The sequence below is a fragment of the Diceros bicornis genome, chromosome 24, assembly GCF_020826845.1.
Source record: "Diceros bicornis minor isolate mBicDic1 chromosome 24, mDicBic1.mat.cur, whole genome shotgun sequence".
Classification (NCBI taxonomy): Eukaryota; Metazoa; Chordata; class Mammalia; order Perissodactyla; family Rhinocerotidae; genus Diceros; species Diceros bicornis.
The window spans coordinates 41,353,486-41,425,574 of NC_080763.1; positions in this window are offsets into that span (position 1 = coordinate 41,353,486).

The window sequence follows — 72,089 nt, forward strand, 5'->3', positions numbered from 1 at the left end:
GAGAAAATACATTCAGGCATAAGATTACCAGGAAAAGGCATTAAAAACATACAAAAAACTAAACCCTAGACATAGAAGTAGAGAGGGACAGTGTATTAGTCTGCACGGGCTGCCATAACAAAGTACTACAAACCGAGGGGTTTAAACAACAGAAATGTATTGTCTCACAGTTCTGGAGGCTGGAAGTCCAAGATCAAGGTGCCGGCCAGTTTGGTTCCTTCTGAGGGCTGGGAGCGAAGGGTCTCTTCTAGCTTCTGTCAGTTCGTTAGCAATCTTTGGAGTTCCTTGGCTGTAGTAGCATCACCCTGATCTTTGCCTTGATCTCCAAGCGGCCCTCTCCCTGTGTGTGTGTCTGTCTCCAAATTTCCTCCTTTTTGTAAGAACACCAGTCATATTGGATTAGGGGCTCTCCCTATTCCAGCGTGACCTCACCTTAACTAATTACATCTGCAACGACCCTTTTCCCAAATAAGGTCGCATTCTGAGGTCCTGGGGGTTAGGACTTCAATATATGAATTTTGAGGTACCGAGAGTTAGGGAATTTGAAGGGGAAAATTCAACCATAACAAGCAGAAATCTGGAATTATTTAGTTTAGGGGCAAGCAGTGTCTACTTCCTGAAAGAAATACTAGATTTGACCCCCAAAACAATAAATGACACTCATAATGACAGTTTCTGGATCATTAAGAAGAGACCACTTTGTTCAGTATCTGATGCATTTTAGAAAAATTTCTATAAAAAATGACTAATGTGAAAGAAGCTGGAGGCTCAAAGCTCACGCATGTGGACCCACCTCTCACCAGGCGCATGAGGACCAGAACACATGTGTGCTGCTAACTGCACCTCCAGGGGATTCCAGGATAAGCAGACGAGAGCCCATAATGGCACAAGATCAGCTTTGTTGTTTTAACTTTGAGCTTTAGGAACACCCAGACTGTGTGCCTAAGACCCTGAGTCCCACACAGTCTCTGCTGAGCCGACTTGCAGGCGTTCAGACAGGAAACACGGCAAGCTCTTCTGCTAGGTACTGGTCACCTGAACTAGCCAGGGATGCGGGCTAGTCTCCAATCAGATGCTCAAAGGAGGATTCCACAAGGGCACTGGGTTTCAGGAATCACTCGTCTCTAGGGAGCATGTTAACATGGCTGGCTATGAATTGTCGATACCGTGCAGCAGGACTCGAAACAAACAGCACCTGTTGTCTGCATCACCTGACCTGGCACTTGCTCATGGGTCAGAGGCAGTCTGCAGTCGTGGGCAGAGCGCTTGGAGAATCAGACAACCTGAGTCTGAGGCCTGGCTCTCCAGCTTCCTGGCAGAGTGAGCTTGGCAAGCACCTCGACCTCTCCAAGTGTCAGCGTTTTAACCTGCAAAACAGGGATGACTTCCACATCGAAGATTGTGCGTATCAGATGGGACAATGGTGTCAAAGTACTTTCAACACTTTCAGGAGTGCAATAGACACACTGTGTAGAGTTGATCCCCCCAGATTTCTTTAAAGGGCAGCAGCCAGTCCCAGCTATTATAGTTGTTAACTGCTAACAGCTCACACTTGCATCCCTTTGGGGGGATGGCCTTTAGCTGGTAGGAGCTGCTTTGCTCAGAAATGCCTGGAATGTGTGGCCAAACTCCCCAGGAGTGACCCACAGCCAATGACTGACTGATGTGGGCAACTGCCGCTGCCAGGACAGCCTCGGTGGGCAATGAAGCTCCAGATCTCCCTGTGGGATCCAGTGGAAGCCAGACTCCTCCTAAAACACTCCTTTGCCTAGCTTCTCCCCCTTCCACAACCCACATTCCTTACTCCTTACACGTCTCTACCGAGAATACTCCCTCTTTAAATTACTCACACAAGGATCTCCATCCCAGGCTCCATTTCTGGGGAACCTGACCTAAGACAAGGTAGTATGCAGGAGTTTCTGGTTGGTATTTCCATCTTGCGTTGTTTTCTCTTCCAGGGATGACACTATACCTGATTTGACTCCAAGATCTTTGCACTTGCTGTTTACTCTGCCCTGAATGTTCTTCCTACAGATCCTCAGCTGGCCGGCTCCTTCTTGTCATTCAGATCTCAGCTGACAAGCCACCTGTATAGAGAAGCCTTCTGAACTGCATGATGCAAAGCGGCCATTTAAATTCCCTGCACAGTTCTCAGCACACTCAGCTTCTTGTGCATTTCCTTGTTGATTATCTCATCCCTCTCCCTGCCCCCCCGGTAAGTGAGCTTCAGTTTTCATCTCTGCGACAGCACATTTGGGCTGAACTGTCTCTGAGGGCCCTTCTCGCTTTGGCATTCCACTTTCTGTGTGCTGGGATCAAATACAAGGCAGTTAACATTCCAGTAAAAACAGCAGACAAGTGACAGCGTGACAATTCCACAGCTTCCTGACCGCGTAACCCGGCACAGACTCCTTCTTTCTTCGGGCCTGTTTCCTCACCTGTAACAGAGAGGAAGGGCGAGGTGACCTCCTGCTCTCAGTCCTACATTCCCAATGACATTTAACATCTATTGTTTCTGTTACCGGGGGACACACTGCTGCAGAACTGCTTGTGTCAAATCTCCTTTCTTTTCTGTGCTCTCTTTAAAGCAGTTGCAGTCGGCTGACACGAGGGCCCGGAAATGTCTTTTTATTATTTTGGGGAGTACGCCTGGCTTCGTTTTATTATCATTAGCCCTGTGTCCCTCAAACCTCATCCCTTCCAGTCACAGATGCTGAAAAGAAACCTGCTTCTCCCTGCCATCCACAGGCTCAAACAAGACATGTTCCCCATCCCAAGGAGCTCGGTGCACAGGGAGACTCTCAAGTGACTGTAATTACAGCATATTGCATTCATTCATTCACTGCTGCGTTAATTCACACATTTGTTCAGCAAATATTTAGTGAGTGCCTATTGTCTAGACTCTGAGGACACAAGAGTGAACAAAAGTGCCTGCCCTCATGCAGCACAGGTTCTTGTGTCTGCTATCCTGGAGCTATTTCAGGGTGCTCTCAAGCATGAAGAGAGAGCAACTAGCTCTCTCTGTCCAGATAGATCTTGGAAGCTTTTCCTGAGGAGGGAAAATTTGGCCTGGGTTTTGAAGAATGAATAGGAGTTACCCAGGCAAGGAACGGGTGGTAGGGTGTTGTTGCGGCTGGGCTGGAAGGCCGATGGCAGAGAGGGCTAGGAGAAGTGGCCAGAGAGGTGGGCAGGGCAGGGCAGGACCGGTTCGTGAAGGCCTTGTGAATCAAGCCAAATAGCTGCAGTTGATCTGGAAGGTTATGGGGAGCCCATGAAGGATTTTGAGCAAGAGAGCAACACGATTCAAGCTGTGTGTTGCAGTCTGGCAGCGTGGCTAAGTACATGAGTTCCCTACAACAGCCGTAACAAATCTCCAGAAACTGGGTGACTTAAAATAACAGAAATGCATTCTCTTACAGTTCCGGAGGCTGGAAGTCCAAGATGAAGATGTCGGCAAGGTTGGGTCCTTCTGGAGGGCTTTGAAGGAGAGTCTGCTCCACACTCCTCTCCTAGCTTCTGGACATTACCGGCAATCCTTGACATTCCTTGGCTCATCGCTGCATCACTCCCATCTCTGCCTCCATCTTCAATGGTCTCCTCCCTGTGCGTCTCTGTCTTCCCATGGCATTCTCCTCTATATGTCCCTTCTCCCTTCTTATAAGGACACCAGCCATATCGGATTAGGGCTCACCCAGCATGACTTCATCTTAATTAATTACATCTGCAGTGACCCTATTTCCAAATAAAGTCACATCCGAAGTACTTGTGGTTAAGACTTCAGCATATCTTTTAGGGGACACAGTTCAACCTGTAACGGTAAGTGGCTTGCCAAAGAGCACACAGCCAGCAGGAGTGTATGATGCAGGGGGAGGGGTGGGACACGTGAGGCAGACACTCCCTTTATAACTGTGCCAGAGCGTGAGTGGAGGAGGGAGTTGTGGGCAGGGATGAGGGTTTGGGGGGCTTTATATGGGACTTTATATGGCACTTCATATGGGACTGAAAACCATCAATTGTTCATAACCAGGAATGGGGGAAATAGCTGATGGAGTAAGGGAGATTAAATCCCACCCTCTGGTCAGCCCTGGGGGCCATCCCATCACCCCATTGGGCGGCTCCTCCCCTCTGATAATGCTTGTCGCCTGGGAACAACTTGAAGAGCATCTCTGCACTTGTAGGTTCTAAACCATGCAGGATACAGGTGAGGACAGCCACGCCCACTCTGATGACGCACGCCGAGGAAAGCCACGTCCACTCAGACCGCACCCAGTGGGGCCACCTGCACCTCCTGAGGTGCGCCCCCAGCAGAACCCATCAAAACTGCAGCCCTGTGTTTGGGTTGAAGATTCTCCTCTGACAACAGAGTGCAGCAGCTCAGAGCCTTGGGGCCGCTACATCTCCATCATCCCGAAGATCTGGGTCCACAGCCAGCTCCGGAACTCCAATCCTGCTTGCTCCTCTGTGGAAGGAGAAGATGCTACTACATCAGCCTCTGGAAAGCTGGTATGGAGAGGCTAGCAGGAAGGCACAGCTCCTGAACAGGAAGGCCTAGCCTGGTGCTTCAGGAGGGACTCGCACAGCGCCCCCTGTGAGGGAGGAAGGCACCTGGGTCCTGCCAGCCAGATTCAACAGGTCCAGATGGCCCTTCTAGCCAAATGCCTCTGTCGGGCTCCTTGTAGGGAGTGAAGGAAACATCAGATATGTGACAGTGTTCTGTAATCCCAAAAGCATACACACGATGTTTGTAGTCACTGTGTTTGTAGAAAGCGCTCAGGTTATCCCCGCCAGGGAGGTGCCCGCACAGCAGTCTGAGCGCCCAGGCCCCGCTCCTGGAAGCCGCAGCCTTCCGACTTTGTCGCATCCACAGGGAATCCTGGCACTAGAAAAGAATATTAAACTGCATTCAGAGTGGCAGGATTTTTAGGGTTTTTTTTCTTCCCCTTCCAATCTCCTTTTCCGTTACCGGGTGCCTCTTTGGGGATGAAATTGCAACCTGCAAATGGTTGTATCAAGAGGTGGCCTCTGGAGAGACGAGAGGCTGTCTGAGGCTGAGCCGTCCTTTGACCTGGGAGGGAAGGGCTTGTTTAGAGCATAAATATCCTCGTGTCCAGTAGCTCCCAGTTATGGGAAGCAACCTCTTTCCAGCAGCTTCCATGGCCAAGGCTGTGCACTGACAAGTCTGTTTGTCTCCCTGTCATTCTGCCTGTTTGAATGGGAGCTTCGTAGAACAGGCTTTCCTTTGGGGGCCTTTTTTGGGGTCCCAAAGTCATTCCCTGAAGCCACACACAGCCCACACTCAACCATGTGGTTGGGACAATCTTCCCCTGGATCCAACAGCCCTGGGAGAAAAACAGGGTAAAGTGGGGACCCCCACTTTTCTGGAGGAAGAGAGTCTATCTGGGAAAAATTTCGGTTCCAAGGCAGGTTTCCCTGGAGAAAAGTTTTCTGAGTCTTTGCCCTCCACGCCATAGAGCAGAGGGATTTGGGGTTTCCTTCCTTCCCTCTCTCCCTGGTGGAGGGATGGCATCTCCAGAGGTCCGGGCTGGGTGCTCTGTGACTTCCACCCTCCCACTTGGCCCTGGAACATACCCCCCCTCCAGACCCTGTTTGGAGTTTTTAGGGCTTTTTACTGCCAGTATCAGAGGGAATTGTTGTACATTCTTCTCTATTCTTTCACCTATCCCAAATTGGGAAAAAAATTCTTCCCTCCTCTGAACTCCCGCAGCTCTTGACCCTCATGTTCATTCATGCATGCGTTCATTCATACACTCATTCATTCCATACATTCAACAGATATTAATGAGCACCTATGCAGTGCCAGGCATACCCTAGACACTGAAGAGCCAGCTGTAAGCAGAAGAGAGTGAAAACCCTGTTTCACAGAGCTCACAGCTGACAATTACATGCTGAGCATCTTCCACATGCCACCTGCCCCTTCCTTCTGGCAAGAAGCTTGGCCTGTGGAATCCAACAGCCAGGTTTCAAATCTACACTCAGCTACTTATAAGCCAGGTGAGCTCTGACCACGTGTTCTAACCGCTCAGAGCCTTCGTTTCTCTCTATAAACTGAGGGCAATTTCTTCCCTCAGAGGGTTATCATGAGATCAAAAGAAATGATGCATGAAAAGCACACCACAGAGTCACTGGCATGCAACAAGTTCAATGAACATTCATCGTTAGTTCAATTGCTACTACTATTGTTAAACATTATAGCTATGAGAGTATACGGATGGTCTCCCTCCGCCTGATCGTATGTGCACCTCACTTCATAAATGCACATCTCCAGAGTCAAGGGAGTTTGCGACAAAAACATGCGTAAAGTAATACTGAAGTAATTCAAACAAGAAAAAGAAGAAAAGAGGCAGATTAAAAGAAAAAAAAAACAAAAAACCAGCAACAACATAGTAGGAGAGGAGAGAGGAAAATAAGGGAAAGGCTCTTTCCATAACTGATTATCAAGTACCCTGACCATGACCAGGGTAGAAAGAGGCCAGGCCAAGAGCAGGCCGGGGTCTGATGTTCTAAAAGGAAGCAGAGGCAGTTGCATGGGTGATAAATACTTCTGACTTTGGGATCAGAGTGGGATGGGCCCCGGGTCTTTCTATGAGACCCACCATAGCACATGGGATGATGTCCTTCAAAGCATTTGCACCAAAAAACTGCAGGGCTGCTCCTGTTGGAAAGTTGAGAGAACCCATTTAACCACCTCTGCTCCCCTGGGTGTGTAGCTGATGGAGAATCCACACACAAGGTGCCAGGTGAGGTTCAGAGTCAGTGTTGTCATTGATGAAGCTGTATTGGGAAGGCCCCTGAGCCACTCTCACCATTGTAGAAAGTCTGGGGCAAGGCAGACCTCCCCCACTCAGGGACCACTGGTGTAGGAGTCATCCCAGAGAGGCAGCCTGGGCCTCAAAGACCCCAGGCAGGACTTGGGCCAGAGTGGCCAGGGGGTCACCTGTCCTAGGTCTTACGTGCACTGTGACTCTTGGATTCATACCTTCAATGTTATACACAAACAAGGTGTATTAGTCTGCTCAGGCTGCCATGACAAAGTATCACAGTCAGAGGGGCTTGAGCAGCAGAAGTTCATCTTCTCACAGTGCTGGAGGCTAGAAGTCTGAGATCAAGGTGTTGGCAAAGTTGGTTTCTTCTGAGGTCTCTTTCCTTGGCTTGCAGATGGCCATCTTCCCCTCCCTGTGTCCTCACATGTCTTCCTTCTGTGTCTGTCTGTGTGCTGATCTCCTCTTCTTATAAGGACACCAGTCAGATTGGATTAGGGCACATCCTAGTGCCCTCGTTTTGACTTAATTACCTCTTTAGAGGCACTATCTCCAAATATAGTTACATTCTGAGGTACTGCGGGTTACAGCTTTCACATACAAATTTGGGGGTAACATAATTCACCACAAAGTTAGGCAGACACTGACAGAGATATTCTCAGAGAATGTGAAAGATGTTCATCGTGATGCATTCTTTTTAAAACTAATTTATTTATTCTTTTGAATACGTGACACACACACATGGCACAAATTTGAAATGGTACGAAAGAATATGGAGAGAAGCATAATTCTCCTTCGCTCCCTGACCCCAGGGCCCATGGTAACCACGTAATCACACACACACACACACACACACACACACACACACACACACACACACCCAGAAACTTTAACTCTGTTCTGCACTTTGCTCTTTCTAATTAAAAATATATCTTCAGAGGGGCTTACACTTCTGAGAACAAGGAGCAGACATGCTTTTCCTTATTCCTCCTGCTAAGTACAACTAAAAACTCTAGACATTACATATAAAACAAACGTATGAAGACTCTGCAAAGTGAAAAAAGAAGGCAAGCTGGCTAGAGACCTCAGGACCCAAGGAATGACATGATGGTGAGTTCCCTGGTTTTTCATATATCTCAGACTTGGACCAGAAGAAGCCAGCATCCCCAAAACTCCAAGAGGGGCAGGCAAAATTAAAGATCTCCAGCAAAAGCTTGCTTCCTCTAGCCAATGGCCCAGGGAAGTGGCAGCCTAGTAAGACAGAACACTATTAGACATTAACCACTCCACTTTAGCCAAACACCACAGAAAAACTAAAGCCCCCATCGCCATCCACACCAGCAAAGACTGAGGGGGGAGCCTAGACTTTCCCTCTCATGAGGTTGTAACATGGCATCCCAACATGCCCACTGGGGCTGTGTAAGAGACGTCCAGGTAGAAAGCCTGGAGTTTCATCCTCACCTGTTAATAAGGCTCCTTTCCCAACAGTGTTGAGAGAGACCGTGTGGGGAGCCTGACCTTCCACCCCAACCCAGAAGTAATGAGGACCCCTCTTCTTAAGTGTACACAAAGGACAGGTTAGGAACCTGGACTTCTACCTCCATCTGAAAGTAGCAAGGCAGTGTCCTCACTTCCTCTGTTGGAACAGTGTCACCCAAACCAGATGAAAGACTGTTTAAATAGGATCCATAGGCTGATTGCATAATACAAAATGTCCAGATTTCATCTAAAAAATGATCAAGCCCACAGGAAGGTAGGGAAAAGAAAATGGAAAGAACAAACAGAAAACAAAAAATGAAATGGCAGACTTAAGCCTTATCATACAAATAATTACATTAAATGCAAATGGTCTAAATACACCAACTGAAAGACAGAGATTAATAAATATGACCCAACTATATGCTGTCTACAAGAAATTCACCTCAAATATAATGATACAGCAGATTGAAAGTGAAGGGATGGAAAAAAATATGTATCCATGCAAACATTAATGAAAGGAAAGGCACTTACATGGCTCACATTGTATTTCTACTGGACAGCACTATCTTAGAGATCATTGTATAACAAGGAGCTAGCCCATTCTTTTTTCTTTTTTTTTTGTGAGGAAGATCAGCTCTGAGCTAACATCCATGCCAATCCTCCTCTTTTTTTTTTTTTTTTGCTGAGGAAGACTGGCCCTGAGCTAACATCTGTTGCCAATCCTCCTCCTTTTTTTTTGTCCCCCTTTTTCTCTCCAAAGCCCCAGTAGATAGTTGTATGTCATAGCTGCACATCCTTCTAGTTACTGTATGTGGGATGCAGCCTCAGCATGGCCGGACAAGTGGTGCGTCAGTGTGCATCCGGGATCCGAACCCGGGCTGCCAGTAGCAGAGCACGCGCACTTAACTGCTAAGCCACGGGGCCAGCCCTAGCCCATTCTTTAAATAACTACATAGTTTCAATTGTATAAAGACACCATAACACTAACCAGACTCTACTGATAGAAATTTAAGGATTGTTTTCAGTCTTTTGCCATTATAAAAAGAAAGAATGCTGCAGTAGTTATCCTTGTATAAACTTCTACTTTTTGTGTCGTACGTAAATAGGTTTTTCTCCTCTCTGACAGTATAAAAAAAAAAAAAATCCCAATTTTTTCTTCTAGTATGTTTGTGGTATTATTTTTAAAATGTAAATAGAAAATTTTACTTTGGTAAGGATGCAATTTTTCCCCTTAGATTGGTCTCACATTGTTTATTGAAAAATTCATTTTACCCCACCGATTTAAAATGCAATTTTTATCATATATTAAATTCCTATATGTATTCGACCTCTTTCTGTTACGTTAATCTGTTTTTCTATTCACGTACCAGTGCCACACTCTTTTAATGACTAATATAACTTTAAACTGGCACAATGAATATGGGCAGTGAATAAATACATTTTTAATAAGTCATATACTTATTCTATGGATAGTACCATTGTATACTGCTGCATTTTGGCTTTCAAGGCATTGGTTTGTTAAATGTATATAACTTAAGATATAGCTTAAATTTGGTGACTATGTTATAGAATTTAATATTTTAAAGTATCTTTAAAAATATATAGAAGCTTCCCAGTATCCGTTATCCTCTGAGATGCCCTGCTGGAAAATGGTATGATGAGAGAATGGAAAACACAAGGGGCTGAGGCATGAGAACTGGCCCCCTAAACACAATCCCTGTGCAACCGAAAAATGTTGCCCAACAAATGCAGGTTCCAACCAACCCCCTGATAGAAGGGATGGCTCCTGACAGCTGGAACTTCACGTTCTTCATTGGTCTATCCTTGCACTTAGAACTGAATGTGGCACATAGCAGATGCTCAGTAAATTTGTGCCAGTGAACGTAATTCCTCTGAGGAAGAAGTGACTCAGGGACAGGAGATTAGACACAGTGCCCCCCTTGCACTTCCACCGGAGAGGGAACTGTTGGCACAACTTCCTCCTTTTCTGTGGAAACGGGAGAAGCAGCCCCGCCCCATCCCTATTTCCAGATGGTCTTTCTCACCTGTTCTGAGGATAAAAGACAAGAGGCAATTTTATGGACTGAACACGGGGAAAGTTAAAACTAGGATCGGAACTGGTCTGATTGATTGTATGGTTTGCTGATGATCTCACTGAGAAGAGACAAAGCTTGGAGGTGACAGGTGTTTGGGAAGTGATGGGCAATGTTGGAAAAAAATGGGCTCTGGACTCAGAGATGTCTTACTAGCCATGTGCCCCTTATCTCTGCCACTTAACCTCTCTGAGTCTTCATCTGCTATTTTGGGGGGAAAAAGATAACAATTCAATCTGCCTTCTCAGGCCATGGTGAAAATTGAATAATCTCCTTTAGGTAAACATAGTAGTCACTCAATATATGCGTGTTAAATAATTCAATGAAACAGACAAGAAATCTTTGTCATTTAGGTACTGATCTGAAAGAGCATGGGTTTGGAATTGGATTGACCTAAGTTTCTGTCATATCTGCCATTTATTCACTGTATCCATCAGGATGACTTGAATGGCATCAAACTGGATTGAAAAATAAGAAAATTGATTATCTGACCAAACAGGAAGTCTAGAGGGAAGGCAGGCCTCAGGAGTAGTTGGTTCAACAGCCCAACGATGTCGTCAGAGACCCAGCCTCTTCCATCTCTCTGCTCAACACTGGCTCCACTCTAAGTGGTGCTCCCTCATCCTCCAAAGATGGCTGCCCATCGAAGCTGGGGCCACATGCTGGGCAACAGCATCAGCTCTGGAGAATCTCACCTCACGTAAGCCACATGCCCACCCATGGACCAATGGCATTGTCCCTGAACACCACGTGCTGCTTGCCTTAGAATAATGGAACTGAACTCTAGATCCAGGGACGTGGCCACCTTCCCCAGAGACATGTGGGTACCTGGGTAAAATTGTGGTTCTATTAGGAAGGAGGAAGGTGGAAATGGATGTTGAGTGGATGCCCAAAAGTTTAACCAACAGTCACTGTGAGCAAATTTAATTTAACCTCCCTGAGATTCGGTTTCCCCATTTGGAGAACAAAGAGTGAATCGATCCTACAACGTCTCATGGGGATTTTGTAATGATTACCTGCGATTGTATATATAAAGCACTTTGCCCTGGACCTAGGATATAGAAGGTGGTGAATAAACGAATAGATATTTTTGTTATTATTTAGGATACTGAATTATAGCTCCCTGAGCACTTGGACTTCTTAATTTTCCACATGGAGAAATTGAGGCTCAGAGAGATTGAGTAAACATCTGTAGGCTGCACAGCTGGTAGAATGCATCTGACACCAGACTCCCGGACCCCTGGTTCTTGGGGCCATTATCCATGTCCTCCAGCTTCTGTTCCTTTCAAGGACCCCAGGAGGGGTCCAAAGGGTGGGAGAGGGCTGCTGAAGGAGGCAAGGAAGCCACAAGGATGCCCTTTCATGTTTCGATCCCACAGAGGGTCGAGCGAGGTGGAGGCACTGATGGCCTGGCTTAGCATCTCTGAGCATCTCGGCCCCGGAAGTCCCAGGCTGCCCAGACCTGCTTACTCAGAAGGCCTTCCCATCCCTTCCAACGCCTGCCCAGGGAAGAAAACCTCCACATAAGCATCTCACTGCTGCCCTCATGTTCTGCCCAGGAAGTGGCCCTTGGGGAGCCAACTCCAATAAACCACCTTTGGAAAGTGCGTGCTGGTGACCGAGGGAGAGGCCACTGCACCTTGGGAGGATGTGCTGACTCCGGGCTTCCTCCGGCAGTGAGAGCATCAACCAGACACTCCTGCCAGAGGGAGCCGAACTCATCTAATTAGATTCCCTTCCCGTTTTGGGCCGAGCCTGCAGTTCCAGGGACTCAATCTCTTCTTGATACTTGCAACTCTTTCCATCGTCCTCCATAATCTTAGCTCAGATTTGCCATCAACAAACACTGAGGTGTGCTGGGGTGAAGGAAGAACCCAGGTGAGTCTCAGACTTGGGTCAAATCTTCGTTCTGCTACTTACTACTGTGTGACCTCCAGCAAGTTACTTAACCTCCCCGAGCCTCAGTTTCCTTATCTCTACAATAAGGATAATAACCGTACCTACTCTAGATATTGCTACTGGCTGAATTGTGTGGCCCCCAAATTCATATGTTGAAGCCCTAACCTCTAATGAGATGGTATTTGGAGGTGGGGCCTTTGGGAGATAATTGGGTTTGGGTGAGGTCATGATGGTGGGCTCTCATGATGGGATTAGTGCATCATAAGAACAGACATCAGAAAGAAGCTTGCTGAGACAGCCTGAGCAGACTAAGACAGATGTATACAGATGGTCTCTGACTTACAACGGCCTGACTTATGATTTTTCAACTTTACGATGGTGGAAAAGTGACACACCTTCAGTAGAAATTGTACTTTGAATTTTTGTCTTTTCTCAGGCTAACAATATGCGATACGATGCTCTCTGGTGACGCTGGGCAGAGGCAGTGAGCCGCAGCTCCCAGTCAGCCACACAGCCTTCTTATAGCGATGACAGAAGGGCAAAAGAGCAAGCCATAGGCAGAATGGCTAATCAGATTGGCTGTGTTACCAGTGGATGGTTCAAAAGCAAAAGCAAGGCAGGCTCTGCCCTCTCTCCCGGAGAGAGAGGGGAGCTGTGGCTGGTCTCCCTTCCCATCCTGCCCTCAGGGAGTCCCAGGAGCAGACCCTGAGAGCCAAGCCTTCGTGCACTCAGTTCCAGCCACTCCACCCGGGGATCCACAGCTCTCCACTCAGGGACACCTGGGCCTCGCAGCTGTCTAATCTCTGCGGTTCCAATGCCAACTTCACGGAAGCAAATGACCAGGCCAGACCACCTTGTCACTAATGAAGAAAAATGGCAGAGAAAGCAAAGCCACATGCTTGGACAGAGCTCCTGGGAGAGTCATCCATCCACCTCTGCAGCCCCAGGAGTCATCTCACTGTTTTTATTAAACATCTCCTGCATGAGGCTAGCAGTGAAGACAGACGTGCAAAGGACTCTGTGCCCTGCCCCAGGAGCTCTCCATCAATAGGACATCATCCAAGCATTCGCTCAGTCATTCATCAAACATGCCTGGCCTGTCTCCTCTGTGCTGATGACCGAGCCAACTGAGGCCACGAGAAGCAGTGGTTAGAGCAGGCTCTGGGGTCATATAGGCTGGGTCACAGCTCAGTTGTGCCATGACAGCCGTTAATTTCACATCTGTAAAATGAGGACCATACAGAGCCTGCTGCTGGAGGTCCTGGGTGGAGTTGGTGGCTTGAACCCCCTCATCCAGCCCCCTTCCCTCCAAGATTCCTGCCAGTGGAGTTTGCACACAGGGCACTGAGTCAAATGAGCCAAACTTTATAAGGCACTTTGGGAGAGTGCATGGTAAACTTTGGGAGAAAGTGGTTCCGTCCCTAGGGCAAAATGCAAATCTTCCCCGTGAGCTGAAGACGGCAGGGCATGCAGGTGGCCACTGCCTGGTTGCTGGTAGACATGTTAAGATCAAGAGGGCAGAGGCCTGCCTTCCGCCCCTGGAGCAGGAAAGCAGGTGTTGTTATTCCAGGCAGACTGTGTGGCTTGGGCAAGTTACTTAACATCTCTGAGCCTCAGCTTTCTCATCACCAAAAGGAGGATAATTATGTGGGCCTCACTGGGTGGTTGTGAAGACAAAAACAAGAGATGCTATTTGTAGTGGTCCTTTGCCCCGTGCCTCCCACAGACAGGTGCTCAGCAATTCCTCCTGCCCTCTCTCTCTGGAGATGAAGTCAGAGCTGCAGACTCGGCCCCAGGCTGGGGAAGGAGGGCTGCTCTCAGGGCTGTCCTCCCCTCCTGGGCCCCTGTATCTCACCGACCAGGCCTTGCTTCTGATCCTGTTCTTTCTGCTTCAGGCCCAGTTCCCCCCCTCCCCTGCAGGCTCCTGGCCGGGGCCCTTCATCTTGTAAACACTGCAGTCAGAGCCCTAATGGCCCCGCTGGCTCCCTGGAGAGGGAACATTCACCAAATAAGAACATGTGTATTAAGGCTGGGCTCGAACTCTCATCGCTCACTGCATCATCTGCATTTAGCGAACGGGCTTGGGCTCTGCTCACAGCCTTAATCAGAGACTGGGCCAGAAATGAAGCAGGCAGGGGCTTTGGGCAGACAGGCTGGGGCAGATGGCGAGCCCAGGCAGCTCTGCTACTTGCTAGGTGTGTGATCTCAGGCACCTCGCTCATAGCTCTGCATCTCAGTGTCCCCACCTGGCAAATGGGGACACTCACCTCCACTCTGCTGGGTTGATGTGAGGTTTCCACCATGTGCCTGATAAATCCTTGAGTTTATTCTATTGAAAATCTCAGCATCCAGCAGTATCCTTTGTCCTGACAGTGACTGAGAGGCTGCCCCAGGCCCCTGGGGTCATGGAAAGATTGGGAGCCAGGAAGCCTGGGTTCGGGTGCCATTTTGCAGTCTGCAGCCTTCTGGTCAGAATTGAGCTTCTGGGAGCTCATCCCTGCCCTTTCCTTCGGGGCTGGCTAGTTCTTCACCCCTCAGTGGAGACCTCCCCCAGGGGCGGAATGCTCCCCAGCCCCACCCAGCCCAGGCCCCAGCACAGCCTGCCTCTGTCTCGCCTTTTGGATGGTCCTCTAGTCCCTGCCCTGTGTGGGAGCAGACGTGGGGATCTCCCCGTGCTCTCTTGTCCTCTCCCAGTGCTACAGCACACGGCAGTCTCCCCCCATGGAGCGCCCCGCCTCACCTGTGCACCTGTCAGGTAGCTCTTATTTTCTTCCCCCAGCCCTCAGCCATCTTCCCTGTGGGTCAGTCAGCAAATGGACCCTAAGTCTGGGGTCACTCAAATGTCCCCAAGTTCCACCCTTCAGGGAAGTTACTCCTCTCCTTAATGCCACACTTCCTCAAGCCTGAGACCCTGCGGGAAGACCACAGGAAGCGGATCCCCAGCCAGCGGCCCGGCGGATGCAGCCACCCTGCTGGAAGTCCCCACCCGTCACTCCCGCTGCTGCTCTGACCCTGGCTCACCACCTCCAGCCAGCTTCGAACCACCTTTCTTGGAGCCACCCCTTCAATTTCTAGTCCAAACATAGACGGGAAGCACCACGAGCACAGTCAGGTTCAGGCTGTTGGATTTGAGACTTTCCTGAGGTTTAAGACCATCACACAGGCATTATTAACAGAGGGACATGTAAGTATCAGTATCCAATCCTGCTGCTGCCTGCACTCCTTGGCCTCCATTCCACCTGGAGGGAAGGAGGGGAGAGCTCGTGGATATTTCCCTTTTACAGACCCCGACAGCACCGGGTTGTTGCATCCTGCCCTTCGCCACCAGATAAGAGTTTATCTGCCCCTGCAAAATTCTCCATAACTCCCACTAGAGGAAGCATTAGCTCATGGCAGCCGTCTCGGAGAAGTTTAGCATGCAGGGTGTTTATTTTATTTTATTTTTGTGTGTGTGAGGAAGATCGGCCCTGAGCTAACATCTGCCAATCCTCCTCTTTTTGCTGAGGAAGACTGGCCTGGGCTAATATCCATGCCCATCTTCCTCCACTCTATATGGGACGCCGCCACAGCATGGCTTGCCAAGCAGTGTGTTGGTGCGCACCTGGGTCCCAACCGGCGAACCTGGCGCCGTGCAGCGGAGTGCGCGCACCCAACCGCTTCGGCCACCGGCCCACTCCGTGCAGGGTGTTTATTAAGGAGCGTCCCTGCGACCAACTCCTGTGGAAGGGAGGGGAGGAAGCAGGAGTGGGCAGAGGGAGGAGGTGGGCTGTGACGCAGGCGCAGAGATCGTCTACGCCCCCCGAGCCAGGCGGCTCTCTGCAGCTGAGGTGTCCCTGGAGGGGCTGACAGGGGCAGGCTGTCCGCTAACAGCACACCCAGCATTTGGGCAACAAGTCCTTCCGTGAAGGGGGTTGCGGGCGGTGCATCTCCCAGCCCATGAGCCCCTTGCTCACGGTAATGACAGTCTTCAACATTTGTACACAGATCACGACGTGAAGTGACTGTGTTGGGATTGTTCGGGGTTCCTCCAAGAACACGGGGTAAAAACTGTCCTTACGTCTGCATGACCATAGGGACTGTCCAATATGGTACCTTCGGAACAAAACTGAAGTCCACCCCAAAGATAGATTCCAGGTCTACCCCAGAGCCACCAAGAGCTGGGAGATCAGGGGTGTTTCTCTCCAAAGCTTTGATTACCCAAGCTAGGTGGAGGGAGGGCTGTAGCCATGCGGACCCTCTCAACCTGCGTTCCTGTGCGGCCTCGCTTCTCAGGCTGGCTTCCCCCTTATGTCGGCAGCTGCAGGCTTACACTCTATTCTTTCAGCAGGGCAAAGAGAGAGTGTCTCTTTGCCAGGAGTCCACACACCTGTTAAATTTCGTTGGCTCTGATTGGCCTGGCCTGGGTCATATGCCCATCCCTGAACCAGTCACTATGGCCAGAGGGGCATGCCATGCTCTGATTGGCCAGACAAGTACATGCTATGCCCAGCGCTGGCCTGGAGGGTGGAGGTTGGAGTCAGATCCAGAAAACTAAATCGTGGGTTAAGAATGGAGAGTCATGGTTTTCCCAAGACACTTCGGGATGCTGACGCCAAAAAAGAGGGAATGAATGCTGAGCAGGTACATACAAGAGGGGTTTGCTCAGTGCTTGAACGTTTGCCCTGTGAAGGCAGCTGGCATGGAGTGGATCTCAGAACTAAGTGCTCTCCTGGACCACCCATTACCTAGGTGGGTCCTCTAGGGCTGCCTTCAGGCCCTGTCAGAGGCCACCTTGGCTCTGGTTTGTCATCTCCACAGGCATCAGTGCTCACCATGGGCTCCTGGAAGCTCCTGCTCCCTCCTGGGAACCTCCACACCTCAAACAATGGCTCAGTGTTTCTGCTCTGTCTGCCAGCTTTGGGTGACGGATGGTCACTGATTCTGTGGACTTGAGCCGCTTTGGGGTGCTAGCATTCACCCACAGTGCAGGATTGTGATTTGGGGAACCAAGTCAGGCAGTCAGCAGCAAGGCGCTGTCCCATGCTCAAGCAGGTGCCTTCCCCTCTGAGCCTCAGTTTCCTCATCTGCAAAATTAAATGGATAGCACTATGTTCCATCAGCTCTGAGATTCCCTGAGTTGATGGGCCTCCCAGCTCGAGGGAGAGGAACTCACCTTTAGTGAACAGCTACTGTGTACCAGGGACTGAGGGGGTTAGCTTGATATGTAGTATCATATGTTTTTCACGGTGACTCTGGGAGAAAGGTATTTTATCTCCCTTTTTGCAGCTGAGGAAACCGAGACTTAGAACAGTCTAAGCAACCTGCCCCAGGTTATAGAGCCAGGCTTGAACTTGGTGTGTCTGACTCCAGTCACGTGACTCAGGAGGGCTCAGAGGTGGAGTCTGTCAACCTTTTCCTAAGACTTCCCTCTCCAGCTCCTCCCTCTCACCCCACTAGAGAGAGCTCTGGGAAGAGCTGCTAAATGGGAGAGATTTGTGCTTCCCATCCTCACAATTGTCCCCTGTCCCTCTCTGGTGACAACCGCTGTCTTGGCTTTTCCATTGTCTTCCTGGGAAGCAGCCTTGTCTTGCATGTTCTCTCCCACTTGCTCTCTTGTTGTCTAGCTCTCTCTTTCATGGCGACTCTAATTCCGTTCTGGGGCGTTGATAGATGAAACACAGTCATTGCGAGTACTGGGAGGAGTCTGAGAAATCTGCTGCTGCCGGTCCCTGCTTTTCCTCTCCGGACCTGACAGTGACGTGCTGGAGGAGAGACCTTCATTATTGTTCAGCAGGCATGGGGTAAATGTTTACTGACTGTTGATCGACTGAGGACTGGATCCAGGGTGCCTTGAACAGCCCTCCTCGCTCAATTCAGTATATTGTGACACAGTTGAATCAGGGTCGGTAAGTGACCAGGCCAGGGTCCACACAGCTAGGATGGCAGATTAGGGACAGCAGGAGGTCTTCAAGCTCCTAGCATGTAGCATATATATCAGAGATTGCCCACAAGTCAGAGTCATAGTTCTCACCCCACCCCCGGGCTCTTGGCATTTCAGACACAAGAAAGCCAAAGACAGAAGAAACACAGCCATAGACTCCTGACTTCAGAGAAGCAAAAGTCAACCCCAAGAACACTACAGTCCTTATCCCAGCATTCATAGTAATGTTACTGGATGGAACATTCGTCAAGGGCCTGTATAGCAGAGGGTCAATAGGATTTCCTCCCACACCCAACTTTCCCTTCTGACCTAACTGGCTTCACTCACTTTCTCTGCAAAAAGAAGCCATGTGAAAGCATGGCCATATGACTCAAGGATGGCTCATTTATGGGCTGGGCTGAGCCAATTAGACCCAATAAGAAGAACTGAGTCACAGAGATCAGAAGTGATGGCCATTCAACAAGAGGATCTGGGGGGTTTTCTAGATGGAGTTGACATCTTGCCAAGCCGGATGAATGGGGAGCAAAGATCATGAGTGATTGAGGAGGGTGGTCGGTGGAGAGGAGAGGAGAAGTAGGCTGAAAGAGAAGCCAAGCTGGGGGACCATGAGGCCCCAGAGAGAAAGAGCTGGAGGAAGCCAGAGGCTCCGTTGTGCTTCCTGAAGCTCTGTCCTATAAATAAGGAAGCTGCAGAGAGTACATTCACTGACGCTTTGTTGGGCCTGGTTGACTGGTTTTTATTGCAACCAAGCAGACTCTACCTGGGACAGCCTACTATGCATCAGGCCAAACAAGGCAATGGCAAAGACTGTCTCCTTGGCTAACCTTTAGCTAGCTCCCCTGAGCCATCTTCTCAACTAGACCTCAACCTTGGGCTCCCCTGTCCATCCTTGCCAAGTCCGGTTTTAACAAAGATCCTGCTAAGTTGGTTTAGAAAGCATCACTTCTACCAGAGACAGCTACCTGTCAGGGAGGGGAGGATTCCGATTTGCAAGGGTTGGGAGCTAGGGAAGAAACAGATGGTCCTGCATAAACAAAAGCTTCCCCTCCTGGAATACCCCGCCCCTCATTTACTCCACTTGGCAAACTTCCTCTGATTCTTGAACGCTTGGCTCAGATCTCACCTTCTCCCCCAGTCTTCCCCATCACCCATTTGGTATGGGTGAATCCTCTGGCTCCCAAAACCCCATGCATTTCCGTTTATCACAGCCATTCACCAAATTGTCATAAATGAGCTGTTTGCGTGTCTATCCCAACTGTCATCAGCATTAACTCCAAGCAACCATAATGCAGAGACCTTTCTTTCAAGTTAAAATGACATATTTATTGTAGTATTTATGTACTTGACCATTTAACGTGTGTAAAACTGTACTATTTTTTAAATGTATTCCTATCTTTTTTTAAATAGCCTTTTAACTTTGAAATAGTTTTAGATTTACAGAAAAGTTGTGAAGATAGTACAGAGAGTTCCTATATACACCTTGCCCAATATCCCTGATTATTAGCATCTTACATAAATATGAAACATTTGTCACAGTTAACTAATATTGATATCTTACTATTAAATCAAGTCTGTACTTCATTTTCTTACTTTTTACTTACTGTTCTTTTTCTGCTCCAGGATCCCATCCAGGACACCCCATCACATTTAGTCATCATGTCTCTTTAGGCTCCTCTGGCCTGTGACAGATCTTCAGACTTTCCCTGTTTTTTATGATCTTGACAGTTTTGAGGAGTCCTGGTCAGGGGTTTTGTACAATATCCCTCCGTTTGGGCTTGGCTGATGTTTTCTCGTGGTTAACTGGGATGACTTGTTTTGAGGAAGATGGCCACAGAGGTAAAGAGTCATTCTCATCACATCACATCAATGATTCATGCTGTTAACATGACTTGTCTGTTTCCCCCCCTTCCATATTTCCTCTTTGGAAGGATTCATTATGTGCACCCCACACTTAAGAAGTGGGAGTTATGCTCTGCCTCCCTGAGGGTGGAAGATCTACATACATTATTTGGAATTTTTGTACATGGAAGATTTGGCTATTCTCTCCCGTTTATTTATTCAATCATATATTTGCATCAGTATGGACCCATGGATATTTATTTTATACTTGGTGCTGTAATCCAATACTACATTATTTATTTTTTTGCTCAAGGTGTTCCAGCTTCAATCATTGGGAGCTCTTTTAGTTGCCTCCTGTGTCCCTTTGACATGCCCCCATCATTATGGATTTTGTGAGCACTTCCTTACTTAGGCTCCTCTTGCATATGTCCTGCCCTAGTCCTAGCATCAGCCATTTCTCCAAGGAGCCCTGATTGCTTTTATTGGAGGATGGAATTAGAAACTAAGATCCGGGTGCTGGGTGTGCTTATTGCTACTGGAATGTCTGTTGCTTCTTAGACCCTCTCAGCTAATGGAGAAGGGAAATACATGTGTGTATACTAACCTGTGTATATACACATATCTGTAAACATTTCTATATGTAACCATCTGCAACTATATTAATCTAAACATGGGTTCATACTGATGTCTCCAACTCTAATCCATTACCACATGGATCCTTCCGGCTTTCTCCCCTTGTTTATCTGCCACCTCCCCCTCCAACAGTGAGAAACTTGCCCCCCACCATCTGCCATCCATTTACTTAATTGTTCAGTTCCAGTATAGTTGCATAGTGGTTTCAGAATTGCTAACACATACCCCTGTGGGAAACAGCTTTTTCAACTGAGGTACTTTTCTAGAGACTTTGTTTTATTCATTCATTTTACAACTGTTAGTTGAGTATTGGCTCTGTTCCAGAGATGTTCTAGAAAATGAAGAATCCATAGTGATCAAGATATCAAATTCCCTGCCCAGTGGAACTCACCTTATAATTCAGTGTCTATTTATCAAGTGCAGCTCTAGCCAGGCACACGGTGGTGGCTGACGGAGAGCTGGTGAAGGCTTTTTATAGTGAGGGTGGCAGTGACATGAAAAGGGAACGTTGGCAGGAGCAAGACTGGAAGTTAGGGACCAGCTGGGAGGCTATTGCAATCATCCTGGCAGAAGGAGCCAAGGACAGAGGAGAGACACAAGACAGGAGACACAGACACGACACAAGACATAGGACAGAGGGACTATAAAAGCAGAACTGATGGGCATCGTAACTGATTGTATATGGGGGTCTGGGGACTAGAAAGATGCCACGGTGATGCTGAGGTTGATGCAGGAGTTGGGTTGGCGTCGGGTGAGTCAGGAAGGGTCATGCAAGACAGAGTCAGATCCTGTCTTCATTTAAATTTTTTATATTTTGTTCATCTTTGTTTTTTGCATTATTTTGGATTTTTAAAAACATTGCATGAAGATGTTATTTGTCTTGATTATAAGTTTTTGGGCACCCCTTCATATTTTGTGCTTGGGAAAACTGGCTCCCTTGCCTCCCCCTCATCTGGGCCCTGGGCCAGTAAGAGAAGGAATCAAAATGGCCCAAGTCTGAATCACTCTTTGGCATTTTCATGACACCTCCCCCACATGCATTCTCATTTAACCTTCATAATCGCATTTTGAAGTTGGCATTTTAGGACAGTGAGGCTCTGAGAAGTTACGTGAATGTGTCAGAGTCACAGGGTTTATTAGCACATTACTTTATTAGCACATTACTTAAACACAGATTGTCCAATTTTAAGTTCAAGGAGCTTTCCTAAGAAGAGAAAGACCAGTTTGGGAAGGAAACACAGCAAATCCTGTTAGAGAGTGTTTAGGTTTCAGGTAAATGCTGGACATGAGGATAAAGAACTCCAAATGAAAGTTGAAAGTAAAAATTGTGATCTTGGGAGAGAAGTCAAAACTAGACAGAGCTTTGGGTTCATTCTCTTGGAGACAACCTGACACATGGAATGATAGATTCCTAAGAAGGGAAGGGTAGACTGAAAAGAGAAGGGGTCCCAGGACTGACCCCTGGGGGACTCAGACTTTTAGGGCACCAGAAAGTGATCAGAAAGTCACAGAGGACTCATGGAGTAGAGATTCTTGGAAATCAGAGAAGAGGAGAATTTCAAGAAGTTAAAATGAACCCCCAGGTCACCACCGTCAATAGACAAAGAGGAAGAAGACATAGGGAAGGCCTTTGTGTTTCACTGTTCCCGTAATGCGGGTGACTCACCAGCACTTGGTTGTTATGAAATGACGCATAGCCTACTGCTCCTTAATTACACAATTTCATTAAGTACCTTTTTATCCCTCACCAGTTTGGTTTGGCAATCAGGTGCCATCCAGGCTGAAACAACGCAGCGTGCTATTGAAATGCACACTTTGCAGAGCTGTTTTCCCACTGCCTTCACCCTGTGTATTCACAGCTTCAAAGACGAGTCAATATTCTCAGCTCAGACGCATCTCACGAGTTGGCTTAAGACTGTTGACTACCCCCAAATTCAGATAGATGTCACTCCTCCCCATGTTCCTTCTCCAGTCTGTCTGCTGTTCTGGAAACAAAAGAACCATTTCAAAATGCAAGAAACACAACATGCCAGTTAGTGCCCAGATAACTTGTGGGTATCATTTCAGAGAACCAAAGCTGCTTAGAATACCAATGCCATGCAAGGAGTTTTGCATGCGGAAAGCCATCCCAGGTGCCCTGTCCTGGTTTGGCCAAGAGAGGATGGATGGGTCAAAGGAAACCACTAACACAGAGATCTTAGCTTTTCCTCTAAAGATTCTCCGAGAAAGACCCCTGGTCTACAGATTTACTTTATGAACTGAAGGGGATTCCCACTTACCAGCAGCACCGTAAAGGTCTTGTCCCATCAATGGTTATGGTGGCCCTCTGCTGACCCCCCACTACTTTCCAAGCACTGTGCTGGGTGTCTTCATAATGTCTGTCTCATTTAGTCCTGCACAGAAAATATCATCTCCTCTGTTTCACAGATGCGTAAACTGAGTCTCCAAGCCATCAAGTGAAGAGAGTTTCAATCCTAGATATCCCTAACCAGAATTCCTTATCCTTATGTGGCCTCTCTCTGAATGGAGCTTTGTTTTACGTTATTTTTTAAATTTCCTAGGTTTACAGGAGGCAACAGAGTGGGATGGAAAGGAACTGAACAGGGAGTTTGGACAGTTGGATTCTGGCATCAACATGGACTCGCTTACTGGCCATGGGGGACTCATTTCATCTCCAGAGCCTCATTTTCTTCCTGTGAAAATGAGGGAATGGGTTCATTGCAATGTGACTGTCCCCTACTCACCACCCTCCAAGGGCTGGCATGATAGAGTTTAAGTTCCTCAGTAACCTTGCTCATCCCCATCTCCCACCCCTCCTCAACACGCACTAACCCCTGCTATAGCCATGACACAGGTGCCAGGTCCCTTGATGCCCCTGTGCCTTTGCATGTGTTGCTGCTTCTGTTAGGGGCTTTCCAGCTTTTCTAACAATAAGCTCTTCTTCATCCATTGAGCCCAGATCAAATGTCCCTTCCCCCTTCAGCCTTTTCTGATCCCTCAAGGCAAGTCTAAGACCCCTCTGCCCTCTTGTGTTGGTAAGAATCCAGACCACATCTCCCTCTCTTCCTCAGTGCTCTGAAAGGTTGGGTCACTTGGCTCTTCTCCATGACCCAGTGGAGGAGAGGGGCTGCATCTGGGTCACCTTGACGTTCCCAACCTCAGGCACAGCGCCAAGCACATAGTAGGTGCCTGCTGGATGGTGACACAACGAATGCTTTTCCAAGGTCAACCTTATCTCTGGCATCCTAAGATGGTATGAATTTAACTGTGTTACCCAGAGGGCAGAAGATGCTAAAATGAGAGATAATTGGACCTTCCCTGTCTATTTCTGTCTCTCGGCATCATTAACTCTCACTTCTGCACTCCAGCTCGTCAGCTGACAAGCCACCTCAGGAGCTGGAATGCACGTCTGTCGTAGCTGGGCTTCCCTCTTGTAGCTCAAAGCCCCATTAGCCTGTGTTGGGACATGGTAGGGCCTGATGCCTTTGTGGCTAGGAAGATAATTTTAACTCGGAGCCCCCCTGCCCCTAAATGTCCATCCTATTGGGAAGTCACAGTGTCTGAAACTACACCAATACACCCTGAGGTGAAGGAATTGTCTATTAAGTGGACATCGTGTGGAAACACATCAAACCATTAGCTATCCTTCAGAAGTATTTTGACTCATCCAATCATCTCTTTGTTTATTTATTTATTCATCTGTTCACTCATTGAAGAATTCCTATAAACTGGGTACAAATCATTTCAACTTCACCCCTGAAAAGATGCAACTGTTCACTTCCTGTACTGATAGTCAGTAATTCATAAAAATATAATAATAATCATAGTAATAGCAAATATTACATAGTCCTTATTATTTACCGGGCACTGAACTAAGAACTTTACTTGTATATGTTAATGCATTTGACCTTCACAATAACCTCACTAGATGGGTATCATTTATTATCGTCTTTATTTTGCAGATGTGAAAACTGAGGCATGGGAGGATTGTTAGCTTGCCAGGACCACATATGTGGCAAGTGGCAGAACTAGGATTAGACCATGACATACTCAACCCCTACCCTGGACTCTTAGGGTGGGGAGGGACCCTAATGGTCAGTCATTTCCTCAGGGGTCTGGGCAGAGTGAAAGGAGCAGCAGATGGGGAGACAGAACTCTTGGCTTCCCACTCAGAGCTGTGCCTCAGGCTAGGTGTGTCACCTAGACAAAGCACTTAGCCTTTCAGGTACCTTTTTTTTTTTAATTAATCTACCAATATTAAAAAAGGGAGTTGGATTAAGATATGACTAATGAAGCTGGAAGTGCTCTCCAACCTCTACAATTCTGCAAATTAGATTTTTTCTCCCAAAATTATTATCAGTATTATCAAGGTGACTGAGGTTTAATGGCTGAAATCAACATCAGCGGAGGACAAACTGTGCTCTGGGCAGGTGATTCTCAGAGGACCTGGCATCTTGTTTCCGGGGCTGTAATGAAGATGTCATCTATGGCTCAAGCCCCCGATGAAAACATTTCCAGGTGGCTGTGGGGAACAGAGGCCCGAGGCCACGGCCTTGGTTGAGCCTGCCAAAGCTGCATATGCTCCATTTTCACTCTGTGATTCCTGCATCCTTGTCCCTCAGCTCCCACTGGTGACACTTACATTGGGTAGAGTGCAAAGGTGGCTGGAGAGCCTTGCGTGGGGCAGAAGTGATGCCAGCCAGCGGAATTCCCAGAGGACACTAGGCGCAGAGAAGGATAATGAACATTTAGTCATTTTTCAGGCGGAGCAGCAAGGTATCAGGAAATTCAGGGCTAAGTACAGGGTCTTCACACACCCTAGCACTGCCCCGGAAAGGCTGTGTGTGAGAGGAAGGGAGGATCACAGGCCTTCAAGACAGACATGTGGGTTTTGCTGCCTCTCATTGGCTGTGTGTCCATGGGCAAGTTATTGGCTTCCATGAGCCTCACTTCGCTCATCTGTCAAGTGGGGAATTCTCTCCTCTCTGAGTTGTGGCAACAATTAGAAGTGACGTTAGTCAAACTCTCAGATCAGAGCACAGATGCTCAATAAGGTGCAATTAAGTGACAACTGCAGCCACCAAAAGTCATTCTATTTGGCTGAATTAGAGAGTGCGTGAAGGGGAATCGGAAGATGGGGTTGAAAACAAAGTTGGGGTTACTTCACTCGTTCATTCATTTATTCATCCACTCATTCATTTAATACTTACTCTTCAGGTCCTGACCACGTGCCAGGTGCTGTGTGGACTGGGGAAGGTCCGTGACATAACAGACACCCTCCTTGCCCTCCGCCACTTTGTTTTTAGAAACCTCTTCGTATTAAGGACATCCTCTTCTATTTCTATTTTGCTAAGGAGTTTTTTCTCTAAATCCTACATAGCTATGGAATTTTACTGAATGCTTTTTCTCATCTATTAACATGAATATATATTTTCTCCTTCAATGTTTTAAACTAAATTCTTAGATATGGAATTGTTAGGGTAAAGAAATTAAACGTTTACAATGTTGAGACATTTTGCTAAACTGTCCTTTTGCTAGATTTGGCCAACTTTTACCTGCCCCACCCCCCCATGATAGTAAATGAGTATGCCAACTTTAACACACTCTTATTTTCAACGTTACCATGTGATGGTTGAAACATGGAGTGTATATCTGTTTGGGTCCCCCAAGAAGCAGACATCAAGACGGGATTAGTCGTGCAATTAGTTGTCGGGGAAATGGGGAGGAGGCTGGGGAAGGTGGGGAGAGCCATCGGAGCTGATTCAGGGCTGACTCCATGAAGGAGCAGGGGAAGAAAGGAGAGTCAGGTAGGCAGAGGCTAAGACTGCAAGAAAGGTCTAAGAAAGTTTTAGCCAGGCCAACGGGAGTCCTCAAGTCAAAGTCACTCTCAGAAGAGTTTGCTTTGCACAGGAAGAGGCTGTAGCAGGACCCCAGTCTTTTCAGTCATGGGCTGTGAGCAGCTCCCCATGTGGGAAGTGTGGCCTGGGGGCAAACGTGGTGGTGAACACAGAGCACAGCTGGGGCCGTCCATCGCTTACACCCAGTAGGAGAGCCGAGTGTGCATTCTCACGGCTGCTGCAGGCTGTGTGTTCCATTCTTAATAATTTGTTGGAGTTCCTATAGATTACGGATATTACCCATTATAAGCTTTGCAAATATCTTCCCCAGTTTATTGCATACCTTATGACTTTGCAGAGAGAGAAGGGAAGATTGTCATAAAGGAAGGAAATTCTAAGTGTTTTTTTAGACAGAAAAATCCAACCACTTTCTAAATGGTTTTTTTTTTTTTTTGGCATGCTTAGGAAGGCTTCTCCCCCCACCCCCCGCTGCAATTCAAAAAATATTCACTCAGAAGTATGGACTAAACCGTATAGACTCAACTGAATTGAACTACCGGTTTGCAGGAGATGCAGTGGATGGAGGAACATGTTCAGCGACACCACGGGATGCAATTGGCCAAATCCAGACTGTGGCAAACAGCAGGGCTCACGACCTGGACTCTTCAACAGAGACGTTGCAAGGATGGAGGAACAGAGTTGAAGGCGAAACCTATGAGTTAGAAGAGACCTGAAAGCCTGGTCAAACAACCTTAATAAATGGACCCTTCCCCTCCCCACCCCTCAAAAGTGGGACAACAGGAAAGTTTAAAAACTGATTGAATATTTGCTATGAAGAAATAATTATTTTTTAGAATGATGATGGAACTGTGGTTATGTTTATAGGAAAGATGTTTATGTCTTTTAGAGCTACATGTAGAAATATTTTCACCTGAAGCGATGTGAAATCTGGGATCTGTTTTGAAGTCACCTGAGGTGGAGAGAAATGGCAAGGGGTGGGGTACAAATGAAGCAGGATTGTCCATGGTGGCTCTTTCAAGTGGGTGGTATGTCCTTGGGGACTTAGCATAGTATTCTTTCTACCTTTGTATATATTTAAAGTTTTTCTGTAATACAAGGTTAAAAAATATAATCTATCAGAAACATACACGTTTCTGCATGCATACACATGTGTGCACGAGCGCGCACACACACACACACACACACAGGAGATGAAAGCAAGTGGGGGCTGTGGAGTCATAATTTCAGGGTTTGAATGTCATCTCCACAGTTACTAGCTGAGTGGCCCTTGGGGAGTCATCAAACAACTTCATGCCTCTGCTTCACATCTGCAAAATGTGGGAACTATTATTTCCTATGTCATAGCCCCATTAGAAGGATTAAGTGAGATAAGACATGTAATGGAGAAACCAGCACATAAACAGCATTGGAGAAATCAATCTTAAAAATATTTGCTGAGTGCCTCAAACATGCCGGGCACTCTGCCCAGTGGCAGATGAGCTACCATTGTTTCATTATTACTAATATCATCACTGTAGTCACTCTATGATTCTATTCCTTATATTTCCATCTTTCTCTATCTGGAATTTATTTTGGTATAAGGAAGGATATAGGGAACTTTTTTCAATTATCCATGATGTTCATTAAATAGTCCTTTTTTCCTCCCTGGTATGAAATAGTCTCTTTATCACATACTAAATTCTCATGTTTATTTCTAGACTCCCTGTCTTCCTCAATACCCTTCTAGTGCTATTCTCGTCTAGTAGCCTTTATGAATCTGTTTTTAGTACTTGGCAAGTTTAGGTAAAGAAAAATTGTAATTTTTTAAATGTTTAGTTTTTTTCTAATTTAAGAAAGTATAATATTTTCATTTCTGTTTTACCTATCAAGGACTTTCGCCTTCTGTCCACCAGGTCCCTCCACAAAGGATGGAGCATATTGTAGAACTAGCTGCAGAGCTCAGGACAACAGGTGAACAGGGATTCCATCATCAGGGCTGACAAGTGGGCAGGAGGCGGATGACCTGGCTTCCACTGGTGACACCCAAGTCAGGGTGAGTTAGATCCAGAGTCCCAGCCTTCTGGATCTTTGCCCAAGGTCCTCCCCACTTTTAGACTGGAATAGTTAGGTCCAAATCTTACATCATTTAAAAATGAAAGCAGTACATCATTAGGTTGTTTTTAACAACTGTTTAAAAAACATTCAACTCTGATTTTTACGTACCTAGTGCAGAGGATCTAAAGTTTCTGTGCATATCCATGACAAGAAATTTTTACTTTTTTTTTTCCTGAGAAAGATTCACCCTGAGCTAACTTCTGCTACAAATCTTCCTCTTTTTTTGCCTGAGGAAGATTAGCCCTGAGCTAACACCTGTGCCAGTCTTCCTCTATTTTGTATATGGGTCGCTGCCACAGCATGGTTGATGAGTGGTGTAGGTCTGCATCTGGGATCCAAACCTGCAAACCTGGGCCACCAAAGCGGAGCATGCTGCCGAACTCAACCACTAGGCCACGGGGCTGGCCCCTATTTTTACCTTTTTTGATAAAACTCTAGGAGTGGATGAAGTTGACATTTATTGAGTGCCTATTATGGGCAAGTTATTTTATATGTGTTGATTGCCTTTTCCCCCTCTTCTGCCCTCTTTGGGCAGGCTCAATCTTTCTTGGTTACTGCGAGGGGCAGGAGAGTCATCAAGGCAGTAAACCATTGCAGTTGCTCAAAACCATGACAACCACAGAAGCTCACATGAGCCACCGAGACAGTAAACTCTGCCTCCCAGCCCAGGATCCACTGCGGTGAGAGAATAAGCAGGCCACAAGAGGCAGTGTAGGTTTAGGGGCAGGTAGCTTTTTTTTCCCAATTTGCAACCATCCCATGGGAGAATGAACAGGCATGGTCAAGATCCTCTCAAGCATGCAATCCAAGTCTTCCTCTTGTTCTGCATGTTTGTGTGTGCGTGTGTGTGTGTATACCTGTCTGTCTTCCTCTCTTTCACTTTTATAATGCACCCAAATCCTCCCCAACATAATCTCCCTTTTGCACACAATGTCCCCTTTCATCTTCTATCAAATGCTACCCACCCTCCACTCCAATGCCTGTTCCTAGGAGGAGCTCCTAAGACCATGTGTTGCTCTATCCCGTCACTGTTTACTTCATTTGCATGAGGAGGGACCCCATACACATGGCAACCAGAGTGGATTCCTGCACCCCTGGTCTTTAGCAGACCCTTCAGTACCCTTGGTCGACATTCCCCTGAGTTCCTGGCTCACATCACTCATGAGGCCACAGGAATGGGAGCCTCCTCCTCTTATCTAGGTTTTCTGATACCTCACTGACCACAACACTGCCTCATCCCCAATTCAGCACTTTCTTTTCCTGCTACCATAACACACAGAGTGTTTCTAAGCACAGACATCACCTGCTTTTACAACCTTTTGACTAAACACATCCCATAGACTCCTAACTGAACCCAACGCATTTCTTTCTTCCAAGGTGGTAGGTTTCCTTCCAGCTCAGAATGACCCAAAATGTGTGTATTGTTTCATTGAACTCTTACAGCCACCGCGTCACTTTGCAGGGTACAGAAGGAATAAATGAGGCTCGCAGAGAGTAATTCAATTAATCTTAATTCACACGTGACAGAGAGCAACCCCAGGATTCAAGCACAGGGATCTCTAACTGAATCTCGCCTTCTTCCACGTGAGGGCTCTGCCTCTACGTCCTGCTGCCCCCACCACTTACGGTACATTTCCAGTGTCACAGGATGGTGTAAAGGGACCAGCCTCAGGGTTTGAGAATTCAGAAACATGGTTTGGGTTTTATTCTTTATACTGGTGTCATCTGGATCAGGTATTTTGTGTCTTCCGAAAAAGCCCGGGGAAATTTGATCAAGGGAGATTATCCTAAATATTACTATTCAGAGAAGTCCTTGAAATACTAAATACAATTCTGCAGCCAAAAAAAAAAAATCCACTCATTATAAAAGATTCTGAATTATGAACAAAAAAGTCAAATAACAGATCTTACACGAAGTTGTATGTTTGACAGAATTTCCTCTTATTTATTAATTCATTTCTTACAAAAAAGAACTGAAATGCACATTGATTTTCTCCTTCTCATTCTTTGAGTAGCTCTAGCTGAATAGGGACGGGGCGATGAATGACAAATGGAATGCACTGACCTGTGTTTGGGCTCATAAGACATAGTCAAGTTTACAGTTCTGAGAATATTCTTAGTATGTGGCAGAAATTCATTAGGCAAGTGAGAGGAGCACAGTGATTTGAGAGGGAAGAAGGCTGTCCTTTTCTAGAGAACTGGGCATCAACCTCAATGACTCATTCACTCTCTCCGGCTCCTCCTTTAGTAGAAAGCTTAGTAAAATGCAGCATGAGAGGTGAACACATGCTTACATTTGAGCTGGATGAGTGACCATGACATCAGAGTATGGGTCTACGACCGGCATTGTGACAAAGTAGCTCCAGGACACGACGCGTCACCCCCTCTCAGAGTGTCCCCATCTGTCCTGGTTTCCTAGGGCTGCCATAACAAATGCCTACAGGCTGGGTGTCTTTAAACAACAGAGATGTATTCTCTCCCAGTTCAGGGGGCCAGAAGTCAGAAATCAAGGTGTCTGCAGGGTTGGGTCCTTCTGAAGGCTCTGAGGGGAATCTGTTCCATGCCTTTGTCTTAGCTTCGCGGTGTTGCCTGCAATCCTTGGCATTTCTTGGCTTGTAGATACATCACTCCCATCTCTGCCTCCACATTGACTTCTCCTCTGGGTCCAAATTTCCCTCTTCTTCTAAGGATACTCACCCTAATCCAGTCTGACCTCATCTTAACTTGATTGCATCCACACAGACCCTGTTTCCACATAAGGTCACAATCACAGGTACTGGGAATTAGGACTTCAACATATCTTTTTTAGGGGACCTAATTCAATCCACAATACCATTCTTTTTTTTTTTTTTTTAACTTTTTTTTTTTTGAGGAAGATTGACCCTGAGCTAACATCTGTTGCCAATCTTTCTCTTTTTTTCTTTTTTCTCCCCAAAGCCCCCAGTACATAGTTGTATATCCTAGTTGTAGGTCCTTCTAGTTCTTTTATGTGGGACACTGCCTCAGCATGGCTTGATGAGCAGTGAGTAGGTCTGCGCCCAGGATCCAAGCCAGTGAACCCCGGGCTGCTGAAGCGGAACATGTGAACTTAACTGCCGCGCCACCAGGCCGGCCCCCACGATATCATTCTTAATTGAAGGTATTGGAAGAAGTTTTATTACAACAGATGAGTTCTATTCTGTCAAGCGGCCCAGCCATTTTTTCTTCATATTATGGCTCCTGTTTTAACAAAACATGCTTAGGAACTGTCAGAATCAGAAACAGGAGGTTTGCAAAAATCCACCAGTGGGACTGTTTAGGTGTACAACGCCATGGTGAGGCATGAACGCTGGAAAGGGCAGCCTTGCAGTAATTATATTCTGACTTGTAGTTTATTTAGCAGGAAATGTCACATTTGTACTTAAGGTTAGAAGTGATATCCTAGCTGGCTAGTTTGAAGTAAAAAAGGGTTCATCATTTTGGTTCAAGTGCTAATGCTGACCTGATTGTTTAAAAGCATTTCTAAATGACATAAGATAAAGGTCAAATGCCTCGTAACTTCTGCCAAATGGGGTTGGAAAAATTGGTAATTGTGCAGCCTGGCAGCGAAGGCCCGGAATGCTCTAGCCGCCCACCCTCCAACCTCCTGGGTCGTGGCTCCTTGTCTCCCACATCCCACTGCTGTCACAGCAAGACTCACCTCCTTGCTTGGCTTTCCTGGACACGTCCTCATCTTGTTTTTGTTCTCGCTGGTCTTTCAGATAGAACTCCATCCTCTCCCAATACATTCCTTCCTCCACTGACCACTCTCCACTCCCTGCTTCAGTGGACTACATCTTTGCATCCTCCTCAAATTCACGTGTTGAAACCCTAATCCCAATCTGATGGTGTTAGGAGGCAGGGCTATTGAAAGGTGATTAGGTCTGGAAGGTGGTGGATTAGGTCTGGATCGTGAATGGGATTAGTGTCCTACAAGAAGAGGCCAGAGAGCTCTCTTGCCCCCTTTTCACCATGTGAAGATATTATGAGAAGCCAGGAGTCTACAATCTGGAAGAGGGGCTCACCAGAACCCGACCGTGCTGGCACCCTGATCTCAGACTTCCAGCCCCTAGAACTGTGAGAAATCAATTTCTGCTCTTTATAAGCCACTCGGCCTGTGGTATTTTGTTATAGCAGCCTGATCTTACTAATACATGACCTCACCCATCTTTCAAGGAAGGCCAGGCTCAAATGCTGTTGTTTCAGGGAAAAGCTACCCTGGCCATTGTTGACAGTACAGTCACGCACTGCATAACCATGTTGCAGTTAATGACAGACTGTATATATGATGGTGGTCCCATCAGATTAGTACCATGTAGCCTAGGTGTGTAGTAGGCTATACCATCTAGGTTTGTGTAAGTAACTCTAAGATGTTTGCACAATGACGAAACCACCTAACGATGCATTTCTCAAAACGTGTCCCCGTTGTTAAGCCATGCATGACTGTAGGATCCTGATGACAATAGTCTAGGGAGGTCACTCAGCAATCAGCCAGGTATAACTGAGCCCCAGTTATGTGGCAGGCTTGGTGCTGGTGCAGCAGCAATCTCAGAACCAGCCCCCATCTCTGCCTGATGGAGCTAGATGTCTAGCAAGACTGAACGGATTCTAATAACACCTGAAAGCCTTCTTTCACTTCTGAATGCTAGAAAGAGACACTAAGAAAATCATGGATTTGAGCTGCACCCATAGTATGAAATTTATTTAATATAGAGTTTACTAAAACATTAACTTTAGTAAATTCCCTATGACAGTTATTACATTGTATCTCCTCCATGGTAAGATCATGTCATCTCAAATGTTGATGGGCCTGAAATCAGGCTGCAGTTTACAACTGATTTTAAAAAGAACTTGCCTCCTGTGAAAATGTTGCCTCTGCCTATCAGGTGTTGTTACCTAATTTGAGTTATTTGACTTGGCAGCACCACATAGAGTTGGATTTTTATCTTAAATTGAATCCCTAATTGTCACCTGTGATGTCTTCAAAAAGATTACATTCTAGTGCAATGTTAAAGCAAAAGTTATTATAGAGAAGAGCTGGAGCATAGAGCTGCAGGAGGTAACTTCACTTTGCTAAGAGTAAAGCAGATATTTGTGGCTGGAGGGGGATCCCACACTTCCTCATTGTCCCTAAAAGCAACAACAAAGTGTTTAACAGGATCTCGGCAGGGAAAATGCAAACCTGCAACCTAAATGCCTACTTGTGTGTGTGTATATTCATAATTTTGTATTTATTTTCTCTTTTAAGGTTGATTGAGGTATAAATGATATACAAAAACACTGCACATATTTAATGTATACAATTTGATGAATTTGGACATATGTGTATGACATGATACTGACGTGGTCGAAACCTTGTTTATGACTCGTTTTACAATTTCCATGAGACTCCACTCAGTCTCGCATGCAATCGCCTCTGGCTAGGAGAGAAGGAATTTACCTCAGGAGGTGATCAATGACTTTAATCTCTTGTCTACGTGTTCCTTGAGGCATACCGTACCTTGGAATGCAAGGACACATCTCATTCATCCTCCCACATGCCCTAATCTTTGGACTAACCAGATCACCTAATACTTTCACTTTTGACATTTCTTTAGAGTAGTAAAAATAGTTAAAATCATATATAATGGCCCCACACAGACGCTTGCACTACAGTTCTTCACTGCCCGTGGGTCCTGTCCCCATGCTGAACACAAAGTAAAGGTGCACAAAGGGACGAGCGACTCGTGTCTGAAAATTCTTTTTCGACTTGTGATTCAGAGGCCCCACATCAGTACCACTACACAATCAAGGTCATAAACATCCATCACCTCCAAAAGTTTCTTTGCTTTTTTTGTTTTTTTGTGGTAAGAACACTTAACATGAGGTCTACCTTCTTAATCAATTTTTAAGTGCACAATACCATATTGTTATCTATAGGCACTACGCTGTTCCGCAGACCTCCAGAACTTGTATAATTGCAACTTTATACCCTTTGAACAACAATTCCCATTTCCCCCTCTTCCCGTCCTCTGGCAACCGCCATTCTAGCTTTTGCTTCCATAAGTTTGACTATTTTATATACCTCATTTAAGTGGAATCCTGCAGTGTTTGTCCTTCTGTGACTAGCTTATTTCCCTTAGCATAATGTTTTCCAACTCCAGGGATGCTGTGGCAAATGGTAGGATTTCCTTCTCTTTTTAAGACTGTATAATATTCCATTGTATGGATAGACCACATTTTCTTTATTTATTTATCTGACAATGGACATTTGGGTTGTTTCAATATCTTGGATATTGTGAATAACACAGCAATGAATACAAGACTGCAGATGTCTCTTCAAGATCCTGAATTCCATTCTTTTGGATACATACCCAGGAACAGGATCATACAGTAGTTCTATTTTTAAATGTTCGAGGAAACTCCATGCGGTTTTCTACCATTTTACCTTCCCACTAACAGTGTACAAGAGTTTCAATTTCTCCACATCAATGCCAACACTCATCTTTTTTTTTTTTTTTTTTTTTTGGCTTAGGAAGATTCGCCCTGAGCTAACACCTGTGCCAATCTTTGTCACCACCACAGCATGGCTGCCGACGAGTGGTGTAGGTCAGCACCTGGGAACTGAACTGGGTGGCCAAGGCAGAGAGTGCAGAACTTAACGACTAGGCTATGGGGCAGGCCCTCCATCTTTTATGTTTTTGATAACAGCCATTCTAACAGGTGTGAGGCGATACCTCATTGTGGTGTTTTTTTGTTTTTGGTGAGGAAGATCAGCCCTGAGCTAACATCTGATGCCAATCCTCCTCTTTTTGCTGAGGAGGATTGGCCCTGGGCTAACACTCTTGCCCATCTTCCTCTACTTTATATGGAACGCCACCACAGCACGGCTTGACAAGCAGTGCGTCAGTGCACAGCTGAGATCCAAACCTGCGAACCCCGGGCTACCGAAGCAGAGTGCAGGAACTTACCTGCTATGCCATGGGGCTGGCCCCCTCATCGTGGTTTTGATTTGCATTTCCCTGATGATTAGTGATGCTGAGCATCTTCTCATACATCTGTTGGCAATCTACATGTCTTCTTTGGAGAAATGTCTGTATATATAAGTTTTTGTCTTGTAGTGAGACAGCTGTAAAATGGTGGCACAGGTCAGGCAGTACAGTTAGCTGGCGGCGAGCAAAGCTGACCAACCCCTTAGAACAGATTAGTGAACACTAACACTGGGAGAGTCAGTGTGACTGATAATGCTAATGAAGGAGGGTGACTTAAGAGTCCTGAGCTCACTCCCACGAGAGGCCTTCTACCGTCCAGCAACAGGAATTCAATTAAGGAAAAAACAAAATGTTGAGTTAAACCAAATAGGAAATTCAGACAGAGGGCCAGTTTTCTTCAATATGCCCTGAATCATGCTGTCATTCTTCGGGCACTAAAAAGTCAAGATCAGGAACATGAGTTGTGGAAAACAGCATGTCTCCATGGTGCTCTGCATCAATGCTGGTGTCCCAAGGTGAGTGAAATTTCAGACTGACTGGGGTAAGAGGCCTCGGCTTAAACTTGAGTTGTGAAACTAAAGAAGAAGATGGTAGGGGCTAGCCCGGTGGCGCAAGCAGTGAAGTGTGCGCGCTCCGCTGCGGTGGCCTGGGGTTTGCTGGTTCGGATCCTGGGTGCGCACCGAGGCACCGCTTGGCAGGCCATGCTGTGGTGGCGTCCCATATAAAGTGGAGGAAGATGGGCACGGATGTTAGCCCAGGGCCAATCTTCCTCAGCAAAAAGAGGAGGATTGGCAGATGTTAGCTCAGGGCCAATCTTCCTCACACACACACAAAAATAATAATAATAATAAAGAAGAAGGTAGTATAAATGAGAGCTGTTGTCTTCTAGGTTTTTTAAAATGCACGTTTAACATAATGCTCCTTTTTTTTCTTCTAAAATAAAGTTGTTACTGAGTTTGTGGATATTTTATGATTGTTGAAACTCATAGAAGAAGAAACTAGAATGGTGGTTGCTAGGAGATGGAAGAGAGGGATATGGGGCATCGTTGTTCAACGGATATGAAGTTGCAGTTACACAAGATGAAGTTCTCGAGATTCTCTGTACCACATTGTGCCTAGAATTAACAATACTTTATGTGCACTTAAAAATTTGTTGAGAGTAGATCTCATATTAAGTGTTCTTGCCAAACAAATTTTTTTAAAAAGAGGGCATGGGGAACTTTTGGAGATGATGGGTGTTTATTACCTTGATTGTGGTGATGGCTTCACAGGTGTTTGCATATGTCCAGACTCATCAAGTTTTATACATTAAATGTGCACTTCAGTAAAGCTGTTAAAATAAACAAACAAAAAATAAAATAGAATTCAGGGGAAGACAAGCCTGTTTGGTTATGCTCATAAACACCAGCCCCTCCTAGTCGGAAGCTGGTACAGTTATTGGCCTGGGGTGGCTGAGAATCTCTGGTCCTGCCCAGACCTTCTTCTTTATTACTTTGCTTCCTCACTGTATGTTGATCCTCCTCAGTGTCCCACACTGATACACAGTCCACACCAGTTTACATTGTAATTGACACTTTGTATTATCAGTATTTATCACTTAGAAATTTGCATTTGCGTGGTGTAGCAGAAACCCCAAATAACCATGACATGAACAATACAGGTTTCCTGTTCTCACAAAAAGATAAGTTCAGAAGTAGGAAGTGGCTGGTATTGGTTCAGTACCAGTGACACTGTGATATTCTTAGCCTTTTTTACACGGTTGTTACAGAGGTGTAGCAGCTCCAGCCATCACATTTGTGTTCCAGGCAGGATCAGCATAGAAGAACAAAAAAGACACATGGGAGAAGAATTTATTCCCTTCAAGAAGCTTTCCTGGAACCCAAACCAAGACTTCGCTTACATCTCATAGGCTGGAACTGTGTGAAAGAGAGGCTGGGAAGTGTAGGATTTTTTTAAAGCCGGGTCCCTTGCTATAGTCCACAAATCCAATTTTTTAAGTAAAAAAGTCAGAGAAAGTAGATATTGGTGGGCAACCAGCAGTGTCATGGGACCTTCCTGTGGCACTGCAGAGAATGTTTCCTTCTCTCCCTCTGTAATTGCTCAAAGAAGGTCACAGTTTAGCATAGAGTCTTCCCTAGCTGTCCTCTATAGCTCTGGCTGGCCCCGTCCCTAGTCTGATACTGCACAGATCTACTCAATAAGAAAAGTACAAGTTAGTTTGTTTTCCCAACATGCAGACTTTTCTGCACAACAGATTCTGTCAGATGGAAGGTAAGGTCATGTACCCCTGGGTTTGGCAGGGAGAGCACAACTTTAAAAGTGCTCTAGCTAAGAAAAGTCATCTTCATTGCACAGAAATCAATGATTGAAAACTCCTTCCTTGGTCGCGTTATCAAATATCTCTCCTGGCTGGGAGACCTGAGGAGTTTATCCTTCAACCCTTCCATTTTGGCTGTACCTCCATCAAAACAGAAGTTGTACCATTTGATCATTAATGTTCTCACGGGGTTTGCAATGTGTGATCCTCACTGTTGGGATCCATTGTTCCCTCTTATGGGCTCCTCTGTCTGTTTCTCTCTCAGGATTTCTCTCTTTCTTCTTGTGTGATAATTTGCCCATGTCTGCATCACCACTGGACTGTGGACTCCTGGAGGGCAGTGATTTGGGCTCTCTCATCCCAGCATCCCTTCCGTAGACATCCTTGGATCCTCAGTAATATCAGTCAAATACAATTGACCCCTCTTGTGGCGTAGGTCCTTATGTAAGGATGCTGAGGTCTATTGAAAGTCTCTCCTCTCTCCATCTCTTGGTGTCTGTCATTTCTGCCCATCGTGATGGTTGGTACTGCAATGCCAAGAGAACAACGACCACCAGAGACTGAGCCATAAACTAGGTATCTTGCATATATTGTATCTAATCCTCCCTCAGATCTGAGAAGCAGTGACGATTAGAGAGGAAGATGATCCACCAAATAGTTAAGTTCCTTCACCAAGGTTGCAAAGTGAGCAATTGGCAGATCTGGCATTTGAAGCCAGATTTGATTCCAAAGCCATGTTTGGTTGAACCTAGGATAGTGCATCCTGCATTTGAGTGGGCTAGACGTTGACTTATAGGGTGTTGTGGCTGTTGCAGAAAAATGGAGATGTTCAATGTGGACCTAGAGTTGGGAATAATGGCTTGGAAAGAGAGGGTTCACATTTGTTGAAATGCACCCTTTAGGTACAACCTCATACTATTTTCTAGAAAGAAATCTCTTGGATGCTATAAAATCTCACACAAAGATTTTCATATGTTTCCAAAGCTTAACAAATAAATATTATTGTTGTATTTGATATACTAACACTATGCATTTTCCGGCCAGTGGAAATATCTAAGGAAGGCTGGCACATCCTAGCTCTAAGACCTGATTATGACCATCCGTGCGGTATTATGTGAAAAGTCAGAATAGCTGGGTTCCAGCCCGGGCAGTGCTATGAATTTGCTGTATAGTCTTGAGCAAGTTGCTTTCCTTTGGGGGGCCTCAGTTTCTTCACTTGTAAAATGAGTGTGGTGAGTTATATGATTTATAAAGTCCCTTCCATCTCCATGACATTTTACATTTTATGGCTTATATCTCTATCCCATTTGCTGACCCTCTACTTTTGGTGCATAAAAGATGTGCATCTTTATAGCAAGGGAAATTGGGGAGGGAAATTTCTGTTCTTTTTAAAGATGTGTCCCCCACCCCACACCAGCTCACTTTATTTTTGCACTGAGAAGCACAGTGAGACTCTGTTGAGTATTTCCACAGTCACTGGCATACTTCGTGCTCAGTTTAAGGCAGACACCTAGATGGCTTATTTCTAGATCAAAGGCGTTGAACTACAGCTTGGGCCTTGGACTGAGCCCCACTCCCTGGAGTGCTGTGTGGTTCCACTGTTAAGGGCCCCAGTCTCTATGGAGCATCCTTCAGAGGAGAAGGGATAATCTGAGTGATGACTGTCTCGGTGGGTGCACAGCATTTTATGATTCAGACAGCACCCCCCCTCCAGTATCTTTACTATTTGCTGCCCTTGAAAGGCAGAAGGCTCCCGCGGATAACAGCAGGGCTGCTGGTTAAACAACCTGTCTGTGGGCGCAGAGCTCGAGGAGGCAGAGTTTGGCTGGACCCAATTCTGGGACTCCTACTCTCCTGCTCTGTCCTCCACACCACACTGCCTGTGGCTTCAGAAAAACGCACACAGTCCCATGTAGCCATCTTCCTTTCCTCAGTGAGCTACATATAGAAAGAAGCATAAAGAGGATTTCCCCTTTGAGCCTGGACCATCTGGAACCCCGAGGCGTAGACAGTCCACATGGGGGTTCTGGGCACCTGTGTGTATGTGGCTGATCTGGGTTTGGACTGACCACTCACCCATACACCTGCAGAATTGGGGCAGAGAAGAATCCGGGGGACCAGGCTGGGAGACTAGAAAGGTGTCTTCTTGTTCTATGTCAGCCGCTAACTCACAGTTTGACCCTGAACAAGCCCTCCTCTCTTTGTGCCTCAGTCTCCTTATCTGTGAAACAAAGTATTTGGAAACACCACCACCAAGATCCCTTTAGCTCTGATACCCACAGTACTGTGACTCAATCCTTAGTTGGCTCTCACTGGGCAATGTCTTCCTGTCTCTGGGCTTCTTTTTCCCTCCACACCACACAGAGATTGCAGTCACAGTACTTTTTGTGTTCCTATTCATTCTCTTTTATTCCCTCTGCTCACAGCAGAAACTCTCCATTTTTCATTCTATACTTTGAGGGCCAGTAACAGCAAACTCCACTTGAACCATTTTTAATAATAAAATTTTATCTGTCTGGGTTCTCCAGAGAAACAGAACCAATAGGAGATTCATATAAAGACATGTACTGTAAGAAATTGGCTCTCATGGTTATGGAGGCTGAGAAGCCCAAGATCTGTCGTTGGCATGTTGGAGATCCAGGAAAGCAGTGGTGTAAGTTCCAGGCTGAGTCGAAGTCCAAAGGCAGGAGAAGACTGATGACCCAACTTGCAGATGGATGTCCCAGCTCAAAGACAGTCAGGCAGAAAGAGCAAATTTTCCCTTACTCGGCCTTTTTGTTCGATTCAGGTCTCCAATGGCTTGGATGAAGCCTGTCCACATTGGGAAGGGCAATCTGCTTTACCCAGTCTGCTGATTCAAACGTTAACTTCATCCAGAAACACCCTTATAGACACACCCAGAAATCATGTTTAGCCAAGTATCTGGGCACCCTGTGGCCCAGTCAAGTTGACACATAAATTAACCATGTAATTGGCTTGTGCATCTGAAAAGTCCGGCAGCTTGGGGGACACAGCCAGGACCCCATGTCTCTCAACATCTCCAGGTTCCGTTTGCTTGGAGTTGGTGTCCTTCTCAGGATGATTCTTCCTTCAGGCTCCAAGATGGCCCCAGGCTCCCTCTGGGGCTACAAGCCTCCTTGTTTACCCCAGAGCTGGGGCGTGGTGGGAAAGCAACTGTTGTAACATCTAATTGGATCAATGTTTATCATATACTCAGCCCTGAGCCAATTATATGGCCTGGGGGATGGATTATGCTAATGAGTTTGGGCCTAAACCGTGGGCCCACCCTAGAGCTGGGGCTGAGCCTGCCTCACACAGCATGGGCTATATGAGGAGGGGGTTAGTTAAATAACAACTGGCTGCAGGTACCAGCCGGAGGGAATGGATATTGGGTGGCCCCAAACACCAAATGTTTGTTACAGTGATCCAGCTAAAGTGTTACCTTGAGTGGTGTTCTAGTTTCCGATGGCTGCTGAAACAAATCACCACAACCTTGAGGGTTTAGAACAAGACAAATTTGTTCTCTTATAGTCTTGGAGGCCACAGGTACGAAATCAGTTTCACTAGGCTGAAAGCAAGGTATTGGCAGGGCCCCGCTCCCTCTGGAAGCTCTCGGGTAGAATCCTTTTCCTTGCCTAGAGCTGCAATCCTTGGCTCATGGCCTCTTCCTCCATCTTCAAAGCCAGTAGCATAGCATCTTCAAATCTCTCTCTGACTCTGTGGTCACATCACCTTCTCTCTCTCTCTCATGTGACCCTCCTGCCTCCCTCTTATAAGGACCCTTGTGATTACATTGGGCCCACACAGATAACCCAGGACAATCTCCCATCTCAAGATCCTTAACTTAATCACATCTGCAAAGTCTCTTTTGCCGTATAAGGTAACATTCACAGGTTCCAGGGATCAGGACCTGGATATCTTTGGGGGCCATTATTCAACCCACTAGTGGCGGCTTTTCCGCTGCCCTGGGCAGAATTTAATGTACTTTCTTCCATGCTTCTCAGGCCTTTATTCACACCTGTGCTGTGGCATTGATCGTAGTCTCATCATGGAATCCTGTATGTATTTATGCGTCTGCCCCCCACTAGCCTGTGAGCATCTTGATACTAGGAACACACTATTCATCTCCTGAAATCACAGCATCCTGGCTGGCCCAGAGAAGGTTTTCAATGAATGAATGAATAAATCTCTTCACTGGAGCAAATATAATGCAATTTGAAGGCACAATGCCGGAGGGGACTTGGAACCGAGGATGACTGAGAGACAGCATGGGGTTAATGTAAAGACCCTAAATCCCAGTCCCAAATCTCCAGGCCCCTTCTGCTCCCTCCAAACTGACAGCATTGGCCAAGCATATCTTATTTCCTGAAGCCTATTTTTAAAATCCCTCAGTACTAGCGAGCAACATTGTGGCTATAAATAGAAGCCACGGTTTTACGATCAGAGAAAATGAGTCCATCATATTAAAAAAACTCATACACACTATTTATAGCCCGAGGATTTCCACAGCAGAGCAGACTCACTGAGGACCCTTGGCTGATTCTCCTCCCAGCCGTACGGGGCTCGTGGAAATGTAGCGGGCAAGGGGAAAGTATGTCAATCTAAATTGTCTTTATTTTTGAAAACCCACTTTCTAAGGGAGGGGATCATGCAAAATGTATGAAACTGACAGGAGTCTTTTAGAGGAAAAGACTCACGTTCTGGCTGTGGAGTATATAGAATTCTGAGGGCACCAACAGTGGGTGAGGATGAAGGAACCGGAACCGTGCAAAGACATTCAACGTGAAACCAGACGGGCCAGAAAACCAAGGCCCCAGGGGGCCTCTCTGAAACAGCAACAATAGCCAATCTGCATTGAGCACTTACTGCATACCGAGCACTGTGTTAGGGATTTAAATGCATTATTTCCTCTCATGATCTCAACAGAGCACCACATATCGGTACTATTACTACTGACCCCATACTACAGATGGGTAAACTAAGGCACAGCAAGGTGAGTAACTTGCCCAAGGTTTGGGCTAGACCTGGGACTGGCGAGGGAGCCAGCACTCTCAGCGGCTAAACCAGACTGCCAGCATCATGGTTCAGAGAGCAGGGACAAGGTGGGATGGAGACCGTGTGCCCATGCCTTCTCTTTGGCTTTCAAGGCTCTGTAATCAAGCTCCACCTGACTCCTGCGACGTGACCTCTTCCTTCTCTTTATAACTTCTTCTCTCTCCTCCCACTCCTCTCAGAGAATACATCCTAGAGAAGGATTGCCACCTTAAGGGCATACACTCAGGGATACTAGTCACCATATATGCCAGCCAGCCTGGGACGCTGGGACCAATCAGGACAGCTGTTGACCGTAGACAGCCAGGGCCGTCCTGCCAGTGCCACCGTGAAGTCTTATTCTGACCCCACGTGGTGGCTTCTCTTTCTCCTAGCTAGATCCCCTCCCCATTTCTGCACCCCGCCCACCCCACGTCCTCCTCGGGTGGCTTCTCTGATTATTCCAGCACTTGCCACTTTCTGTCAGCTGGCCCCCTCTCTCTCTAGAGGGCCAGGCTCCCACAATTGCCCAAGTCTTAAGACCCAAAATGTCCTTGGTAAAAGTAGATGCCGTAAATGTCATTTGTCAGCACTCAGAGTGTAGACATAGACAGTCACAGAGCTGAAGCCAGAGGAACCTCAGCTCAAGTCCCAGGTGTGACTGATGAAGAAATGAGGCTCAGCACAAGGGAACATGCTTCTCCGGCCAGTAGAGGAGCCAGTGCATGGTCCAGCTTCTCCGAGACTGAGCATCGTGGATTGTGTAGGATAATTCTGAGCAGGGTCATGATCATGGGTGAGACTTGTTCTCTCTTAACTTTCTGTTCTGTACCATGGGCATATAGAATAGGATTTTCTGATTCCTGCTCAGTAATATCCCTTCTATCTCTTCTGCCCTTGCCCTTGTCTGGGTCACCACAACCACTCCCCTGATATCAGCAACAGCCTCCTAATGTGTCCCCTTTGCTCTGCCCCCTCCTTCCCCACTCCTATTCATTCTTCAGCCGGAGGGATCTTCCAAAAACTCACGTTGGGTGATGCCGCCCTCTGCACCCCCCACCCCCGTCATGATCCCTCCTCCTGGTCCTCCAGGTAAATCACAACCCCCCTATGATGTTTCCTAAGGCTTTTCATGTTGTACAAAGCCCTGCCCACTTCTCCGGTCTCTCCCCCTGCTCCTCCTTCACAGGGGCTTCCACTGCAGCCAGAGCATGTTACTTGCTGTTCTCTGAAGCCAGAGGCTCTTCTGTGGCCCCGGAGTCCTTATGCAAGCTTGTGGGAGCTCCTAAGACCCTGTCTTATCATCTCCTTATTCCTTGGTCTGTAGGGGATGTTTAACACCTGTTAATGAAATGAATGGATGGATAAATGGATGAATGGATGGATGGATGAATGAATGAATGAATGAATAAATACTTCTACCTCTGGAAGCCACCTGTTATCTAATAATCCTTCAGTGCTTCCTTACCTTCAACCTCCCGTCTTTTGTAAAGTCTTCTCTGGACCTCACCCCTAGTCTAAGTCAAGTGTAGTTTTATCAACCCTCTGTGAGCCAAGGTACTGCAGCCCAGTATATGTTTTCTGTGTGTCTGCCTCCACTCTCTGTCCCACTTAAGGACAGAGACCATGTTTTATATGTGAGTGTCTCCCTAGTGCCTAGCATGAGGTCCTAAACTTTAATGATTGAATGAATTGAATAACATCTGACCCAATGAATGAAAGAAAAAGCCCAGTGACATTTGCCTATAGTCATGCGGAGAATTAGGGGCAGGAGCTGGGGCCAGAGCCTAGTGTTCAGGCTTCTAGGTCTCTGTTCTTTCTAACACTTCCCAGTGCAGATAAGAAGCCAAGGATTTCACTAGTTTTAGAGTTCTTTCCAGGGATCTGGAATGCCACAAACAAGCAAGTCAGAGTCGCCCTGAAATAACCAAGCCGGAATGGGTTTGCCTGTGATGCCAAACTCAATCTCTCATCAGTGGTTTCTTCTCTGGAAGAAAGGTACCCAGAGCATGGCTGGCTTAAACTTGTATCCTGAATGATGACTTCACCAAACAGGCAACAGTGACTTGGGAGGAAGGCTGTCGGCAGCATGGAAGATGAGAACACACGGCAGAGCTGGGATAGGTTTGGAGTGGTGGGAAGATCCCTAGAGAGGAGCCTGGATTATATTCCCCACCCTGTTACTAATCTACTGTGTGACCTTGAACAAGTCGCCTGGTCTCTCGAGGTCTTGGCTCACATCTCTATAAAATGAGGGAACTAGAATATACTTTCTCTAAGGCCCTTTCCCACTTCTCAAGTTCTATGGGTTTATGTCTACAGAGTTCACTTGGAAAGACACAAAGGACTCAGAGGTTAAAAATGAAGACAGAACTTTGCCAGTAAAGTGGTTTATTTTTCAAGTGTTTAACAGTCAATAGCAAATGTAGTGAAAATAATAAGAAAAATGAAATTCGGAAAGTTTTCTGGAAACAAATCTACTAGATTCAACATAGAATTAATTCACTTCCAAGTCATATCCTAGCCATGGTCCACCCCATTATCTACAGATACCCTAGAAGCCCTTTGCTCCTACCGATTGCTGTCCCTTTCTCTACTGAAACACTCTTCAACCCAATTTTTTTTGGTGGCAGGGAGACAAAGGCCTGGCTCACTCAATCTCTAGGGCCCAGGAAGGAAGGCCTTTACCGGACTGCAAAGTGCTTCCACTTAGATTTATTTAATTCTCATAAAAAGCCTCTGAAGCAAGCCTATGCTCCCCATTTTACAGATGAAAGAACTGGGACTTAGATAAATCTCTTGCCCAAAGTCACACTGCTAGTAAAAGACACAACCAACACATCTCATGGTCTTCTTGAGATTCCATTCTCCAAAGGTGACAACAGGAAGAGAAAGAGAAAGAAGAAAAACCCAGGAGAAGCCACATTCAGACCATTTCTCCCCTCCAAAACAAAGTGAGGTACAACCTGTCTTATTGGGTAACAGCAATATGGGTCAATAATTTTGATTTATGGAGACACAATGAAAACAGCTAGCAATGGCTCTCTGCTTTTGAAAGATGTGGTTCCATTAAAAGAGTTTAATTTAGTGATACGGGGAATAGTAAAATAACTACTCATTTTGCAAATTACTTTATAATATTTCATCTTCACTGCTGCCATTTTAAAGAATTTTCTCTGTGAGTTACACTAACTTCTAATTAGCATCCCTTTGAAGTTTTACAACTTCTGATATTCTGCAGAAAGCCAAAGAAAAGAGAAGGAAAGACGCAAGATGTAATTTGGTGGAGAAAGCAGATTCAGTCCTTACACAACATACATAACTGCTTAGTTTGGGTGACTTGGCTTAGAAAGGCATTCATTTCTAAGCAAGGGACATTTGCTGATAGTCTGGTACTTGGCATGGGGAAAGGGCTGACAGAAAGATGAATAGCATAGTTCTTGACTTCAAGGAGTTCGACATCTGTTGGGAAAGATGGACCCAACCAACGCTAAGTCAAACGTGAGCTCCACCAAGCGAGTTCTATAACAGTCCTCTCAGAGCTTCTTGTACTGAAGTCCAAATTTTTTACACTCTTTGCAGCTACCTTTTGTGTGTGTGTCAAATAGAAAAGGTATCTCTTCCTCCTACATCTCTTAATAATAAATTCCACCAAAATAATGCTATTATTTCTAACAAGAGCAACGAGCATTTGTATAGTGCTTTTAAGTTTACAAAGCACCTTCCGACTCAATGTGCCTTAAAACCACAGAATCAGAGATGTTTAAGTCAGGCAATATTTTTCAGTTGCAAGTATTTATGTTCAATTTTCTACAACTAGTAAATTTGAGAGATTACCTTTTTTCAAATATTATAAAGAGAATCCCTTGTGGGCCATTTCCAGCTATGCCAAAATGCATGCTGACACCCTTAAAACATTAAAAAGAGCAAGCAAAACATTTCGACTCTTTTTACTATGTGAACCAAACCAGTGGGGGAATGTATATGACTCTGCAGAAACCAAGAACATTATTCAGCTAAAAAGACATACATTCTGCATGACGCTTTTAAATAATTTTTTTCCTAGAGCATATTTTTAGATCAATGAACTGCAAGAATGCTGATTTCTTTCTGGAAAAAACTGATTATCAAGAATTACTGAGACTCTGTTGAAAAATAGCTACTCATCTAAATTCCTTGTCTGAGACGCATTAAGGAAAATTATGTACTCATAGCCACAAGAGGGATGTGCTATATGATTCTCATATATATTGAAACCGTAAATCACATCAGAACTAATAATGTCACCCAGCTAAGTTCTTACTTGGTACACCAGTTATTTTTATTTTAATCCTTAATTCATGGATTCAGGAAACTACTGGAAAGACAAGGCTAAAATGCATAGAGGGGCCTACACGTGTGAGCCGCTGTCCATGGTTCTGAATCACCCATCCTCTCTCCCTAAGGTCTGTGGATTCTCCTCACCCTGGAGGGCCAGACTCAGAGTCAAGATTTATAACCCTATTGCAGATCTATCACTATATGCCTAGTTGTGTGGTCAGGGACAAATCATTCATTTGTTCTCTCAACTTTGATTTCTTCAGAATGTAAAATGACAAGTTGAACAAGAGGAATGTAAACTCCAATATCCTACAATTTGGTGACTTAAAATTGCCAAGATATTTGAACAAGTGACAGGGTTCTCGGTATGATTCAACAAAATATTGTTAAGGGTCATGTCTCATATTCCATGCACTGTTCTAGGCACTAAAAATACAGTGGTATATTAGTCAGAACCTTTGTGGTTGAAATGGACACAAAACACACTGGCTTATGTGAAGGAAGGGTAATAGCGATGGGGTAACTTGTAGGATTACAGCTGAGACTAAGGAACAACTGGAATGAGGGCCTGTAACACCCTCAGATCTTCTTTATTCCTTCTTCTTTATTCCAAAATGAGTTCTTCTACTCTGAAAGTGTGTGGCAGTCAGAGTCTAAAATGACCTTCAATTATCCCAATCTCCTAACATCATAAGATTGTGTAATCTTCTCCCCTTGAGTGTGGGCAGGACCTGCAACTTGCTTCTAACCAGCAAAGTATCACAAAGATAATGGGATGTCACTTCTGTGATTACATTACCTAAGAATGTAAGACCTTTCTTGCTAGCACATTTTCCCTTGCTAGCTTGGATGAAGTCAGTGGACATGCTGGGGAGACTTATGCAGCAAGAAATTGAGGGCAGCCTCTAGCCAACAACCAGGTAGAAACTGAAGGTGGCCTCTGGCCAACAACAGCCAACAAAGTAAGACCTCCAGTCCCATGGGTTATAAGGACGTGAGTTCTGCCAACAACCATACAAGCTTGTAAAGGAATCCTTCCCCATTTAAAACTTAAGATGAGACTGGGGCACCAGTGGACACCTTGACTGTAGCTTTCAGATGAGATCCAGCAAAGTTGTGCCCAGATTCTTGAACCACAGAAACTGTGAGATAATAAATGTGCATTGTTATAAGCCACTAGGTTTGTGGTATTTTGTTATACAATAGGTAAATAATATAAGAGGTATGACCTCTAAAATCCCCAGACCCACATCTCACACTTTGGAACCTGGATAGATCTGAAGACCACTTTTCCTCCTTTCATGTTCAAAAATCCTCATGAAGGGCTCTGATTGGCCCAGCTTGTGTCAGATTTCCATCCTATTAATCGCTGTGGCTAGAGAGGTTGGAATCAGCAAGAAGATAGCAGCCCCATTCTAACTAACTGAATTAGATAAAATATTTTCTGGAATAAGAGAAAGTACAATTACGGGCAGCAGAACAGTAGCTGTCCACTGTAAAAGGTGAATGATGTAAACATGTTCTTTGCCCATAATCTAAAAGGAGATGTAGATGAGTTAATATACTATGAAAAGGCAATAGTTTACGTGCTGCAGTACAGGAAGTACAGGTCAAAGAGAGACCTTACACAGACTTGAGAGTCAGGAAAGAATTTCCAGGGAAAGTGACACTTAAGATAGAACCTGAGGGCCGGCCCAGTGGCTTAGTGGTTAAGTGCACGCGCTCCGCTGCTGGCGGTCCGGGTTCGGATCCCGGGCGTGCACCAACGCACCGCTTCTCCGGCCATGCTGAGGCCGCGTCCCACATACAGCAACTAGAGGGATGTGCAGCTATGACATACAACTATCTGCTGGGGCTTTGGGGGAAAAAATAAATAAATAAATAAATCTTTAAAAAAAAAAAAAAAGATAGAACCTGAAAACTGAATAGGAGTAATCCAGGCAAATAAAGGACAGATAAGACCGTCTCAGACACAGGGAATATCATGTGGAAAAGCCTAAGAGCTAGAGAATGAAGGAAGCATTTGGTGGACCCTAAATATTTTTATTGCAGTCAGATTATAACATGGAGGGTGTGGGGGAAGTGCCAAGAGGGAGACTGAAGAAATTGGTCAGGGCTGGGACATTAAAGCCTTGTCTTGGTCAAGATTCATATTGACAAATCATAGACTCCACTCCATTAGTTAGCTCACGGGGTTAAGGCACCATGCAGTCAGAAACTATGCAGCCATGACTAATACTGAGCACGCCAGAATGCCACGGTTGTGGATACCCACCACTCGGCACCAATCACCCCAGACTGGATGCCAGAAGCTGCCCCAGAGGAATCAGATTCCTCCACTGTTGTGCCTGAAAAAGACCATCTCCTGGGTTATGATTGGGCCCGCTGCCTCATGTAACACTTCCACATCTGATTTTCACAGAAGGGATCTGATTGGACGAGCCCAGGTCACATGACTGCATCCTAGCTGCCAGGAGACTGGGAAATGTCGCTGTTGATGGTGTTTCTCATTCAGCTGTGGGAATTTGGGAATTGTGTGGAAACTTTCAAGTGTAGACAGGTTGTTCAAAGATATTAGACATCCACGAATGACAGGATCCATCCATGACGGCCCTCATGAGCCAACCGAGGAGTTTTGCTGTTGTCCTGGGGAATGTCACTGAAGAGGTTTAAGTAGGTGAATGGCCTGGTTACTTTGATGTTTAGGAGGTTCACTTGGCCTACAGGGTGGAAGATGGATTGGAGGCAAGGGGGCCAGGTGGGAGCTGTTGTAGTCGTTCAGGTGAGGAAGTCTGAGCACTTGAAATAAAGTTGGTGCAATGCAAATGGAGTGGGCATCTCTGAGTGGATCCTAGAAGGTTCTTAAAGAAGCGCTTTCTCTTGTGTAGATGAAAATACCTAATATATTACCCTGCCCTTACTGCCCCCCATCTTAGCATCTCTTGAGGGTCCTCTTCTGTACATAGGGTCAGATTTGGATTTTTAAATGTGTTTTTCCAAAGAAACAGGATTACAAGTAGTAGGCCATCTGGGGAACCTAACTATCATTTGTAACATTGCTTCTCAGATAAATGGCTTCCAAATATCTGTTTAGCATGGAGTATTTCTTCAAATGAAATCTAATATAAAGTAGAGGAGGGTGAATGTTTAGCTGTGTGTGGAGGCTTTGGATTCAGAACCCTGCCCTCCCTTTCTCCCCTAGAGCATCAGCCCTGCAGAAACTTTGCAGAACCTGCGGTTGCATGGTGCATGGTTTGAAGATATGTCCCCCTTGAAAGTATGCCTAGAGAGTCCACCAAACAGCCTATACACAAAAATAGTTTGCAACAGAACTAGTTCACAGTTACTGTGTCTGCTGCTATGAATGCAAGGGAAATTCACTGGGAGAGAGAGGAAAAGGAAAGCGATAGCTGCCAGAGACTGTTTCTTGGAGGAAGGTGTGGCTGGAGCAGAGCCTCCAAGGATAAGAAAGATCTGGTGAGGAGGAGGAAGCAACAGGAGAGAAAAGCCTGGAGATGGGGTACCAGCAAGGGTGCTTACTAGAACTAGATGGGTGGGTGTGGTAGGCAGACTCAAAGATGTCCCCAATAATTCCACCTCCTGGTATTCACACCCTTGTAAATCCCCTCTTCATAGTGTGGGCAAGACCCGTGACTTGCTTTCCCAATAGAATACGGCAAAGGTAATGGGGTGTCACTTCTGTGACTAGATCACACAAGATTGTGGATTCCATCTTTCTAGCACACTCTCTCTATTGCCTTCTCCACTTGCACATGTTGATGAGGCAAGCTGCAATGTTGGAGAGGCCTATATGGCAAGAAACTGAGGGTGGCCTCTGGCCAGTAGTCAGCTAGGAAATGAGGTCTTCATTCTAGGTTCCCTCAAGGAACTAAATTCTGCCAACAACTATGTGAGAAACAGCCTGGAGTGGCTACTTCTCCAGTTGGGCCTTCAGATGAGACCCCAGCCCTGCATGACACGTTGATTGCACGTTTGTGAAAGACCATGAGGCAGAGTCCCTAGATAAGCTAGGCCCATAATTCTGACCCACAATAACTGTTAAATAATATACATGTGTTGTTTTAAGTCATTGAGTGTTGTGGTAATTTGTTACACAGCAGTAGATAACTAATACAGTGGCTTTATGCACGTTATTAATATCTCTGACCCTTGGCTGGCTTCTCTATAAGGGAGGGTAGTACATGAACCACCTCTTAGGTTTTGTAGAAGGATTAAATAAAACAAGATGTGGAGTGTCAGCATTCTACAAGGCTAGTGGTAGGTGTTCAATAAATGGTAGCCACTGCTGCTGCCCTAACTATCACCATTAACCATGCATAAAGGAGAAATAACTCTCAATAAATTTTTACAGGTTGTGTATGTTTGCCACTTAGTGGAAGAATCAATATGGCCCCATGAACTGTTCCCAGAAATTTATCTTCAGGATAAGGGCAAAAAAATAGACAAAGAAAAGACTCTAGATGCCTTAAACCTCTCAGTTCCTTGGGTTGGTCCTGACTGTACGTGATTCTCTATAACACCGTACCAAAGAAATTCTTGGGTCCAGAACTGTGTTTGGATTTGTGATACATATTAATTAGCTTATCTTATGTCAGGGGGAGAAGGGCAACATTGTGCTAGTTTTTCGAGGTAGCATTTTCCCAAGTTACTATAAAAAAAATAAGTTTGTACTTTATCATTCCTTCTTCATACTTAACCCCCAAAGCAGATTACAACCTTAGGATATTAGTCACTCTCCAGTTGTAACACTTAAAATTAACAGGGTAAACATATATTCTGTACTGTTTGGCCAGAAAAGCTTGGCTGATCCAACAGATTTTAACTCTGTAGGACAGATTTTGCTGTATTTGTGCTTTCTTTTTTTTCTGTTCCATCTTCCCGAGAAGAGTATTAACTCAAAGTCATCGTGAGAGACCCATCGCTGCCTGCTGCTGTCTGTACTATCTCTTTCATCTCTCCTCTTTCATAACTTCTCCAGCCCCTTGATTAAGCACATACATACTCCCACGCACACACAAACAGAGGATGCCATCCGCTTCTAAAGTGGCAATAATTTGATTGGGCAATGGAGAAGTCATAAACACATTTTCATTTTACCGATCGCCCTTTCATCCACCTTCTGCACCTTACTGAAGTCAGCAGCAGGACTTGCTCTTTTAACATAAAAGCTGCTATGAAATGCCATTAGTGATTGATCTTTGAAAGGACTTACGAAGACCGACGTGGGTTGGAAGCTAACTGAGAGGTGCCCTCTGGACTTACATATTCAATGATCTCTAAAAATGTAATGGATTACAATGATGTTTTAACAAGGTTGCTGATACTTAAACCATAATGGTTTAGAAAAATCAGATCAGAGCTGGAAGGACATTTTTATCGTTGTTCAAAAGTAGGGACAGTGACCAAGTGTTTTGAGTGGATAAACTCTGCAAATGACAGTAATTTAAAACACTAGCTGCTTAGAAGGCAAAGAGGTAAGTCTTTCGGCCCCTGCTTGTTTTGTTACTCTGAAAAGGGAGAAATTATTCCTTGAAAGTTCGGCATTTGTGTTCATTGATGTGACAGAACGTGTTGCATTTTATTAGCCATTGCCTTCGGCTGGTCATATAGAAATATATTTTATTGTTTAATTAAACTCATGAGTTCTAACAATTTGAAATATTCATCAGCTAAGTTTAGATTTTTGAAGATTAAAAATAGCCTTGGGCTTTTGGGACCACGGCTTTTTTCATCTGTAAAATGGGGGTAATGATAGGTACTTGTAGTGTTTCTGTGAATTTTAGGTTGAAATAACGTATGTGAAAGTGCCTGGCACAGAATAGAGGTCCAATAATGCTGGAACTGATGATGATGATGATGATGATGAGACAAGGATGGGATGACGATGATGATGATGGCTGTGATCGAGAAACTACAGTAGAGATTTGTGTATCTTGATTATTCCTATTGAAAGCTTTCTTAACTCAATGAAATGTCATTGAAAATTTTCCTAGGTGGGTTATTAACGTAATCACTCTAGCAATTCAACATTCACACGTTTTCTAGCAATTCAACATTCACACGTTTTAAGAGATGTTACCTTCTCAGAAGCAATCCAAAGCTCCTCCCTCTTCATTCATTTACTCATTTAGAGGAATCTAGTGCAAGGAAACCAGCTTCCTTGAACTAGACTTGGCTTATGCAGAATCTCAAACAGGCCAAATCTGCCTCTGGCTGATTTGTTAAAACAAATAAAAATCTTAGCAAGGATCTTGATTGGAAAGACAAGGTGGGGAAACCTTTGTCTTCTTTGCAGTCAAGAGACTCCTTCCTTACACATGACTGAGGTGACAGTGTGATGGCTTGTTCAACGTTAGCAGACGACATGGTCAACTGGGTGTATGTGGTGGAGTGGGGCAGGTTCTAGAAATGGTCTCTGAGCACAGATCAGCTCTGTGGCATATTATCTCTTAATTACCATGGGTTCCCTGTCGCTGGAGAATATTTGTCAGCTTTTAGAGTAATTAACATTATAGATAGTTGAGACCAAGGAAAAACGAGTGACTTCAACAACCTTCACACTTTTAGTAATTTTATGGAAATGTCTATTTTATGGGAAGATCTCCCCAGCAGAACTGAATTACTATAGTCATATTAATACTCGGAATAAGGTAATGTGTGCTTGAATGTACATGGAGCAATTAATTTAACAATATTTTCCAATTTTACCTTGGGAGCTAAAACCAAGCATGCTGACGCTAGGTAATTATCAATAAAGTATCCACAAATCATTTTATTTGTAATTAACTGGGATCCAGGCTATTACTACCTTGTCCCCTGCGTTGTAAGTTGTTGTAAACACACACACACAAATCAACTTTCATTTAAGAATTCAACACTGTCCAAGCTGTGGCTGAGGGAGATATGAAAATAAAACAAAGAGGTTTTATTAAGGCTCATGTGCTCTGTGGCCTGGGAGAGATGTGAGGCTGGACATGAGGCCTTGGCATTGAAATTAGACAATCCGGTCACAGACAACAAATGGGAGGAGAGGACACAGTAGTAACCGGCTGAGGGGATCCCCATGAAGGCCTGGAATATTTGCAGCCTTTAGCATGATGCTTCTTTTGTTTAGTGCCACGTGGAAGTCCCCAGCATTCTCTGTGGTCTTTCTAAATTCTGCATAAATACAGAGCCACAGATTTCCTCTAGCTGGAGAGCTAGCAGAACTTTGGTTCAAACAGGTTTTCAGTATGATTAAGTGTCTGAGAATGGATTTTCCAGGGCCTGAATAATATCTGAATGCTTCTCAGGAGAAAAGCTCTTAGGGGCTCTCTCTCTCTCCCGGGGAATCCTGCCCATGGCCACCTGCCACCAAATACCTTGATTATCTAACTGTCATCTGAAAGCAAAAGCAGCAGCAAGAAAAATACAAAATGTCAAAATGTAAAATAAGTTTGTTGCTGCTGTTTTTTTTACGTTGATAGGGGAAAGGAATGAAAACTCAAAACAACGATGGCTTTAGGAAAATCAGTACTTGGAATTCACCGTGGTGTGACCTGGACAGGCCACTTAGGATCCAGGACGCAGTCCTTCGTGCAGACACTAGGAACAGGATTTAATCAATTTAGCCTTAGCCGATGCTATTCATAAGGGGACATTCTCCTTTTCTGGTTGGAAAATCTGTGCTTCTGCACGCAGGCTGTGATTACTGCATGGGAAAATTCTCTTCTGTTTCCATCACGGTGTTTGCAAGACAGTCTGAGATGGGGAAATGGAACCTGTTTGTATTCAATCTGGCTGAGAAAAAGATAGCGAAATGGCCAGATGCTTTTTTTCTTTAAAGAGAGCATTTTGCTTTTCTTTGTGATGCCACTTGGAAGGCAAATTTCTGTTAAGGGGGCTGTGCAGCGATGTTGCTTTGCTGGACAAACGCACACAGTTATCGCCCCCTGAGTAAGTCTGAGTAAGTCTCTCCCTGCCTTTGGGATCTACCAAGTACTCATCACATTCTGGCCAGCTAGCTGGGGCCTAGGTGACCAGCTCTTCAAGGGCAGGTGTTCTGCCCAGTTCAAGGTCTGGAACTGAGTTTGCTGAATGACACCCCTAGAGACGCCAATAGAAGCCTAAGGACAAGCTTATACCAGAGCTGATCCCTTTTAAACACACAGTAACGTGTGAACCTCATGGGTTTACTGGTGGCCCAGAAACGATCCACGCAGTCATTCATCAACGAGTTTATACGTGCGTGTGTCTTTTCCAGTGGGAGAAGCTTGGGTGTAGAAAGAGTTCCAGAAGATGTTCACCCTTGAGATTGCCTGAATTTGTGCATCATCTGTCTTCTATCAAACAGGCAGCGAAAGCTGTTGCTCTCTTTGATGCACCTCAGGTCCTATGATGAAAAACTATAGACCTGAGAGCCTACTGAGGCTGCTCTGTAGAAGGATTATTCATCGATAGTTGTGACTATGGCGACTGGCAGGCACTAAAGATATTTGAACGACTGTCATTAACTGCTGTACTCTTACCATCTCAAAGGGACCTTAAAGGTCACTCGGGCACTTTACAACATCACTGCTTAACAGGCCTTCTGCTGTTGCTTGAATACCACAAGTGATGGGGAATTCACTACCTCACGAGGCAGCCCATTTGGTATTCGGATTGGTCTAATTCCGGGGTCAGCAAACCATTCTGCAAAGGGCTAGATACTAAATACCTTAGGCTTAGTGGGCCACGCAGTCTCTGTAGCAAATACTCAACTCTGATCTTGTAGCATGAAAGCACGACAGACAATACATAAATGAATGGGCAGCCTGTGCTCCAACACAACAACAAAACAACAAAACAACAACAAAATGTTGTTTACAAAAGTAGTCAGTGGGCCAGATTTGGCCCATGAGTCGTAGTTCACCAATCCTCGCTCTAACTGTTATTCTTCCTTGTCCTGAAAACAGCAACCATCTCCCTGGCGGCCTAGTTTACCCTTTTGGGCCCACACTTCAGAGCTCATTGAACCCTCTCCTATAAGAAAACCCTCCAGCTCTTCGAAGCTGATGATACCCTTTTTCCAGGGACCTGTTTTTTGTTTTCTCGTCTGTCCTCAGCTGTCCTGATTCCAAGTCTCTACCCACCTCCTGGGCATGGTCGGTTGGATTATTTTATTTTGATAACCACTTTAATATGAGTGTCACAAAGGAAGATTTCAGACCCTAAAACCTCCTTTCCTACACAAAAACAGTGTTTGAGTCCTCTTCACTTCGTTTTACCTGTCCTTTATGTCATCCTATATAGGCCCTCTCGTTACCCAGGCCGTCCTGTCAGCAGGAATGCACATGGTTCAAACTGCTATCCACCCCAGAGGCCCAGCCTGTCTGGATGAGCCCTGTGAGCCGCCTTCCAGGCTGTTTGCTGACCAGAGGCTCTGCCAGGTAGATGCCGCCCCTCCCTGGGCTGGCAGTGTCTTTCTTTGAAGCTGGAGATGCTAACACAGTCAGGTAAAGTGGACTCAGGGAGGCAGATGTTCTTGGCGAACCCTAAAGAACCATTTAAATTATTCAGACTTTTCAGGACCAGACCACCTAGGAGGAAGCCCCAGGTTCAAGTCGTGGGGTCTGCCAGGCATTAGCTTTGAGGCCGACCAAACTCCCACGTATGTGATGAGGGCCAGTGAAATATGAGATGTCAAAGGCTTTGAAAACTGAAAAGCCCTATAATAATCTGGGAAGTCATTAAGAAGTAGAGATACTGATATTTAAAGAGAAGATACTTCCAATTTTTCCTGAGCTATTTCTAAGGAATTCTTTCCTTCCTCCCTCCCGGACCCCACTTCCCCCACCCCCACATCATACCCTTGTCTGGCTGAACTGCACAGAGTTGTTCTTCTCTAAAAGTTACAACTAGGTTGGACTTTTCTCAGTGGGCTGTATTTTTTAGGATTTGAAGTTCCCCACAATTCACCTCTAGGTCCTTGCAAGCACTGTCCCTGTACATGTAACATTCCCCCCTCCTCCCAACCCATTTCCCCTCCCCTACCCCATTCCCTTCCACTTGGCTGACTCCCACTCATATTAGAAAGCTTCTCTACCAGGAAGTCTTCTTCAATCCCCTAAATCCAGGGAGAGGCCCCTCTTTTGTGCAGCCACATGGCCCGCAGGCACCACAGCACTGACCCCAGGTCTTGCCTTACCATCCTGCTGACTGGTCTCCCTCCCTTCTCGACTGTGAGTAAGGGGAGGGCAGGGGCTGGGGTCCATTCACTGCTGAGTGCCTAGAGCCAGCAGAGTGCTGGGCATATCGTCAGGGCTCAGTAAACATTTATTAAATGCATGAATGTGTCGTGGAAAAAACCTGAGGATGGGTGAACTACTCATGCCTAGTAATGCACCCATTACAGGTGGCCAAGACCTCTCTCCCACACAGTGACCCGTGGAGTAGGCTATGTCCCTCTCAGTGGCCCTGCGAAGTGCTGAGGTTGGCAGGGATAATGACCCCATTGCCCCATCACTGTGAGTGATGGAAGGTTCTCCAGTCAAGCACGGCCAGTACATCTTTGCCCGGGTGGTTGCCTGGAGGCCGGGTCCTCTCCTCTAGCTCTCTACCCTGCTGTCTCTCTCCAGTCACCTCCCCACAGGCCCGGCTTAGCAGATGGCCTTGCCAATGTCTTCAGGGAGGGGACCAGCACTAACCGAAGCAGTGGCCTCCCCCAGCTCCTGTCCATCCTCTTGCTTTCCTGTCTTGGGTCTCTCACCTTCTACCCAGATGAGTGCTTGTTCACAGCTCTGTGCATTTCCCCTACACGTTCCTCCTGATCAGCCTGTTCCTGCTCCTGCTTCTCCACCTACTCAACACCTACTCATGCCTGGAGACCCAACTCAAACGCCACCTCCTCTGTGCAGCCGGCTGCAGTCCCTGCAGACAGATGTAGTCACTTCCATCTATGCTTCCAAGAGTAGTACTTGGTAACGCATATAAGGTAGAGTTTATCAGTTCAAAACAACATCGAGGGTCTAATGATGATAATAATGGCTATCTTTTATCGAGAGCTCACTCTGTTCCAGGAACTGTCCTGGGGGCTTTACACACCTCTCATTTGTAATTCTAAACATCAGGTAGGTACTTTCTGTATTATCATTTTCTCCATCTCCCTTTAGCCTGGCAGACGAAATAGGGTCATGGTTAGGAACGTGGGCTTGGGGTCAGGGAGACCAGGTTGCAACACCCAAGTCCATCATTTGCCAGCTGTGTGACTTTGGAGAACCTATGTAACCTGTCTGAGCTTCCCTCTAAGAAGGGGTAATGGACCTACTTATAGGCTTTGGTGGGGTTAAAATGAGCTCCTGTAGGTAAAGCTCCTAGTATCTGGAGTACCTGGCCTGGGTTAAGCCCTCTATAAATGGCCCCAGGAGGACCCAGAGGACAAAGGGCTTATCTAATCCATCTTTGCCTCCCTAGCACCCAGCACTGTGCCTGACTTGAGTGGATGCTCCTTACAAACTCGGGGAGATGCTCCTCCACTGCACTGCAGATGGACGTCCTGGAAAGACATGGCCCTGGGACTTCATGGGCTGCCTTAATCCCAACTTGCTGGTGCACTCCCCACCTCTATTGAGAAAAGCACAAGGAATGACAGGGCAATGTAGGGAAGCCCTACCCGCTGCTTCTTGCCCTGCCCCATGCACACACCGTAGAGCTGAACATGCAGGCTTTGGCTGTGGCACAAGCCAATGTTCTTCAAATCCTTGTGAACCGTGAATGAGATGCCTGTGCTGTCAAATCACATTTCCCCACAGGCTGCCTTGTTTCCTGGAATAGTGGGGCCTGTATACTGGTAGCGCATGGATTACAAGCTCAGAGGTTTCCTTTACTGTAAGCACTGGGTTCCCTGAGCAAATTAATGTCCAATTACACCTGCATATTGGGAACTCTGGGCTGAAGAAAGAGCCGGCTGCCAATACGGCACCTGGAAACAGGGCTTCTGGAGTTTCAGAAGCTGCCTGGCTGCCACCACCCATAAACTGGTAGGGAAATTTGGAGGTGTTGCCCCCAATTTCACTGGGAAATGTTGGATCTCAACTGTTGCATATGGGCTGGCATGCAAAATATTTTTCCTGGAAAAGTGCTGCCTTTGGGCCTCGGTGTCTTAAGATACAAGTTTCTGTTTGGATAGGTTTGCAGGGTTTTTCCACAAGAGTTACTGACATCTCAATAATAATAATAATAATATTTGGAGGAAGTATCCTGTAACTTGGCCAACAAAACTCACTCAGGCCCTGATATTGCCCAAGCCCTTCAGGGAGGGGATCTGTGGAGAGTGTGGGGCACTCTTGGGCAGGCGAGATTCTCCTCCTCCTCTGCAGGGTCTGTCTTCTGCCTCTTTCTCCTCACATCCACACCGGAGAGGAAGAGAAAGCAATAGGGCGGAGAAGGGGTGTGGGCTTGGTCCTGTGGGTGAGGTGGCAGGTGGTTCCTATTCTGTAGAAGGAATGGGAGGTCTTCTGAGGAGGAGGGAAGTGAGACTCCTTGCACCCAGCTGTTGAAGAGGGGCCAGTGGTGTGGTGTGGGAGCCTGGGAACCAGGACGCCTGGGTTCTGGGCCCAGCTCTGCTTTGAGGCACCCAGTGGACTCGGGCAAGTTACCTCCCTCATCCGGAAAAGCAATGATCCCTACCTGCTATGATGGCGTTTCATGACCCTTGCCCCACTTTCCTGGGCTTCAGGGTGTATTTTGGTGAGGTCTCAGAGGAGATAGGCTGCATACCTTATAGCAAACACATGTTCACATTCATGGAGCACCTCAAGGTTTAGGGGACAAACATTCCATTTTACTGAACACGTTAGGTAACTTAGGGAACACACCGCAGGAGACTGGAGGGGCCCAGATTTGAACCCCAGTCTGAGAAGCCCCAAATCCAGAAACAGGAAGGCGCCCAAGGCAGGTTATAGGGCCCCCAAGGCGGGCAACTGGACACAGGGGTGGGGGAGGGGCGCCGCCATGGGGGGTTGGTTTGATCCCACGACACAGCTGTCCCCAACCATCCGAGCCATCCTCCTGTTCTCGAGAAGGTAGGAGGAGCTCGAAGCAGGGAGTTGAGCGACCTGTGCTTCCATGATGAAGAGACAGCGCAGGAGCAAAATGTCCAGAAAGGAGAGAGGGAAACCCGAGGAAGGAGGTGGCTTCTCCTTTACCCGGGTCCTCAGGTCCCCATGTACGCCACGTGGGTGGGAGCGTGTCACACACCCACGCGCCCACAGCCACATTCACCGCGCTCCTGCCTGGATCCGGCCCATCTTCGCGCCTGTGGGCGCCAGGCCTCCACGGGCCACGTCGCCGCCACCTGCTGCTGCATCCCCAGTGAGGGGGAAGGAGCATCTCCGTGCCTCTCCCCGTCTGCCCCCGCCCAGCGCGAGCCTGCCCCCCCCCCCCACCCCATCCTCCAGGGCCAGGCTGAAGCCACGTCTTCCCCGGGCCCCGTCCCCTGCGCGGAGTGGGAAGCGGAGGGAGGAGCTCCGGCCGCAGCTGCCCGCCCTCTCCGCTCCGAAGCTCCCCCTCTCCTCCCCTCGGCTGCCGCAGCCCCGCTAGTCGCGCGCGTCAGCGTGGGCTCCCCGGAGCGAGTCGCTAGGTAACGGGGCTGGCTCTGCAGACCCGGGACCAGGGAAGCCCGCGCGCGTCGTCAGCAGCGGCGCAGTGGGGCGGGGGCAGGGGGCGCACGGACCCCCCAATCCCGGCCTGCAGACCCCGGCTCGCACGCAGCCCCGGTCCCAGGATGCCGTAACCCGCGCCGATTGCCGTCACCGAGGTGCCCCTCCCTTGCAGGGACCCCGACGCCGCCAGTCCCTTCCTCCTTCCCAGCCGGTGCGCACTGCTCTGCGCGCAGCCGGGTGGGAGCCCCACCGCCGCGGTCGCCGTCGCCACCGGTAAGCTGTGCTCTGGGGCCGCGGCTGGGGCGGGGAGGGAGTGGGGGCGCGCGACAAGCGAGGCAGCTCCCGCCACCGCGGCCACCGGACCAGCCATGTGCTAAAGTTTCAGGGCCTCTGCGCCCCACCAGGCGCACAGCGCGGGGCGCAGCGGCACGGTGGGTGGGGCGGCGCGGTCCTGCTGGGCGCCCGCCGCCCCCAGCCCCCGCAGGGCGCAGCTCTGCGCGCTCTCACGCTCTCTCTTTCTCTCTTTTCCATCCGTGCTGCCTCCCCGAGGTCCTCCCGCCGAGCCCGGGCGCGGGGCATGAGGAGCCCCGGGGCGCCGCCCGGAGACGACCCGGCTGCGCGCACACCTCTCCAGCGGCGGACGGGGACATGAGCAGCGCGTACGGGGTCCGGCGCCCGGCGGCCAGCCCCAGCCGGCGGCAGCCAGTGGGTCGGCGCTGCCCGGGAGAATGAGGCAGGAGCTGGCGGCAGCCTCCTGTTTCTCCTCCTCCTCCCTGCCTTCCTCCTCCCTGCCTTCCTCCGGCTCAGGCGCCCCGGGTCCGGGCCGGGCTGTGGCTCTGCTGCGTGCCCCGCGCGCCCCCCGCCCGCCTCCGGATGCGCTGCTCGGTAAGCCAGGCCCTCCGCTTCGGGAACAAATCCCCTTCGCCAGCTCAGGAGGCCTCCTCCGAGCCCCCTGCCCGGCCCCCACCTAGAGTCTGGAAGCCTGTGGGGCTTCCGCTTGAACCCCTCGATTCCCCCATTCCCCAAACCTTGCCTGGAGGCTGAACTGCCCGGGCGCCTTCGAGACCTGGGGCTTTCCTTCGCCATAGGGGAGGCAGCTGCGGGCTTGACACGCAGGCAGAAGGAGACCTGTTTGGTCTAGATAAGGATTTATGCATCCTGGGTTTAAACTCATCGTTGGCGGGGAGGAGACGACTCACGTATAGTGACCACGTAGTGGGTGTCTACGCTCTGCTGGGTAGGGGCCTCAAAGCCACCCGAGGAAGTAGGTCCCCTTTCTTGCCTCGCTCAGATTTGGAAACTGAGGCCCAGAGAGGTTGACTGATTTAATCAAGGTCACAAGGCCAGGAAGTGGGAGACCAGATTGGAACCCAGGGTGCTCTTTCTACTTACTTCTCTGCCAAGCTGATCCCTTCGTAACAAACACACCTGTCCCATTTCTTCTGCTAACTGCTTCTGTCTCCAGGCATTGTGTGTGTGTGAAAATACTTGTGCCAGTGAGTATCTGCTAGGATGAAGTAAATTGCTGGCAGCATATGTTTCTTGTCCATCCCTCCATCATTTGGGGGTTGCTCACCCATAATGTGAACTGTTAAGTGTGAGGCCACTTCTGTTAAGGTGGGAGGATAGTATGTTCCCCTGGGGACCCTCTTTCCTGTGATCCTGTTTCTCCCAGGTCTCTTAAAGCATGGAAAGGGCAGCGTTTGGTTCCTCCCATGTGCCCCTTCTATGCTGTGCGTGCCCAGCACATGCTCAGCCTCAGAACCTTGTCCTAAACCTTTCTGTGGGGTGAGGGGTAATCAGGCTACCTGCCCCTGGTTGTGTAAGTCTTGCAGGTGGTTACTTAACAGGCGCTGGGGCTGGTCCCAGAGCTGACCCTCTTGGAAATTTTATCTTGGCTCACATTTGCCAGCCCTCCATGTCAGCAGCACTTCACACTTCTCAGCCCAGAAAAAAAGGGGAGGGGGTTTTAATGTAGACATCAGGCCTTCTGCTTGCCCCCGGGTCTCTGGTTTGCAGCATTTAACTGTTTGCTTCAGAGCGTTTAGGTCGATCGTGAAGGGGGAAGCACAAGGGATCATATGGTCCTGGTCTGAGCAGCGTGTTTAATCGGTTGAGTCACCAAGTGTTGGGCTTGGTTGTCTACACAACTTATACAGTGTTGGTGTCTGTGCAGGGAGCTTTCCTTAGCAATAGGAGGCCTCAGTTTCCCTGTTCCTAAAAGGAGCAGAGTCAGACTGGACAACTTCTCAGATCCCTTCCATCTAAACAATTCTACGAGGAGTGGGTTACAGACCTTAGCTGGGGCGTGTGAGCTGATCAGACACATGCATTTGGACTAATAGCTCCACACTGAATAGGCTGTTATTTCCAAGAAGACGACATGGGGGGTAGGGAGCTGCAGGATTCAGGTTCCACCCAAAGGAGGGGAAGCCTGGATAGTGCTTTGAGGGATCATTTATTGGGCTTAAGCATGATGGCTGCAAAATGTCCCAAGGTGCCAGATTGGGGTTATGGGAGAGGTTTGGCATTTCATTGGGAGAGATGACATTGGCCCCTAAGAACTGATGGAATACAATACGTCAATTAGATGTGCAGCCGCCTAGAAAGCCGCAAGCTGTTGAGCCTGCCTGCCCCTTCCGGAAAGAATCCATTGTAGTTGAATAGGTAAAGCCTTCTCAGCCTAAACAACTAATGCACGTAAATAAAATGATTTTTAGACTCTCCCCACTCAATTGTTTGCTGGTTCTGTTAGTGATCGGTAGAGCCTGCCTAAGCAGGGACACAGAGGGACGATGACAAGAAGGGTGGGCCAGCAAGATGTTTATACCCTGACTTAGTCGATCCCTGTTGATTACAGCTAAATTCATCAACTTGACCTATGGGCCCTTAATGGGGTTGTCATAAGTCTTTTAAAGATGTGGATTAATGAAGCTTTTAAAGTGTCGCTGAATCCCAGATGAAATGGACATGTCTCACGTTTTTCCCAGAAGCTAAGGTCCTAGTGGGTTTTGTGACCGTTTGAAATTCACAAAACCTGAGCAAAGCTTTCATTTTTGACAAGCTCCTAGGGTCTGCGAACGGCGAGCGATGCATCTTGTGTGGGCATATTAATCTCCCAGCGTTGTGTGTTTTAGGTCCTCATGACTACCTGGTAACGTTTTGAATAAAAATGAATGCAGAGAAACAGTCTTCATTAAGTTACTTTGGAAAATGATGATGTAATTAGGAAAGAATGATTTTTAGGTCATATATCATTACTACTGATACCCAAAGCCGGATTACATAGTAAAACATTACTCCCATTCCTGATGTCTAGTTTTTAATTCATCAGTTCTCTCCCATTTTTTCTTCTTTTTTTTTTCTTTTTTTTTTTTTTGCTTCTTTTCCCCCCTGGCATGAAAATGTGCCATCAAGAATAAACTCTCTCTTTTCAATTTTGCTTTGTCTTAAACACACTTCTTTTCTGGAAGATCTCTAAAGCTGAGGTCTTCCACACCATACATATAACGGCCTCACTTTAAAATATATTTTAGGTGCCTTAGATTTTTGAGGGGAGAACAGGAGGGGTATGTATCACAAATTAGTAACGACAATGAGACGTTTCCCTTGTTGGCATCCCATTTCTACCTCGGGAGTCTAGACTGTGAACTCTTTTGATCAGGGCTGTCATGCCCAGTATTGTGAGAACCCAGTTCAAGTGCTGAGACACTTGTGCAACTTTAAGGATGTATGCAGGTACCTATGGGAGGTGTGGAGGAAAAGAACATCCTCCAGAGGCCGGGACACCTGGGATTCATTCCTGACTCGGTTGTTAGTTGGCTTTATGACCTTGGACGGGTTATTCCCATTGTCTAGGTCTCAATTTACATATATGCAACGAGTGTGTATGTTTGTGTCTCTGTGTCTATGTGCGTGTGTGTATATTAGTACCAGATGACCTCCTCCTACTCTAAGCTCAAAGAGTCCTCAGAATTTGGATGCAGCTGGTTATTAATAGCTCCCGAATGCTCTGTACTTTAAGGTTACATGACATTTTCAATTAGACATCCATATAAACAGTAAGGGACCAGTCGTTATAAAAGATGCTACTTATTACCCAAAGTGGGGACTACCCTGAATGTGTGACGATAGAACTTTCATCTTACAGACCATTATGCCAGCTTCCCCATCAGGGTTCGTTGCACAGTGGAGTCTCATCACATGTCTGAGAGAGCTAGGATGAACCGTGACCCTCTCTAGGGTCTGCGTGGCAGGAGCCGCAGAAGCCATTATGTAATTTGGGTCAATGGGGTAGGGAGAATATGACGTTTTACCTCTATCACTCGAGGTCCAGGGGCCTTAGAGGTCTCACCTCAGTCTCAGGCTGTTCCTGGAAGGTAAGGAGGGAACGTATGTAATTACTGTTTGCAGTTGTTTTGAAAATGGAAAGTACTTTAATTAGAGCCTTGAGCTCAGTGGAAGCTGACAACTGGTGAGGAGTTCGTGGCTTTGGCAGTGGTATTTTTGCCAGATTCTCTGTGCTGGCTTCCTCCTAACACTTGAATACTTCCTTCTCTAGTGTGTTGTCTAGGGTCAGGTTTCCTAGCGAAGCTGCAGTCACTGTCGGATAAAGAGACAGAGAGGGGATGGTGGGAGGAAGGAACCACCAGTCCTTAAACATTTTGTCCTCGTGACCCTGCAGAGTAGATCTCATTAACCCCCTGTTCTAGATGAGGAACCCAGGCTCAGAGAGCTGAAGTGTGTCACTCAGACTCACACGATTATTGAGTGGCAGAACCAAGCACGATTTCAAATGCACTTTGCTGGAGTTTAAGTTGCCCCACACCACACTTCATTTCCACTGTTGTTGTGGTGTGCCTGGCAACCAAATTGTGTCCTTCATCCCGAATTTCTAAACAATGCCATAGCACCAAGAAAGCAGGCAGAAGATTTGACCTGGGTAACATATGGGGGTGATGTTACCCAGAGAGACTTCAGAATTCACCAGGATTTTTGTTAGGATATTGGAATTCTTTTAACTCTATGTCAAATGTATTCGATTCCAAAGGTACTCAGAAATAACCCAAAAGTAGTTCTTCGAGGGAAGCTACAATAACTCCTCTAGTTCCCGTGTCACCCCGGGGTTCTGTGGGAAGTGATCACAGGTTGGCACGTGGGATGTTTTGGGAGGTGTTGCTAGCCTGTACCTCCTGAAAAGGACCTCAGCATCACAGTTATGTAACAGAAGCTTTCAACAGGAGCATGACTCCTCCACGATGCCACACAGGTTAATCCTCCCCAAACAACACACTAGAGAAGGAAGCATGGGGGAACATATTCAAGAACTTAAAGGTTCACCTGAAGCTCTTAAGAATTTCCAGGACTCAGAAGGAAATGTAGATTTTGAAGAACTTTTCAAGCCACTGAATGAAGATACCGTTGTATCAGATATTTCGTATGGCTTGAGCAAGTCCACCCACATTAGTAGAGCTGCTACTGTTCTTTGCTGATAGGCCTGTAGGTCTGAATGGGAATCATCCATACCCAGGACAGGAGACTCTAGAATCCCGTCTGTAACACACAACACTGAAATCACTATTCTTACATGTTAGTTATGACTCTCAGGCTGGTTCTCTTCACCAGCAGTTTAAAATCCTTCCAGGCCTGATGAAATGTGAGTGATGTGTTAACAGGACCTTCCCTCCACCCCGCTCAGATTACTAAACCACTTATATGCCAAGAGCTTCAAATTTTGTGATAGGTGATTAACGAGAAAAAGGAGACAGAATGAGTTGGAAAACTCAGTTGTGATTCATCTGTCAGTAAAATACCAAAACATCCCAGCAGCCTGCACAGTCTTTTGATTTGGAAAATTAGAAATAACATTGCATGTACCCAGTGAGACCGACTGAGTCTGTCGATTTTGCCTCCAAATCTTGAGAGAGCAGATGCCCCGGAGCTTCAGCTCTGGGCCTGATTTCTAGTACATATGGCTATTAAAGAGCAGAAAATGCCACGGTAGCCATCCAGAGCCATCAGAGGGTGAGGCAAGAAGGCAGTGAAGTCTGTGGCCTCTGATTTGTGAGTACTCTGAACAGTTGTTTGGGACATAGTTAGTAAAAATGATTTAATGTCCATTTCCAGCATCAAGAATCACAGAATCAATTCACTAAATAATTTTAGATGTTTTTATGCTGTCTTCCTACGTGGCTTATGACAAGTGTAGATGAGATTCACACGAGGGTAGAAACCTACACCTTCACCAGCCCTCTTGATGGATTAAGAATGGTGTGTCTGATTTGCTAGGCTAAATGCTTCGGCAATCGAGCATTATTGAACCCTGAATCACAAGGTCAGATGGCAGTGTTTGGGAGCGTCGATGTATTCCCAGCTGGCTCAGTTTCTTAATAATCTGCGATGAGCTGTTGTATGTGCCTCATTTAGCGTCCCAAAGCAGAGAGCAAGTAAGGAAGACCCAGGGCCTTGTGCTTTTCCGTCAGCCCAGGTTTCTCAGCTAATATAGTCTGGACTCCTGACAGACCCACCACTGCATTCTGCCACAGATAAACCGTTCAAGTCTATATCGGCCTTGACGTGACCCCCCCCCGAAGGAATCTTGATTCCTTTCAAGTCAGAAAATGGATGATAATGATCATCATCTTCTTTTAATGGTCAATATTGACGAGTCTTATATTGTCAAATAAAGCAAGTGTGTCTTCAGAGCGTAATGCACAAGCTTAAAATGATTTATGAATGCATACGGTTCCCGTTAACTTGCTGAGAGGGCTTTATTGAATACTTATAAAAGTGTGAGCCCAGCTTGGCGACATTAAAATCTAAAGGTGGCAGTGGAAGCCTGCACCCTGTGTTCTCCGTATGTAAAGGAGGAGTGGAAAAATACACTTGGTTTCTAAAAGCGAAGGTTGAGACTTTCCTTAATCAGTTTTACCATCAGGGTCAACGTTGCCTCAGTCTGAAAATTCCCTGTAGGTGCTGAGGCTGCATCTGTACGAGGGCTGCATGTCCTTAGGCCTGCTCTAGGACGTCCCTGTGGAGTGTGAGAGCTGCTCTGTCCGCCTGCTCAGGCATGGTGCCGTCTCCTCCCTCAGAGGTGTACCTCCCTCCCTCTGGTCCTGCCTGATCCCTGGGGTCCACTCCCATCATTCTTTCATCAGGCAGGTGCTGACTGTCAACAGTTTAACCAAAGGGTATTGACCACCAGCTCTGTTCTAGGCACTGCCTGGCACTGGGGCTACAGTGGTGGACAAGACAGCTGCAGTGTGTCCATACATGGCTCCTGTTCCCGTAGACCTGGGATGTCACTCCCTGCCCTTTAGGGATCCATTCAAAATCTGGAGGGCTTGGCTATTGCAGTGGGTCAAGGAGGCCAGTGGGGAGAGCCCAGCTGGAAGTCAGGAGGCCTGCTTGTCAGCCCTGCCTTCTCTCTCATCTTACCTGGGTGCCTGGGGACAAGCCACTCTCCCACTGTGGCCCTCCACTGGTTTCCCTGGTTGTCCAGTGCAGGCTTTGGGCCACTGCAGGGTTTTTTCCAAGTGTAATCTGAGGACTCCTTCCATGAAAGCACCCAGTGAGCTTACTAAAATGCAGATTCCTGGGCCCAGTCACAGAATCAGAACCTCTGAGGGGGGGGTGCCCAGAATCTGTATTGTAACACCCTCTCAGGTAATTCTCATCTCAGGCACAATGAAATTGGAGAACCACCGATTCTCACAAGTAATTGATCACTATACCCCTTCCTGTTCTGAAGTGCCCAGAATATGGCCCCACTCCCATGGTGGCCCCTCTCTCCACCTTCACCTACCACCATGCCACTCCAGCCCTCATCTCTCTCCTAACCACTCCTTCTGCTTCCCCTCTGCCCTCTACAGTTTGTTTTCCAGCAGGCACCCAGAGGGAGCCTTCTAAAGGATCATGACTCGCCTCTGCTCAGAAGTCTCTGATGCTCCCTGTATCCCCCCAGAGCAATGGCCAGCGACTTTCAGAAGACCTCCAGGCCCTGCACTATCTGGCCCTGGGTCTGACCTGCTCTCCTACCACCTGCCCCCTGCTTCTCACCTTCTAGTCACACTGGCCTCCATGCTGTTCCCAAAACCCACGCAGCTGCCAGGCGTTCACTCCTTGAGAGCCCATGGGACCTGGAGACTGACGAGGCAGGGTGCTCAGGGGGTGGGGAACAGTCCTGAGGATGCTGAGACGGTAGGGAACAGCCCTGAGGAGCTGCGTTTTTCTGTCCCAGCGCTGCTTTGAAAACCCATTCAGCTGGATGCTCTTAAGCTCACTGAGGCCAATCTGTTTCCAGGCTCTCCACTGTAGTACAAGTTGATTTAGAAGCAGCCATTTAATCCTGGGCACCGCATTATAGGGTGACTCATCACTGGACTGGATTGTCAAAGTGGGTCTAGAAATCTCTTTCAGAGGAAGTTTCTAGACCTAGACTGCACCCATCTCCCCTTTGGGCTGGGCTGTTCCTTCAGCCACCTTTAATCCCAGTGGCCCTGCCTCCTTTTCTTCCTTCCACAAACATCCACAGAGCACCACCTGTGTCCAGGCACGGTTCTAGGCCCTGCCACACGTGGGAGGCTCAACAGCCCTGGAGGAGCAGAGTCTGCTTGGTTTCATCCCCACCTCCCACCCTTACTTTCATACAGATGGAGTGCTGAGGTTTGGACAGTATTCCTCTGGCCTTTTTTATCTTCTCGCACCAAGGAAGAGGAGCTCTGGGCTGTTCATCAGATGAGGCTCTCCTGGGGCCTGGGTTAAGCAAACCACATTCAGAAATATCGATTGCTCAGTGAGAAGGAGGGAGAGATGGACCATCTTGTAAGATTTACCTCCGAGGCAAGCTGAGTGCATAACTGGGTACAGATATATAAGATATAAGGAGTCTTGTAGACGAAAGCTAGTTTGAGTCTCCTTGAAGGCAGCCTGCCTGGTAGTATATCCACATAAGGAAGGCCATGAAAGCTTCAGACCTTTCTGGGCTCTGCCTACTGTAGATGCTTCTTGAATCTTATGGAAGGAAGCATTTTCATGCTTAGCATCCGTCTTCTTGCGGATTCCTGTGGTGGACACGTTGACCAATCCTTTCCTGAGAGGCCATCAGGCAGAGTGGGGTTGGGGATGAAGGTGAACAAGATGTTCCCTGTCTTCAACGGACTCAGAGACAGTTGGGGAGACATGTTCTGTAACTACCTGTAGCTGATTAGAGTGGTTGACATGCCCTGAAAAGGCAGAGGTGTGGAAGATGGGTTTGGATGGAAGAGGCCGGGAGCATTTGACGTGAGCCTTGAGAGATGAGTAGGAATTTATCAAGCAGAGACGAGGAGAAAGGCATTCCAGGTGGGAGGGAAAGGATGAGCAAAGGCGCAGAGGCTGGACCGTCAGGGGTAGGTGAGCGGGTGGTGATGTATGGCTGTAGCGTTGGGCTGCGGAAGCACAGATCATTAGCCTTGTCCCGATGAGAGTGGGTGTTGAATGCCAGGTTAAGTAGTTTTCCACATCTTATAGGTGATGGGGAGCTATGGGAGGTGTATGAGTGAGGGTGTGGGTTTTAAAAAGATAGCTGGTGGTCCTGTCTCGTGCTCCCTTTGTAACTTCTATATTACAGAGAAGATGTGTAAAGTGTTCAAGAAGACATCCTGTGCAGGAATGAGGATGATTGAGGTGTGACCTCTAGGCCCTGTTTCTCTGATTGTGCGCTCTTCACGTGTCTGTATTTGTTGAGTGGTCCTCCAGACACTGCTGCCCCGACCCCAGCTAGGAGGGAAAGCGAGGTAGCCGCGGGCTCCGGCACTTGCTGCCCAGCAAGTGGACTCTGGCCAACAGGAAATGGAGCGGGCAGTGTCCCAGCCTGATTCACCGAGCCGTGGGTCTCCCTGCGCCTCTGCAAACGCATTCAGGCTGCTCCTGGCCTAAAAACAATGCTCCCAGACCTACATCCACAGCTGAGAGAATCCAGGGCATGCGTTCGCCGGCCAGCTTCCCTGAGCTTCCCCCAGCAGCGGGCTTCATGGGCAGGAAAGGGGGCCAGTGTTGGGAACCGAAGCATGTGCCACTCCATGATCATTTGCTTTGCAATCAACATGCTCAGCAGGGTGGGTGACATAAGGAAGAATGTCTCAGGGGTCACTAGTGGTTATGCCCCCTCTGTCCCCCACCTTCTCATTGCTAAGAGGGGGAGAGAGGGTAAAAAAGCAAGTTCCGTAGGCCAGTGGGCAAATTCTTAGCTGTTTCTGGGGAGTTTGGCACTTGCAAAGAGGCTTCTTCAGGACAGGCTGGCTGCCAAGTCATGCCAAGGGCAAAGCATCCCGGGCAATTTGAAGAGCTGATGCCTGCTGGAGAGTTTGCCACACCAGAATGTGGCCCTGGGAAAGGAAAACTGCTCCACTCTCTCATTGGCCCCATTTTAGGTCAACAAACCAAGGCCCAGAGAGCTGAAGCGACTGGCCCAAGGTTGCACAGTAGGCTTGTAGCCGAGCAGGGCATCAAGTCATTCTGGAATCGGTCATGATCCTTGAGGCTGGCCCATGCCCAGGGTTGGCAGAAGTCCCCTTGGAAATGGACAGTTTGTACTCACACTGCCTTGCCGCCAACCAGGCATGGAGGATGTGGCCTTCTCCTTGTTCCTTTGCCTTTCCTCTTGGAAGCCAGGCAAAGAGCCAGGGTGCTGGGTAGCCAGAGTTGGAGGGGGCTGGGCGTGATCCCTACATCTCTGATCTTTTTGTCACTCCGGTGTCTGAAGCTTGTGTGGATGTTTAATTCAAGGAGAGAGCAATATCAGAGCAAATTAGGATGGTTCTCAGAATCTGGTCATGGAAAGAAATGAGGCTGAGGTCTCTGTTTGGAGCTCTGGGTATCATGAAAAGCTCCATCAGCTGTCCCAGGAAAGCCTGTCACCCTGGCTCTCAGATCTCCTTGGACGTACCCGAGTTTAGCCCACACCACCCCACAGCATCCCCGTCCCTGTCTGTGTCTCCTCTCAGCTGCCTGTGCCCTGGATCTCAGCACCAGGGACAGAACTTGCTTAGCACTTGGAGCTTTTCCAGGCCTGTTAGTGGCCGAGTGAGGGGTGCAGTGTGGAGGGGACTCGTTCCACTGTAACCCAGCCGAACTTCTGGAGCGACCTGGTTCTCTCGGCTGTTTTTCACCTTATCAAGTGGGTTCTCCCAAATGCATGAGAAGCTGATGGCAGTTCT